Source organism: Bufo gargarizans, chromosome 2 (genome assembly GCF_014858855.1).
Source record: "Bufo gargarizans isolate SCDJY-AF-19 chromosome 2, ASM1485885v1, whole genome shotgun sequence".
Taxonomy (NCBI): Eukaryota; Metazoa; Chordata; class Amphibia; order Anura; family Bufonidae; genus Bufo; species Bufo gargarizans.
Genome location: NC_058081.1, coordinates 55,079,198 through 55,140,772, shown reverse-complemented (window position 1 = coordinate 55,140,772; position 61,575 = coordinate 55,079,198). Strand labels below are relative to the sequence as shown.

At 43.5% G+C, this 61,575-nt stretch overlaps 1 protein-coding gene across 5 annotated transcripts; it reads left to right on the top strand.

The window, feature by feature from the left end:
* The first annotated feature begins 2,097 nt into the window (after positions 1 to 2,097).
* On the top strand, positions 2,098 to 36,157 carry LOC122929373 (nuclear factor interleukin-3-regulated protein-like). Of its 5 annotated transcripts, none has more exons than XM_044282917.1 (4): positions 2,098 to 2,639; positions 21,339 to 21,471; positions 24,384 to 24,490; positions 33,031 to 36,157. In XM_044282917.1, the coding sequence occupies exon 4, from the start codon at positions 33,116 to 33,118 to the stop codon at positions 34,118 to 34,120; it is 1,005 nt and encodes a 334-aa protein (XP_044138852.1). In that variant the 5' UTR covers positions 2,098 to 2,639; positions 21,339 to 21,471; positions 24,384 to 24,490; positions 33,031 to 33,115; the 3' UTR covers positions 34,121 to 36,157. The 5 variants fall into 5 exon arrangements, with proteins under 5 accessions (XP_044138852.1, XP_044138855.1, XP_044138853.1 ...); XM_044282920.1 differs by having other exon boundaries at positions 24,381 to 24,490; XM_044282918.1 differs by lacking the exon at positions 2,098 to 2,639 and adding an exon at positions 11,350 to 11,395.
* The last annotated feature ends 25,418 nt before the right edge of the window (positions 36,158 to 61,575 follow it).

The following is a 61,575-nucleotide window of genomic DNA, read 5'->3' as shown; positions in this document are numbered from 1 at the left end:
AACAGTGGAAATATACCCTTGTAAAGCCGGGTCATCCTGCTAGTATATATATATTTATATATATATATATATAAGATGAGGACGGAGGATCACATCACCAGGGCCGAGGGGCTTGCCCACAATGCAACCTGACGGCCAACCTGGAAGGGGGATATTGACCGGTCTGTTTGACTAAATGTAAGGCCCCAAGCAGAGGCGCCATTCTGAGCTCAGGCACTGATGTATTAGACATACAAGGCAGATGGTTTAGAGTCGTTACAGGGACAGTGTGAGGGATTGGGAAGATATATTTAGTTAGGTAGATTAAATTACATAATGGAAAGTCAGGTTTTATCATTAGGGACAGGTTAGGTTCAGTTAGTTGATTGTGTCTGTGCTTGAGCTGCACACTTTTAAAGTGACAGTACTCTTATAATGTGCAGGATTCAGCCTTTTTTCCTATTGCATAGCTGCTACAGTTCATGAAGCATCATCAGCAGGCTGCAGACTTTTTTTTCCCCCAAATACCTATTGCAGTGTCTTCAATTAATAGTAATTAATGTACAATAAGTGTATTTTCCAGCAGCACCAATCAGCACATGTATCTTTATATTTGACTGTGTTTAGAACATGACATTGCTTCATCTGATACTACAGTGTGTGAATAAACCCCAGCAGAACAGGTATCTGCCTCCAATAAGCTACAAATTTGGGGATTTTTTGTTTTTACTTTAAATATAATAACAAATTGACGCGTTGTGTTATTAAACAGGGTGTTTGTTAATGCGTTTACCCATAGTTATATATGTCAGTGTCATTCTGACTTTACTATTTTTGTCTTTGCGTTAAAGAGTTTGAAAGGGGAGAGGAAGAGAGAGAAAAGGTTTAAATAAAAAATAAAAAAAAAATTAAAACAAGTAAAACCGATTGGTTGTTCCTGGACCATTCCTGGTGGCCCAGTGGTCTGATATATAATGTCCCTAGTGGCGCAGTGGTTACTAAGTGCAGTGCACAGTACCTGATGACCCAGTGTTATTTTGACCCATTTATAAAGAATCCAGTTTTTTTTTTTATGGTTCAATAAGATTTTATTATCTTTTATGTTCATAAAGAAACATCACAAATTGCAGCATAGAAACCGCACATACAATTACATTGCGTCACGCAATCGTAAACAGCAGTATAGTGTCAGATAGTGCGTAGCTACATCAAGGACATGGTATAAACACATAACTGTATTGCAAACAGCAAACTGTCATATAGTCAGAGGAATCAAAACCCAAGAGGTCTTAATAAGGCCTCAAACATATGCAATATAGGAAAACCAATTCTAGACAAACAGTGACAGAGAAGGGGGGAGACAAGACGACACACACGAGGAGGGGAGACAATCATAGGACAAAGCCAGCGAATGGTTAGGCCCTCTTATGGAGGGGACTCAGGGAGAACCCCAGAAGCCACCCAAACCGAGAACGAGGGAGCGGCTCTAAACCTGGACCATGGCTCCCAACCCCTGAGAAATGCCGGAATCTTGTTATGGTCAGAGGCACACATCTCTTCCCTGTGATCCAGTTTTTTTTTTAATCCCAGTTACTCATTGTCCTTATGACCCACTGGTTTACCGTTTATCCCTTGCTCCCATAGCTCCTCCCTCCTATATATGTCACCCTGTAGTGGGAGGAGCAGACTCCATGTCACATAACTCAGCTCCCCCCTCCTGTGTCACCCTGTAGTAGGAGGTACAGATTCCATGTCACATAGCTCCTCCCTCCTGTATGTGTCACCCTGTGGTAGGCGGAGCAGACTCTATGTCACATAACTCAGCTCCCCCCTCCTGTGTCACCCTGTGGTAGGAGGGGCAGATTCCATGTCACATAGCTCCTCCCTCCTGTCTGTGTCACCCTGTGGTAGGCGGAGCAGACTCCATGTCACATAGCTCCTTCCTCCGGTCTGTGTCACCCTGTGGTGGGAGGAGCAGACTCCATGTCACATAGCTCCTTCCTCCGGTCTGTGTCACCCTGTGGTGGGAGGAGCAGACTCCATGTCACATAGCTCCTTCCTCCGGTCTGTGTCACCCTGTGGTGGGAGGAGCAGACTCCATGTCACATAGCTCCTTCCTCCGGTCTGTGTCACCCTATGGTGGGAGGAGCAGACTCCATGTCACATAGCTCCTTCCTCCGGTCTGTGTCACCCTGTGGTGGGAGGAGCAGACTCCATGTCACATAGCTCCTTCCTCCGGTCTGTGTCACCCTGTGGTGGGAGGAGCAGACTCCATGTCACATAGCTCCTTCCTCCGGTCTGTGTCACCCTGTGGTGGGAGGAGCAGACTCCATGTCACATAGCTCCTTCCTCCGGTCTGTGTCACCCTGTGGTGGGAGGAGCAGACTCCATGTCACATAGCTCCTTCCTCCGGTCTGTGTCACCCTGTGGTGGGAGGAGCAGACTCCATGTCACATAGCTCCTTCCTCCGGTCTGTGTCACCCTGTGGTGGGAGGAGCAGACTCCATGTCACATAGCTCCTTCCTCCGGTCTGTGTCACCCTGTGGTGGGAGGAGCAGACTCCATGTCACATAGCTATTGACAATCTCAGACAACACTTGTTCAGCGGCTGTACCTTGTTACTTCTATGACATCACACATGTTCCAGACACACAGACACGGTATGTCATCAGCTCAGAACAATCCATTGAAAAATGTACAGGTACAGGTGTGATAGCTACGGATTCTTATACGCAATGTGTAGTTATTCAGACAGCCCTGTCCTTCCTTCAGTGACCCTGGGAGATCACACGGCTGCTCTACAAATGGCTGCTCTGTTTTCCTCTGTGGATTACGTAAGTTCCCCTCTGGCTTCTCGTCTGAGCGCAGCTAATGTTACAGCATGTTACAGAACCAGCTCGCCCTGACCTCAATACTGGAGGAGAAGAGAGATGAGCGCTGGGAACTGAACACCAGTATAATACACTGTACTCCACCTCCAGACAGTGCACCGTATAATGGTAGTATCTATACACTGATAATAATCACACCGTATAATGGTAGTATCTATACACTGATAATAATCACACTGTATAATGGTATCTATACACTGATAACAATCACACCGTATAATGGTAGTATCTATACACTGATAATAATCACACCGTATAATGGTAGTATCTATACACTGATAATAATCACACCGTATAATGGTAGTATCTATACACTGATAATAATCACACTGTATAATGGTATCTATACACTGATAACAATCACACCGTATAATGGTAGTATCTATACACTGATAATAATCACACCGTATAATGGTAGTATCTATACACTGATAATAATCACACTGTATAATGGTGATATCTATACACTGATAATAATCACACCGTATAATGGTAGTATCTCTACACTGATAATAATCACACTGTATAATGATAGTATCTATACACTGATAATAATCACACCGTATAATGGTAGTATCTATACACTGATAATAATCACACCGTATAATGGTAGTAGCTATACACTGATAATAATCACACCGTATAATGGTAGTATCTATACACTGATAATAATCACATCGTATAATGATAGTATCTATACACTGATAATAATCACACCGTATAATGGTGGTATCTATACACTGATAATAATCACACCGTATAATGGTGGTATCTATACACTGATAATAATCACACTGTATAATGGTAGTATCTATACACTGATAATAATCACACCGTATAATGGTAGTATCTATACACTGATAATAATCACACTGTATAATGGTATCTATACACTGATAACAATCACACTGTATAATGGTAGTATCTATACACTGATAATAATCACACCGTATAATGGTAGTATCTATACACTGATAATAATCACACCGTATAATGGTAGTATCTATACACTGATAATAATCATATTGTATAATAGTAGTATCTGTACACTGATAATAATCACACCGTATAATGGTAGTATCTATACACTGATAATGATGACACTGTATAATGGTAGTATCTATACACTGATAATAATCACACCGTATAATGGTAGTATCTATACACTGATAATAATCACACTGTATAATGGTGATATCTATACTCTGATAATAATCACACCGTATAATGGTAGTATCTCTACACTGATAATAATCACACTGTATAATGATAGTATCTATACACTGATAATAATCACACCGTATAATGGTAGTATCTATACACTGATAATAATCACACAGTATAATGCTAGTATCTCTACACTGATAATAATCACACCGTATAATGGTAGTATCTATACACTGATAATAATCACACTGTATAATGGTATCTATACACTGATAACAATCACACCGTATAATGGTAGTATCTATACACTGATAATAATCACACCGTATAATGGTAGTATCTATACACTGATAATAATCACACCGTATAATGGTAGTATCTATACACTGATAATAATCACACTGTATAATGGTATCTATACACTGATAACAATCACACCGTATAATGGTAGTATCTATACACTGATAATAATCACACCGTATAATGGTAGTATCTATACACTGATAATAATCACACTGTATAATGGTGATATCTATACACTGATAATAATCACACCGTATAATGGTAGTATCTCTACACTGATAATAATCACACTGTATAATGATAGTATCTATACACTGATAATAATCACACCGTATAATGGTAGTATCTATACACTGATAATAATCATATTGTATAATAGTAGTATCTGTACACTGATAATAATCACACCGTATAATGGTAGTATCTATACACTGATAATGATGACACTGTATAATGGTAGTATCTATACACTGATAATAATCACACCGTATAATGGTAGTATCTATACACTGATAATAATCACACTGTATAATGGTGATATCTATACTCTGATAATAATCACACCGTATAATGGTAGTATCTCTACACTGATAATAATCACACTGTATAATGATAGTATCTATACACTGATAATAATCACACCGTATAATGGTAGTATCTATACACTGATAATAATCACACAGTATAATGCTAGTATCTCTACACTGATAATAATCACACCGTATAATGGTAGTATCTATACACTGATAATAATCACACTGTATAATGGTATCTATACACTGATAACAATCACACCGTATAATGGTAGTATCTATACACTGATAATAATCACACCGTATAATGGTAGTATCTATACACTGATAATAATCACACCGTATAATGGTAGTATCTATACACTGATAATAATCACACTGTATAATGGTATCTATACACTGATAACAATCACACCGTATAATGGTAGTATCTATACACTGATAATAATCACACCGTATAATGGTAGTATCTATACACTGATAATAATCACACTGTATAATGGTGATATCTATACACTGATAATAATCACACCGTATAATGGTAGTATCTCTACACTGATAATAATCACACTGTATAATGATAGTATCTATACACTGATAATAATCACACCGTATAATGGTAGTATCTATACACTGATAATAATCACACCGTATAATGGTAGTAGCTATACACTGATAATAATCACACCGTATAATGGTAGTATCTATACACTGATAATAATCACATCGTATAATGATAGTATCTATACACTGATAATAATCACACCGTATAATGGTGGTATCTATACACTGATAATAATCACACCGTATAATGGTGGTATCTATACACTGATAATAATCACACTGTATAATGGTAGTATCTATACACTGATAATAATCACACCGTATAATGGTAGTATCTATACACTGATAATAATCACACTGTATAATGGTATCTATACACTGATAACAATCACACTGTATAATGGTAGTATCTATACACTGATAATAATCACACCGTATAATGGTAGTATCTATACACTGATAATAATCACACCGTATAATGGTAGTATCTATACACTGATAATAATCACACTGTATAATGGTGATATCTATACACTGATAATAATCACACCGTATAATGGTAGTATCTCTACACTGATAATAATCACACTGTATAATGATAGTATCTATACACTGATAATAATCACACCGTATAATGGTAGTATCTATACACTGATAATAATCATATCGTATAATAGTAGTATCTGTACACTGATAATAATCACACCGTATAATGGTAGTATCTATACACTGATAATGATGACACTGTATAATGGTAGTATCTATACACTGATAATAATCACACCGTATAATGGTAGTATCTATACACTGATAATAATCACACTGTATAATGGTGATATCTATACTCTGATAATAATCACACCGTATAATGGTAGTATCTCTACACTGATAATAATCACACTGTATAATGATAGTATCTATACACTGATAATAATCACACCGTATAATGGTAGTATCTATACACTGATAATAATCACACAGTATAATGCTAGTATCTCTACACTGATAATAATCACACCGTATAATGGTAGTATCTATACACTGATAATAATCACACTGTATAATGGTATCTATACACTGATAACAATCACACCGTATAATGGTAGTATCTATACACTGATAATAATCACACCGTATAATGGTAGTATCTATACACTGATAATAATCACACCGTATAATGGTAGTATCTATACACTGATAATAATCACACTGTATAATGGTATCTATACACTGATAACAATCACACCGTATAATGGTAGTATCTATACACTGATAATAATCACACCGTATAATGGTAGTATCTATACACTGATAATAATCACACTGTATAATGGTGATATCTATACACTGATAATAATCACACCGTATAATGGTAGTATCTCTACACTGATAATAATCACACTGTATAATGATAGTATCTATACACTGATAATAATCACACCGTATAATGGTAGTATCTATACACTGATAATAATCACACCGTATAATGGTAGTAGCTATACACTGATAATAATCACACCGTATAATGGTAGTATCTATACACTGATAATAATCACATCGTATAATGATAGTATCTATACACTGATAATAATCACACCGTATAATGGTGGTATCTATACACTGATAATAATCACACCGTATAATGGTGGTATCTATACACTGATAATAATCACACTGTATAATGGTAGTATCTATACACTGATAATAATCACACCGTATAATGGTAGTATCTATACACTGATAATAATCACACTGTATAATGGTATCTATACACTGATAACAATCACACTGTATAATGGTAGTATCTATACACTGATAATAATCACACCGTATAATGGTAGTATCTATACACTGATAATAATCACACCGTATAATGGTAGTATCTATACACTGATAATAATCATATTGTATAATAGTAGTATCTGTACACTGATAATAATCACACCGTATAATGGTAGTATCTATACACTGATAATGATGACACTGTATAATGGTAGTATCTATACACTGATAATAATCACACCGTATAATGGTAGTATCTATACACTGATAATAATCACACTGTATAATGGTGATATCTATACTCTGATAATAATCACACCGTATAATGGTAGTATCTCTACACTGATAATAATCACACTGTATAATGATAGTATCTATACACTGATAATAATCACACCGTATAATGGTAGTATCTATACACTGATAATAATCACACAGTATAATGCTAGTATCTCTACACTGATAATAATCACACCGTATAATGGTAGTATCTATACACTGATAATAATCACACTGTATAATGGTAGTATCTATACACTGATAATAATCACACCGTATAATGGTAGTAGCTATACACTGATAATAATCACACTGTATAATGATAGTATCTATACACTGATAATAATCACACCGTATAATGGTAGTATCTATACACTGATAATAATCACACCGTATAATGGTAGTAGCTATACACTGATAATAATCACACCGTATAATGGTAGTATCTATACACTGATAATAATCACACCGTATAATGATAGTATCTATACACTGATAATAATCACACCGTATAATGGTGGTATCTATACACTGATAATAATCACACCGTATAATGGTGGTATCTATACACTGATAATAATCACACTGTATAATGGTAGTATCTATACACTGATAATAATCACACCGTATAATGGTAGTATCTATACACTGATAATAATCACACTGTATAATGGTATCTATACACTGATAATAATCACACCGTATAATGGTAGTATCTATACACTGATAATAATCACACCGTATAATGGTAGTATCTATACACTGATAATAATCATATCGTATAATAGTAGTATCTGTACACTGATAATAATCACACCGTATAATGGTAGTATCTATACACTGATAATGATGACACTGTATAATGGTAGTATCTATACACTGATAATAATCACACCGTATAATGGTAGTATCTATACACTGATAATAATCACACTGTATAATGGTGATATCTATACTCTGATAATAATCACACCGTATAATGGTAGTATCTCTACACTGATAATAATCACACTGTATAATGATAGTATCTATACACTGATAATAATCACACCGTATAATGGTAGTATCTATACACTGATAATAATCACACCGTATAATGCTAGTATCTCTACACTGATAATAATCACACCGTATAATGGTAGTATCTATACACTGATAATAATCACACTGTATAATGGTAGTATCTATACACTGATAATAATCACACCATATAATGGTAGTATCTATACACTGATAATAATCACACCGTATAATGGTAGTAGCTATACACTGATAATAATCACACTGTATAATGGTAGTATCTATACACTGATAATAATCACACCGTATAATGGTAGTATCTATACATTGATACTACCATTATACGGTGTGATTATTATCGATACACTGATAGTAATCACACTGCACTGTATAATGATAAAGAGACAGTACTATTTTTCAGTGCAGGAATTAGCCTTTTCTTTTCAAAAACCTATTGCAAAGCTTCTACTGTTTATGTAAGTATTAGAATAAGCGTATTTTAGAGTATGAACAATATTTTGTCGCTCAGTGGGAAACTGTAATTGCACCTGTTTTTTCCAAAAACCTTTTGCAATTTTTCAGCAGTTTATTCAGTAAGTGTGCAATAAGCCTATTTTAGTGCATCACCAGGAAGCAGCATATATATTTTGGTCGCGGAGGTTGCTCTGTTGTGCTTTTTTCCGAAAAATCTGTTGCAAAGCTTCTAAAGTTTATAAATGTACAGATAATAAATTTTACAGCATCACCGTCAGTGTATATATTAGCTGCAGTTTTGTAAACAACTATTGAAAATTTTATTACAAAAATTTTACCGTAACCTGACATATTGGTTTGTGTCACAGTTACTGCGTGCCATGATAGTGGACTAACTATCTGTGTCAGATCTCAGGCAAGCTCGGGTGTTGGAACTGGTATTGTGGTCCCATGTAGTCAGCTGTCTCCACAGTGCTGGCTGTTAGCTGTATTGGACTTTGTCCAAATGCTATTTTTCTTTTTTCTAAAACATTAATGAAAATTATCTTCCAGAAATGCATTTACCACAGTCACGTGCCTTACCCCTAACGCACATTGTATTGAACTCTGTCTAAGTGTTAATTTTTTCCCAAAATTCGTAATGAAAATTGTCTTCCAAAAACTCCATTTACCAGAGTTTTGTACCTAACCCGTAATATACTGTGGTGGACTAAAATTCAATCAAACTGGCTAGCTGTGCGAACAAGACCATCCTTCTCCTCCCCATGTCATTATAACAGTCTGACCAAATTGTCATCACAGTCAACATCATCAGCCACTGTTTCTCCTGCACCTTCTCTGCTCCGTTGTCAGTCATCCATAAGAGAATGTGTAATCTCGGAAGCAGTAATCCACTTGTGTGCAAACTCAACCCCCACCTGGCCAAGTTGCTGGCAGTGCAGTCGCTGACGTACCTCTTAGTGGATTCCACTGAAACTGATGATGAAAATACCGTAATTATTTCCTTTAAAAAAAAAAAAGCCATCTCAGCCGTGGTCCACATGGTTCACTTCCTCCCCCCTTGTCACTATGCAGTTTTTTGTAAAATGTTCAGAAGGCTGTTATTGGGGAAAATAATTCCTGGAGCCCCACGTAACATCACAATTAGAGATAAGCGAACTTCTGTTTTAAGTTCGGCGTCTAAAGTTCGGGTTTGGATTAGCGGAGAATCCCGATCTGGAACCGGATATGGATTCCGACTTCCGTTGTGGTCCGTGGTAGCGGAATCAATAATCGGCCATTATTGATTCCGCTACCACGGACCACAACGGAAGTCGGAATCCATATCCGGTTCCAGATCGGGATTCTCCGCTAATCCAAACCCGAACTTTAGACGCCGAACTTAAAACAGAGGTTCGCTCATCTCTAATCACAATATCAGAAACAGCTGCTCTGACAGAATTGAAATTTAATAATGATATTGCTAAAAAGTCAGCTGACAAATATTTTTTTAATATAAATATGAAAAATCATATTACATGGAAAGGCAATTCGACAATTATCTGATATTGATACCTATACCCCTGTATAGGCAGATCCGGTATTAGTAGCATGAAAGTTTTTTTTGCAGAGGGCAGATAAAAGTGACCAGTGTATCGGCTTTGTCTGTGAAGGATTGCAGTTTGTTTTGAATAGCAATGCATTTCGCAGTACGGCGATGGGAACAGCTGGCTGTACCTGTACTACAATATACAAAATCACTATATTACATAATAAAATATTGGAGAAGATTTATAGATTATATGGTTGTGGTCTTGTCAGGTACAAAAGAGCAATTTGATGAATGTATTGATTATATAAATGAAAATCCTCTTAATACGTTGAATACATATTGAATACCATGTTTTCTGTGGAATAGATGTTACGTAATGTCACGTGATATTATGTGAGAGGGGATATAATGAAAACTTTAGTAGGTAAAGCATTTTTTAGGGTAGCAAATCAGGATCCACAATTATTATTATATGGTATTCGTAATGGTAGGAATAATTCCAAGTATGTTTGTTTTTTTGTATAAGGCGTACCTAATTTTTCATACAAAGTTTGCATAATGGCTGTGCTGTACAATAATAACTGTGAAGTAGCAGGTCTTTTTTGCTTTTCCCTTATCTCTCTTTCAGCCATATTATTCCCCTTTTCAGCTGCACAGCTTGTAGACCTGTCCTAGGTTGCTAATATAGCTTGTGTGTTTATACAGCTAGACCTGCCAATAACCTTAACACAGTTCCTATGTTTATAAGTTAAAGACGAAAGCAGAGTTATTTACTGTGACTTCATGTTTGGATGCCATATAACTGTTATATATATTGTGTTCACAGAAGCAGAAAAGATAATATGCCTTTAAGATTCATTATATAATGTAAGGTAAGCTCAATGACACAGCAGAAACAACTGAAAGCATAGAGTTAAACTGTTGTTGCTGGGCAGGAGTCTTGACCAATCCTAGCCAGCCTCACACAGCCCAGGAGTTTTGACCAATTACAGCCAGCCTCACACATAGCTTGTGTGGGAAATTCCCCTAGCAGGAGCTGCTCAAATTATTATTCACCAAAGAGAGGAGCTGAACAGACACACACTCCACTAATAGCAGAAAGGCCAAAATAGGTATTTAAAACAGTTATATAAGGTTCTGTTGTTAATATAGTGATTAGAACTGTATACTGAACTGGTTATATGTATGTTTACGTATAGTTCCACCATACAAACGAACTACTGAGCCATACAATCATACAATCCAAACAAATTGCATACAAATGCGAACTGCTCATACCAGATAATAAGCAATTATATAGCGCAAATTGCAAACCAAGTAGAGCAAGTGAACTATTGGTTAACCTCAGATATACCTCTCAGAGAGATCATAAAGTGCCTAAATAACTTAAAGTGAGAGTACAGATACTGAAGAGAGAAATATATCCACCATTTTATGTTGAATGACAAGATTGAACAGTTGAACCACCATCTTATGCATATCGCCATTTTATGAAACTTTATTCAACACGTGTTTTGCACATGGACTATCTGCTGCAGAGGTGGCAGTGTTGTATATGAAGAAAAGTTGAAGTTAATAAAGAAGTTATTTGAAGCATTTGGTGTGCTCTTTAAAAATACTGCTTCCATAGAACGGCGCTAGAGGAATTACAGAGTAACAGACAGTCTCGTTAGACTAAAAGTCAGAGATATCAAAATTCTTCTAATGCCACAGCGCAAAAGGCACTTCATAGTGCTGCGCCTGCCACAGTGGAACTATTGGGGCGAAGCGATAGCGCTCCTCAACTTACATAGTAAAGAGCGCATTAGAGCAGCGGAGCGCTGGCTTATGCCGCTGCACAGCAACTGTTCCTTGAGTGAGCAAGCAAAGACACCTCAGGGGAGCTACCATAGAGGTCATAGAACGTGTGCATTAGTCAAACTGCAGCCGACTCTTAAATTGGCAGAACGGCAAAGGCAAAATAGTCAGAGAAAGAGTGCCAACCCTCCTACGATCCCTAGAGAGAGAAAGAAACGCATGGTGGGAGGCCAAAGTCTAGAGCTAGAGTGCCTACACCGCTATCCACGGAGAGACCACGTACTGCAGCCAGCTAGTTTCCCACCACTAAGACCAAAGCATGCAGCAGCGTATCCAAGCCAGCGCATCGCAAGTCTGCACAGTGCATCGCAAGTCTGCACAGAGCATCGCAAGTCTGCACAGAGCATCGCAAGTCATCGCAGAGCATCGCATCACAGCAAGAAAAGACACGTCTCCTTTAAGACTGACATTTGTTCCTGCTCTTCAGAATAATGTCAGAGCTTTCCTTTTATTACCTATTATTGCACATAGGTTTTGGCATGAAGAGACATTTTCGTGTTCGGGAATAAAAGACAAAGGACAGTTTGTAATACACAGACTCTATTGCATTTAAAGTGAAAGTCATTTATTTCTGCATTTATCAATATTGCATTTAAAGTGAAAGTTCCTTTAATATTCGTATTGATTGTTATAGCATTTAAAGTAAAATCTCTGAGGCTAGTATTACCATGTCACTATTAGAGGATACAAAGATAGATAGAGTAGAGGGGTAAGAGCAAGAGAACCTGTCCAAGTTAGAAGAGTCTGATGCATCATTAGTCTTGCCTCAAACAAATCTAGTACAAACAAGTGAACTAAGACGTTCATCACGTGCCAGAAAACCGACCCCAAAGATTCTGGAAAATCTGGAGCAAGAAGCAGCATTAAAGGAGAAAAAGTTTGCCCGAATTTATGATAAGTGGAAATTATACATTAAAAGCATTCGTGGAAAGCTAAAACAAGAAAGTATAAAAAGGAACTTGAGTGATATGGTAGAGACGGTAGAAGAATCTGAATCAGAGCTTATGGCAGCATATGTCAACCTGAGGTCGTTTACAACACCTTCCTAGGGTATTGTAAGGAACATGGACACATGTACTGCATTCACTAAAGATTTAGTAAAGCTCACGATAGAACTTTCATCTGCAGCTAACTATGATGAAGTTAAAGCAAGAAGTAGAATGAATGAGCTTTTTATGAGAGACTATGCTAGGTCCTTAGGTGGAACCACAATCTCAAATGTAACTTCCTTTGCTAGCAGAAGTACTTCAGGCAAAAGAAAGGAATTAGCTGAACTTGCTGTCAAGAGAGCAGAAATTGAGATGGAAGCTGCCATTGAGGTACAGCGCTGTCAAATGGAAGCACAGCGCCATCAAATTGAAGCTGAAATGGAGGCACAGCGCCATCAAATAGAAGCTTAAATGGTAGCACAGCGCCAACAGATGAAAAGTCTGGAAAGGCAGAAAGAAGTTAAGATAATAGAAACCAGACTCAGAGTACACGAAGAGGATATGAATCAGAGTAGTCATAGGTTCAAATCTGTACTAAGTGAAGAGGCAGACTTCTACTTTCCTACATACTCCCAGGAGAATGGAAGGAAATCTCCAGCACCTAGTGAAGAAATAAGTCATTAGCCTTTCATCCCTGCTCAGAAAGACAAAGAGAGGCCTAGTCCGGTGTCAGGAAAAGGGTGTGTGAATTTACTCTCTATCTCTACCAGATAGGATAAAGAAAGGAACTCACCTAATTCAGAACAAAGTGAGAAAATAGAACCGGATGATTATATTCCTAGATGTCATGGCAATGCTCAGGAGAGCGTTTAAACCATTGTCCCAGCAAGACAACAGAGAACAGTCCTAGCTAGACTTCCTGTTCCGGAACCTACTGTATTTTCAGGAGACGTACTGAAGTTCATAGACTGGAAGGCAAGTTTTGAGATGATGTGAGCATCATTGCTTCAGTCCAGTTGACAAGTTATTGTACCTTCAGAGATATGTTGGTGGAGAAGCCAAGGAAAATCTTGAAGGTAACTTCTATAGAAAAGACGAAGAAGCCTACAAGCAAGCTTGGGGAAAATGAAATGCAAGATATGGTCATCCTTTCTTAGTAAAAAGAGCCTTTAGAGAGAAACTGAATAACTGGCCTAAAATAGGTCCTAAAGAACACTTCAAACTCCAAAAGTATGGTGACTTCCTGCAACCATGCAGCAATGCCATCCCACATGTTCAAGGACTGGAAGTACTGAACGACTATCTAGAAAACCAGAGGATGCTAGCCAAGCTACCTGAAGAAGTGGCTTCTAGATGGAATCGCAATGTGACTGAACAGTTAGATCTAGGCAAGAACTTCCCAAGTTTTAAAGAGTTCTCTGAGTTCATCAATAAGGAAACACATATAGCATGTAATCCAGTAACATCATCTTACGTCTTAAAATCCTTAGAAGAAAGGCCTTCAAGAGAGATAAAACGTGCAAGAGCAACTAGCTTTGCAACCAGCACAGCAGCTAAAGGTCCAGATACATACGAGAGCAAGTTCAAAGTTACTACTGGGATGAATAAAGTGACAGAAGTGACAAATCTTCAGACTACCTTCAAGTGCATGTTCTGTGGAGAGAACCACTCCATACACAAGTGCCAACAATTAAAGCAGAAGTCCCCAGAAGAAAAGAAGAAATTTATTCTTGATAACCAACTGTGTTTTGGATGTCCAATAAAAGGCCATGTTAGGCTACTTTCACACTCTTGTTTTAGTGCGGATCCGTCATGGATCTGCACAAACGCTTCCGTTCAGATAATACAACCGCATGCATCCGTTCAGAACGGATCCGTTTGTATTATCTGTAACATAGCCAAAACGGATCCGTCTTGAACACCATTGCAAGTCAATGGGGGACGGATTCTTTTTCTATTGTGTCAGTGAAAACTGATCCGTCCCCATTGACTTACATTGTGTGTCAGGAACCGTTTGCCTCTGCATCGTAAGGCAGACACCAAAATGCTCCAAGCAGCGTTTTGGTGTCCGCCTCCAGAGAGGAATGGAGGCGAAACTGAGGCAAACTGAGGCATTCTGAACGGATCCTTATCCATTCAGAATGCATTAGGGCAAAACTGATCAGTTTTGGACGAAAACCAAAACGCCAGTGTGAAGGTAGCCTTACTAAGGAGTGTAAGAAAAAGGCCACATGCAGCGTTTACAAAAGAAGGCCATCCTAAACCACTACATGAAGAACGTCCAAAGAAAGATAAATCCTCAATACCTAAAGATACTGAGGAAAAAATAAAGTATCAGTATTCTCTTGCAGAGTGAGGGAAGGAGAAAGCAATGGCATATCGATGGTTGTACCAGTGTGCATTTCAAATCCTAAAAGGAGGAATAAGAAGGTATATGCCTATGTGCTACTGGATGCCCAGAGTGACATCACCTTCATTGATCAAGAAATCTGCAAGAAATTACAAGTGGCTACAGAACCAGAGAAGCTCAAACTCACCATGATGATGGGAAGAGAAACATTAGTGAACAACCAAAGGGTCAAAGGACTGAGCGTTAGAGGACTTCATTCAAACTTCACATTAGATCTACATCCAGCTTATACAAAAGACGATATACCTCTAGATCGAGATCGCATACCTACCTGTGAAACAGCCAATAAATGGGAGCACCTATCTGTCATATCTCATGAAATGTCCCCGCTGAAGGAGTTTGGTGTTGGACTGTTGATAGGTTACGACTGTCCCGAAGCCTTGGTACCACAAAAGGTAATCACAGGAGGAAAGGGTAAACCCTGTTCAAACTGATCTAGGATGGGGTGTTGTTGGAGAAAAATAGATCGCAAACTCAAGACAGGTGACAGGATTGTGTCATCGAATATCTGTCCAAGGGTTACCAACCGGTAAGTCCAGCAAAAGTAATCGAGATCCTCGAATCCGACTTTGCAGACATAAGTTCTAAAAAAAAGAGTGTATCCCAAGAAAACATAAAGTTCGTACACACTCTAGAAGAAAGTATTCAGCCCTAGCAAGATTGAAATGTTTGAAGAAAAGGATGAGAAGAGATCCCAAACTCAAGAATGATTATTTGAAATTCATGGAAGGTATCCTCGAAGAAGGACATGCAGAGAAAGTTAATAACCAACCTAAAGAAGAAGTGTGGTACATCCCACATCAAGGTGTTTACCACTCAAAGAAACGATAAGATTAGAGTAGTATTTGATTGCTCAGCAAAGTATGATGGTGTTGCATTTAACGATCATCTATTAAAACACTCTGCCTGGAGTACTCTGTAGATTCAGAAAGTATCCCGTAGCGGTCATGTGTGACGTTGAAAAGATGTTCCACCAGTTTCATGTGAAGAATGAAGATAGAGACTTCCTGAGGTTTCTATGGTGGGAGGACGGAGATAAAGATACAGAGTCAGCAGAATACAGAATGAAAGTACACTTGTTTGGAGAAGCATCGTCTCCAGGTTGCGCCAATTATGGTATGAAGTACCTGGCCAATCAGAATGAAAAGGATTGCCCATCAGCAGCAAATTTTGTGAAGAAAAACTTTTATGTAGATGATGGTCTCTCCCAAGCAAGTGACATCTCACTTCTCTGTAATCCACCAGCACTAAAAGGGAGCTCCGAGAATCATCATACATGAGATGGAGATTCATGGGAGCAATATATAACTACCTCAAAAATTGTAGGTTTAGGGTAGGTTCACACGACCGTATGTGTTTTGTGGTCCGCAAAAATACCAGCCATGTGTGTTCTGCATTTCTAGGATAGAAATGCCTATTCTTATTCATGGACAAGAATAGGACATACTCTATATTTTTTGCGGGGCGGCGGAATGGAAGTACGAATGCAGACAGCACACGGTGTGCTGTCCGGGATCCGCACCCGTTCCACAAAATTGCTGAATGAATGCGGACCCATAAATATGGTCGTGAGAATGAACCCTTTTTAGATAGGGCGTTGTTGCCAAGAAGTGGGAAGGATAGACATACTAGTTTGTTACAATGACACAATGTTGATTATGAAATCTGGTGCTATGGGTCTAAATGAGAGAAACACTTTTTTCCTCTTTTTTTTAATGCTTTTTTATATTTATGTTTTGCAATTTGTATACTTGAAGAGGTTGTCTCACTTCATCAAATGGCATTTATCATGTAGAGAAAGTTAATACAAGGCACTTACTAATGTATTGTGATTGTCCATATTGCTTCCTTTGCTGGATACATTTTTCCATCACGTTATGCACTGCTCGTATCCAGGGGGATCTAACCATCGCTGCAGCCCAGATACAAGGTGGCCAGGACGGGAGCTGCTGCGATATGCAGATTCCCACGGTCCCGGCCACCAGAGAGGCCAGAACTTTTATGTGCAAACATGACCACTGCTGATGGATTGCAGGGTGGTCGTAACCATGGAAACACGCAGTGTATAATGTAATGGAAAGATTAATCGATGTCAATGTTTTGTGTGGCAGCACCCCAGCAACAAGGCCAGGTCCTATTGGCACCTCCAGATTTGTTCTTGCCTGGTTCTCACACCAGGTGCTTATCCGCCTCCTTCTCTATGGACATCCTCCCTTCCCCAATAGCAGCAGGGCAGAGCGTCACTCCCACTCCCCCTCCCTCCAGTCACACGTATAATGTGTCTCCATGCTGGCTTACAACTGATAAACCTGGGCAAGAGAAGCCACACAGCCGTTCAGTTGCTAAAGTGCATCCACCTACTGCCACCACTAGGGGGAGATCAGTGCATAGAAATTTATGCAGTCATGATTGACTTAAATGGAAGCTGTAATCATCTGTTTGCACTGAGCCCCCCTTGTGGTGGCTGCATGAAAATGCTGTGTTTTCACATTGGAAAGGCAAGGAGTGTAGCGCTGGGCCCTGTAGCAGTCGCATGGGCTGTCTCCATTGATGATACGCCACTGACGAGCATGGCAAGCTACATGCTTGGTTTCTTACGCATTGACAAGCATATCATTAGCAGCAAGCAAAAGGATAGCCCTTGCTATAAAATACACGGAGAGAAAATGCACCAAACAGATATAACACTGACTATGCTGGCAAGACATAAGTAAAGGTATTAAAAGCTGAGACTTTTGCCAATATATTCCAGTCATGGAGATATCGGAGCCCTTGCTATAAAAGCAAAATGGGGAAATGTTTTCCGAAAGGAGGCAAAATTGTATTACCTAGAAATGCTCTGTACACAGCCCACCACAGCTTTCGCTGCGCAGACCAGGAGGCCCTCTCTGCCCCCGCTGAGTCACAGACCTCCTGCTGTCTCTGCTATGACAAGTAGCAGAAGCTGCAGCAGCTAATTCAGTTTGATGAACATGATAGAACAGTTTTTTCATTCGCTGTTTCAACCTGATGCACATCAGCAAATGGGTACGCATCGCCTGAACAACTAGGTTCATTTATTCCTAGACTGGGACCTTTCTCTGGCACATACCCTGTTCACTGACCCCATGGACTCTGGAGGGGCAGATTGGAAGAGTGGCCAATAAATAGATCTGCCGTTGCTAACAATAGCTATTCATTGCCGGCCCTATCATGCCACTGCCATTGTCTGCCTGTCCATCATGTTTCATGCTATATTGCTACTGTTGCTGCCGTCGCAACTGCTGCTCCAGGTACTATTACTCCTACTCAGCCGCGCATCTCCTATCCATCATGTTCCATTCTGTGCTGCTGCCGTGGGTATTACTGCCATTACTATTACCCCTACAGAGCCACTCATCTCCTGCCTTTTCTGTCAGGTTCCGTACTGTGCTGCTACTGCTCTGTTAGTATTATGCCTATACAGCTGCATATCTCCTTCCCGTCAGGTTCCATACTGTACTACTGCTGCTGTGGCTATAACTGCAACTACTACTATCTCTACACAGCCACACATCCCCTTCCTTGCCTGTCAGGTTCTATACTGCTGCTGTTACTATTATTCCTACAAAGCTGCACATTTCCTACCCGTCAGGTTCCATACTGTGCTGAAGGTGCTGCTGATGTGGCTATTACTGCCATTACTACTACATCTACAAAGCCACACATCTCCTGCCTTATCTGCCAGGTTCCATACTGTGCTGCTACTGCTCTGTTATTATTACCCCTACACAGCTGCACATCTCATACCCGTCAGGTTCCATTTTGTACTGCTGCTGCTGCCGTGGCTATAACTGCCACTACTACTACCTACATAGCCTCACATCTCCTTCCTTGTCTGTCAGGTTGTACACTGCTGCCATTACTATTACACCTACACAGCCGCACATCTTCTACCCGTTAGGTTCCATACTGTACATCTGCTGCTGCCATTTGTATTTCTGCCATTACTACTACCCCTACACAGCCACGCATCTCCTATGCATCAGGTTCTATACTGTACTGCTGCTGCTGCCGTGGCTATTACTGCCACTACTACTACCTACATAGCCACACATCTCCTTCCTTGTCTGTCAGGTTGTACACTGCTGCCATTACTATTACACCTACACAGCCGCACATCTTCTACCCGTCAGGTTCCATACTGTACATCTGCTGCTGCCATTTGTATTACTGCCATTACTACTACCCCTACACAGCCACGCATCTCCTATGCATCAGGTTCTATACTGTACTACTGCTGCTGCCGTGGCTATTACTACCACTACTACTACCCCTACTCAGCCACACATCTCACATACTGTGCTGCTACTGCTGCCATTACTATTACCCCTGCAAAGCCTCACATCTCCAGCCTTGTCCATGAGGTACTGTACTGCTACTGCTCCCAAAAATATACGAATTTCTGGATGCTTGTGTGTATGTGTTTACCCATAGCTATATATGTCAGGATCACTGACATTATTTACTACTGCCCTCTTTGCATTAAAGAGCTTGATAGTGGAATGAGAGAGAGAGAGAAAAAAAAGAGATAAAGATAAAATAGAAAAATATGAGTCCTAGAAGACCTCAGAGTGTCATAAATCAATTTTCAGGCCAATTGGGCACTTTTCATTCGGGTCTAATTTTTTTGTAACTGAATCAAAATTTCTAACCATTTAATTTCAAGAAATTTGCTTATCTCTAAATAGAAGGTATATATACCGTATACATATTAATTATAGGAGTTGTCCAGCCATTAATATTGATGACCTATCATCAGTATAGGTCATCAATATCTGATCGGCAGGGGTCCGACTCCCGCCACTCTGGCCGATCAGCTGTGAGACGAGGAGGTAGCACTCCATGCGAGCACCGCTTCCTCGTCTTTACCCTAGGTCTCGTCTCCTGTGGAGCGGCAGTGTAGTGTAATTACAAGCACGCGCTCCGTTCACTTGAATAGAGTGAGTAGTTGTATAACACTGCACTGCTGAGTGTAATGAAGAGGGAGCAGCGCTCACATGGAGCACCGCCTCCCCGTCAAACAGCTGATCGCCGGGTGGTGCCGGTGTCAGACCCCCACAGATCTGATATTGATGACCTATCCTGACGATAAGTCATCAATATTAACAGCTGGACAACCCCTTTAAACAGATTGTCCAGTCTTAGGTTCTGCAACGTATAAGCTGTCCCGTACTTTATCATCCTATTTATTGCTATTTAAAGATCTGCGCTTGCTGTCAGTAAATGGAAATTTATGTTTACAAATAGAGGCTGTAAAAGGAGATTTGATTCATTTCACAGCAGAGGGTTTGCTTCAATTGTAACCAGTCTAGGCCATCCTCTGTGAGCTAAACTGAGATGACCTGTATGATGCAATCCAAAGCATTCTTGACACGTCTCATACCATCGCAGTACAGAACAGAGACCATCCTGTACTTGTACAGCCAGCGTGTCCATGTGTGTCATAATATGTTTGTAATTGAGACCTCCACCTATTATCTGAACAATAGGGTGCTGGTTAAAAGGGTGATCCCACCTTTTCGGGGAATATGCCTGTCACAGAAAGGGATCTCCTGTTTGCAAAACATCTAACACTTCTGGATTTTTTCTATTTTGTAGGAACTTGCAAGTTACACTGTGACCCCATTCAGTTCAATGGCTGGTCATTCGATTGGTTGTCGGGGCAAGATTGCTGTGTAACCCCAGCCTGAATCCCTCTGTGCTCTGTGATATACTATGTCCCAGCAGAAAGGTAGGTAACGTGAACTGCCATAATGTCCCTGTGATGGAGCAGGTGCTGGCTGTATGATACAATGGAAGGTTGAGATTGGCAATAGCTCCGATCTTGGCTATTTAAAGTGGGTTATTTTCAGATAATCAGCATAAAAAAACTATGTCTGTAATTTACTTACTTACAAAAATACTCCAGTTGTGAGATATTCTTTTTATTTAATTATAATTAGGGTTTAAAGTCTGTAGCAATGTACGTGTCCACCTACTGAGGGGGTCGCACATGCTCAGTTCCATCCTTCGACTGCCACTAGTTATATCTACTGTTACTAGATGTGACAGTTGCAGGTTGAGAGCTTCAGTAGAAAAGATGCACCTCCCTGAGCTGTTATAGGGAGAAAGCTGTGGCAGAAAGGACATGTCCCCCTGAGCTGTGATAGGGAGAGAGCTGCAGCGGAAAGAGCATGCTCCTGAGCTATGATAGGCAGAGAGCTGCAGCACAAATGACATAAGCCCTGAGCTGTGACAGGGTAGAGAGCTGCAGCAGAAAGGACATATCCCCTGAGTTGTGATATAGAGAGAGTTGCAGCAGAAAGGACACACCACTGCAGTTGAAAGGACTTGCCCCCTGAGCTGTCATAGGGATAGGGAGATATATGTAGCAGAAAGGACACAACCCCTGAGCTGCCAGTTTGCAATAAATCTAGCAGAGCCATTAGAACAACGATTGTGGAGATCTCTAGATCCATGTGAGGCACAGGACTGGGTCCAGCTTTCTTTTCCAACCAGTCCCTGGATCTGAATGCTTTTGTAATTACATATAATGAAAAATTTTGTAAAGCCACTGAGTTATTCAATACAATGTATATAGTGCCACCTGCTGTTTGCTATTTTTGTAACTTCTCTGTCCACCTCCTGAGGTGGACACACATGCTCAGTTCCATCCTTCAACTGCAACCAGCCATACCTTCTGCTAGAAGCTGTGACAGTTACAGGGAGAGAGATGCAGAATAAAGCAACACCCCCTTAGCTGTAACATGGAAAGAGATGCAGCAGACAGGACACAACCCTAAGCTGTGATAGGGAGAGAGCTGCAGGCGGAAAGGACACCATTTTAGCAATGAATGGGGAGATCTCTGGATCCATGTGAGGTACAGGGCTGGTTCTAGCTTTGTTAGGAAGGTATTATCATGTCCTATATGATGTCCGGTGATCTTTTTTACATTAATCATGGAATAACCCCTTTAAAAAAAAGATCCAGATATGAGTCAGATTTTCGGATCTGGTTGTCAGATGGAAGCTAAAGGGGCATTTCTTTATGGAAGTCAGCGAGCCTTCTTTAACCAGCGCTGCAGTGAAGATGGTACATGGCTGCATCATATAAATGTGGGAATATGAAATGTTCTTTATGTAAATATAAGTGAAAATCAAGCAGTATAGACTCTGGTATAGAATAGTAATGGTAAAACATTCAATATGGGATCTTTCATCAGTTGCGGAACATCCCACGTGTTTTACTGCATGAACTGTATCAGCTGCAGGGTCCAATATGTAGGCTATACCCCACAATTTCGACAAATGTGAAAACGTATTGGCAAACATCTTTGGAACGTTTTAATTCCAACAGACACAATCAGGGGCATTTATCATGGCATTTATGTCACTATTGTGGCGTAGATAAGTCGCTAATTATGGCGCATACCATATGTGCACCATTATTTGCGACTGTTTAAAGGGGTTATCCAATGTCATAAACTGCCCCCCCCATATGCCAGGCCCTGCACAGGGAATATACTTACCCCGCTCCCTGCGCCGCTCCTGGTCCGTGCACCACCACTACTGCTTCTCCCTGTACATGGATGAAAACATTCAGTGTCGGGGGGGGGGGGCAGCCAATGGCAGACAGGGACAAGCGGAGTAAGTATATTCCGTGTGAGGGGCCCGGCACATTGGGGGCTGTTTATGACATTGGATAACCCCTTTAAGCTTCTATGCATCTGCCTCTTAATAAAATCAAAATAGTGCAAATTGGTGCATCTAGGTTTTCTACACCTTTTCCCAAGATCCTCAGAGGTGGGGCTTAGCAGAAAGCAGGCGGGCTGTATTTTAAAGGGGTGGGGCCTTTTTGGTGCACCGTTTGCACTAAAATAAGCCAACCAATAGTAGAGTCAGAGAAAAGTGTCTATCTGTGCAGCACATTTATCATCCAGCCTGAGCTCATATGATAAATCTGCTGCAGGTCGTTACAAGGGAACCTCCAGGCTGCTACCTCCTGGAGTAGTCTCTTTGTGGTTGACAGCTGACCCACAGGGATCAGATACATCGGTGCAGAGGGAACAGGTGAAACCAGAGTTGGGGCTGGCAGATTATGAGCAATCCAATAAATAGTCCAAGGTTTGGGCAGGCAGTGAAGGGTCAATATGAAGGTCAGGCACAGGTCAGGTCAGGCAGCAGAGGGTCAGAAACCAGGAATTTGGCAGAAGTCAGTACATGGGCAGACACGGATACAACTCACCATAATCGGGAGGCTTTGTGGATTGTAAATCTGGATAGCAGATATCCACAGGGATTACATTCATGTACGGATCTGATGTTTCTTCTGGTTTGAGCAGTATCCCGATCACCATTATTTGTGGCTATACATATAATAACTGGGTGTTTTTTCACTTGGTAATCATCATTGCATATATTCCTTGTGTATCGTAGTTGGGCAGGAGTTAAGGTGCAAGAGGCAGTGGGTGTGATCTGATTGTTTTACTTGGGAGGAGGGTGCAGTGATGTAATGGGTCTCCTATATATTAACTGTTAACCTGTCTGAAAGGCTCAAGGATGACTGGATTTATTCGAAACGCGTAAGCTTATTTTTTGCCACTATGCACACTTTTTATTTTTTTTATATACAATTTTAATAAAGGCGTGTTTTCTATCTAGCAGTGCTGAAGGATTTTTCTATATATGAACTTTTCAAGTGGTGGAGCCGACATTATGGTTTCAAACTTCGGAGAACAGTCCAGATGGCACCTGTGAAGTGAACGCTATTGGTGAGCCATATATGTGCCCTTTATGTTTAACTATTTGCTGTAGATTACCGGTTTATTTATACTGTACAGGGGAATGCCGTAAAAAACAGAACCCAAAAGACGCAGGTCGATGGAAAAATTGAAAAGATATAGCTCTCGAAAACCCAGAAATAAAAACTAACTCCTGGTCCTTAAGGCCAAACTAGGCTGCATCCTTAAAGGGATATTCCCATCTGGGGCATTTATGGTGTATGTCTAGGATATGCCATCAATATCAGATAGGTGTGGGTCCCACCTCTGGTACCCGCTGCTATCTTCAGACAGGGGTCACATGTGCGGCGTCCTCCCCTTTCACTGCTGTGGGACTCACTCGGCTATTTTCCTAGGTCCAATAGCAGGGAATGGAGAGTAAAGCGCCCCCAATCCTTCATTAACCAAGATAGGACCTCCAAAAATAGCGGAATCTTCTATTTTCAGAAGTCCCATACAGGTGTGTGGAGAGTGGACACACATAAGCAGTTTGCTCTGCCTTCACTGTTTTGGAGATAGGAGCGGGTCCACCCATAAAGGGGTTGTCTCCTTAAGGGGTACAGGACCACTGATATGGGGCCCATGGTGACGGGGTGGACCCGCCGCTAAACTGCATCCATTGCTATGCTACACACCCACCAAAAATGATCCAATTTGGTATATAGTAATAGCCACTAGAGGGAGCCTACTGCATACAGATCTGCACAGGTCCCAATCTGTCCATTATTACCTGTAGGAATCCATTCTCTGTAACCACCCCCTAGTGGTAGCTGTAGGTATCAACAGTTTTGATGTTTTTACTCTTTTACCCTCAGTATATCCAGTTTTAGTTACCATAACACATTTTTATCTTTGCATTTTTTGCCCTCTTGTTTGGGGTTAGGGCCCATTTCGAGTTTTGTAAAAAGTGTGCACCCCCTATGGGCTTAGAGTATACGAGACCCTTATACATTTCACCACGCGTCGTGGGAAAGCAGTGACATCATCAGAGACAAGAATATAGAGCAGAGATTATTTCATGTCATTTGCATAGTCCAAATGTTTTTAAAACAATTCAATGAAAAAAGGTCTGATCCGTGTACAGAGGCTGACAGATGCTCGCACGCCCGCAGCATGACCACAATATCGTAGATCAGCAGGGGATTGTAGGTGAGCAGTATCTAGGTCTATTCATTACAGTACTATCCCTCCAGCAGTACAGCAGGCGATGTGATATTTATAGCGGGATTACTACTAACCGTACTACTACTGTACATATTGTCCTGGAGAAAGTCTCACATGTCTGATTAGTTCCGCATGGCTGTGGTCAAACAATAGAATTCCAAAAATGTTTAGTATAAATCATTTTATGCTGTTATATCATGAGTATGATATGTGATTATGATTATGTCATTGTGTAATCCCAAATCCTATCTATCTATCTATCTATCTATCTATCTATTTCTTATATCGGTCTGTCTCTCTGTCTGTCAGTCTATGCTTCCCAACCGTCCTGGATCCAGGGGGACAGTCCATAATGTTGGCCTCTGTCCCAGTGTCCCAGGACAGGTGCCAAATGTCCTGACTTCAACTGTATGTGTGTCCTCAGGACGCATATACAGTCGAACACAATGGTGAAACAGGGAGCCATCAGCAGCTTGCTCCACCATTCACTGCTGCAGGTGGGTCGGCACAGGTAGGCGGGTACAGTGACATCATCACACCTGCTGCGACAGCGCAGACTGGAGACCAGAGCCGATCTGACCGCCACAGCCTGTGGTGGGAACATGGGATAGGTGAGTATACAAACTAACCCGTCACTGTGTGTGGGGAGACTTATGTAGGCATCATGCTGTATGAGGGTACTATCTATCTATCTATCTATCTATCTATCTATCTTCTATCTATCTATCCTCTATCTATCTATCTCATATCTATCTTTCTATCTCTTATCTATCTATCTATCTATCTCATATCTATCTATCCATCTATCTATCTATCTCATATCTATCTATTATCTATCTTCTATCTAGCCATCTATCTATCCTTTTCATATCTATCTATCTATCTATCTATCTATCTATGTTATATCTATCTATCTATCTATCTATCTATCTATTTATCTACCTATTATCTATCCTCTATCTATCTATCTATCTATCTATCTCATATCTATCTATCTATCCTTTTCATATCTCTCTATCCATCAATCTATCTCATATCTATCTATCTATACTAGTCATATATGCTGGGTGTAGTAGTCCTCATCACACCCAGCTTTCATTAGGTACATGATCTCTTAATGCTCATACATGAGCTTCTGCAATAAATATAATTGTCTCTAGTTCATGCAATGCTGGGAGCTGTAGTCCCCACCATGTCCTCAGCACATATTGTTATGCAATGTCCACATTGCAGCTGGTGTCAGTAATATTATATGGCTATCTCTTTATACATAGAGGAGGAGGGGGGTATTAGCAGAGAAAAGGAAGAGGGATGTGTAGGGACAGTCTGGAGAGGGGAGAGGCTGGCACATTCTCACAGGACGCACTAGGGTTAAGTAAGGTGAACGCTCAGCCTCAGCTGAACTCTGTAGGGCAGGGAGAGAAAGACGCACACTGTGTATATACAGTGATAGTGAGCGAGAGACAGAGCATGAGACACCCAGGGAGACTGCTGCAAGCACCCAGCTCCTGCCTGCTCCAGCCTGACAGCCAGGACCCTCTGCAGCTGCCCACACAGGTACCCAGGGGGAAAGCCCAGACCAGGAGCAGCCTGGCCTGCAGAGCTGACACTCTAAAAACTGGTTGCTCTAGTGTATAACTGATGGGAGTGAGAGAGTGAGGTGCTGCAGAGCTGACACTCTAATAACAGGGTGCTATAGTATATGACTAATCAGGGTGAGAGAGTGAGGTGCTGCAGAGCTTGCACTCTAATAACAGGGTGCTATAGTATATGACTAATGGGGGTGCAAGAGTGAGGTGCTGCAGAGCTGACACTCTAACAGCAGGGTGCTATAGTATATGACTAATGGGGTGCAAGAGTGAGGTGCTGCAGAGCTGACACTCTAACAGGGTGCTCTAGTGTATAACTAATGGGGGTGAGAGAGTGAAGTGCTGCAGAGCTGACACTCTAACAGCAGGGTGCTAGAGTATATGACTAATGGGGGTGCAAGAGTGAGGTGCTGCAGAGCTGACACTCTAATAACAGGGTGCTATAGTATATGACTAATGGGGGTGCAAGAGTGAGGTGCTGCAGAGCTGACACTAACAGCAGGGTACTATAGTATATGACTAATGGGGTGCAAGAGTGAGGTGCTGCAGAGATGACACTCTAACAGCAGGGTACTATAGTATATGACTAATGGGGTGCAAGAGTGAGGTGCTGCAGAGCTGACACTCTAACAGGGTGCTCTAGTATATGACTAATGGGGGTGAGAGAGTGAAGTGCTGCAGAGCTGACACTCTTATAAAAGGGTGCTATAGCATATGTCTAATGGAGGTGAAAGAGTGAGGTGCTGCAGAGCTGACACTCTAATAACAGGGTGCTCTAGTATATGGCTAATGGGGGTGCAAGAGTGAGGTGCTGCAGAGCTGACAATCTAAACAGCTGGGAACTATAACATATGTCTAATGGGGGTGCAAGAGTGACGTGCTGCAGAGCTGACACTCTAAACAGCTGGGAACTATAGTGTATGTCTAATGGGGGTGAGAGAGTGAGGTGCTGCAAAGCTGACACTCTAATAACAGGGTGCTCTAGTATATGACTAATGGGGGTGGAAGAGTGAGGTGCTGCAGAGCTGACACTCTAATCACAGGGTGCTCTAGTATATGACTAATGGGGGTGAGAGAGTGAGGTGCTGCAGAGCTGACACTAACAGCGGGGTACTGTAGTATATGACTAATAGGGGTGAGAGAGTGAGGTGCTGCAGAGCTGACACTGTAATATATGACTTCCATATAGACAGAGTAGGAACAGCAGGGAACTGTACTGTGTGATTTATATATACACTATTCAGTACAGCAGAGCTGACACTAGTATGTGCCGCTATAGACACTGGATCTGCAGACCTGACACTCTAATATGTGACTGCTATATTGGTGTGACTGCTCTTCTTCTGATTTCGGTGGTATATGCTGCCTGTATTTGCATGTATCCGTTGGATCTGAGGCACACCCAAGTTTGATTGTCTATTTCATAAGATGATTCTCGGCTTTCCAAGAAATGGTTACACAATTATTACTGAATATTAACATACGCGCTCCCGCCTCCCCTCCGACCGACCTGCTGTGAGCGCCAAACGTGCTCTATGGGTCTTGATGAACAAGTGTGTGGCTGGTGGTTCTCACTGTTGATTCTCTGTAACTTTGGAAATTCAGAGTAGAAGATGTCAGAGATCATCTGTGAGCTCTATGCATGTCATAAGAGAACTAAAACAGACAGAAAAACCATGTTAGAAAGATGTGGAGAATCTAGGGTGATGGAATGGGTTCTGGTTTTGCTTTCGGTTTTAAGATGTAATTTGGGTAAAGGTGGTTTGGGATATGAGATCTAGGTCAGGGGTTACAACTAGAGATCTAGGTCATGGTTTTAAGGTTAGGTCAAAGATCTAGTTAAAAATCAAAGTCTAGCTCTGGGGTTAGACTTAGTGATCGAGAATTGAGATACAGATCACGATCTAGAGCTAAGGCATAGTGTGGTACAGATCATTAGGGTTCGAGGGTTGCAAATCTAGGTCAGGTGTCAAACTTTGAGTTAGAGAACTATGTTTGGAGATCTAGGTCATGGTTTTAAGATCTGTGATGTAGCTGTAGATCTAGAGTTAGGTGTTCAAGGTCTAACTCTACAGTTAAGGTTAGAAAATCACAGTTTGGGGTAGAGATTGGTAGTTTAGATGCATGTCAAGTTGTCAACGTTTGAGTTAGAGATCTAGCTTCAGGGTTAGGATTGGAGATCTAGTTCATGGTTTTAGGACTGGCATTAGAGATCTAGATCTAGACTTAAGGTTCAAGGTCTAGCTATAGAGTATAGGTTATTGATCGAGGCTTGGGGTAGAGACTGATGGTGTAGATGTTAGATGTAAGGGTTAGTGGTATGGATAATTAAGGTTCATAGGTTACAGGTCTAGGTTTAGCGATCTAGGTTGAGGTTGGAGATTTAGGTCATGGCTTTAAGATTATTGTTGGAAATATAGCTCTAGGATTAGAGTTAGAGCTTTAAGTCATGGTTTTAAGGTTAAGGTTAAAGATCTAGAGTTGAGGCGCATTTACACTGTTCTGATGAGCAGACAATTATTGGGAAGAGACCTCTCGTTCCCGATAACTGACTGCTCATCAGTGGAGGAGAAGAGCATTTACCTGCAGCAATCTCCTCCGCTGCATGAGGACAAGAGCTGGCTACTCCTATTGCTCGTCCTCATACAAATTCATTGTTTCTGGCAGGTGTGGACTAACAACTCATGGGGCCCCTGGGCAATAGGAGATTATGGGGCCCCTGTGTCCCCGCCCACCTTCAAGCCACACCCACATATCACACCGCCCACATCACCTATATCAATATGTAAATCCCAGAGAACCCTTTTACCTTATGTTATCTGTAGTGTTACATAGGAATGAAAAAATACCCAGGAGCCAAATTAAATTTTTAGTTGCCAAATTTAAAATACATAAATTAGGCTACTTTCACACTTGCGTTTTTGCTGGATCCGGCAGGGTTCAGCAAAAACACTTCCGTTACTGATAATACAACCGTCTGCATCAATTATGAACGGATCCGGTTGTATTATCTGTAACATAGCCAAGACTGATCCGTCATGAACTCCATTGAAAGTCAATGGGGGACGGAACCGTTTTCTATTGTGTCAGATCCGTCTTGCTCCACATCCCAGGACGGAAAGCAAAATACAACATGTTGCGGTTTGCTCTCCGGTCTGGGAATGCAACTAAACGGAACGGAATGAATTTTGGAGGATTCCGTTCTGTTTTGTCCCCTTTGACAATAAACTCAATACCGAAAAACTTTAACGCTAGTGTGATAGTAGCCTTATAATAAAAAACACTTGGAGGAGAAGATGAGATGCAGGTCACAGTAGTGAGCCAGCTCTACATATAGGAGAATACAGCCCCACATACCTCTTACATCCAGTGACATTTCCTGTCATATAGATCTTCTCTTTCCTCTTCTCCTCCGTTTGGCCCAGACCGCCATGACAAATTCTTTCAGCCGCATCTCGTCTCTACATAGTTTGTTACACAGACATGTTAGATTTCTCATAATTGGGGTGATTTATCAAACTGGTGTATAGTATAATTGGCTTAGTTGCCCATAGCAACCAATCAGATTCCACCTTTCATTCTCAAAAGAAGCAGTCTAAAATTTAAAGTGGAATCTGGTTGCAACTAAGCCAGTTCTACTTTACACCAGTTTGATAAATTACCCCCAAATGCCCCTGTGTCTACAGCAATTATAATGTCCCCTAGAGTACCCCCAGTAATAATAACATCCTATATTGTGCTCCAGGTAATAATACCTGCATAGTGTCCCTTAAAAAATGTCCCCTAATATGTCCTTGTAATAGAAATGCCCCTATAGTTCCTACCCAATAGCGACATCCCCCACACTGTCCCCACAGTAGTAATTGTCTTCACAATGCCGTAATTATCCCCCACACTCCCCCCACAGTAGTAATTATCCCCCACACTCCCCCCACAGTAGTAATTGTCCCCCACACTGCCCCCACAGTACCAATTGTCCCCCACACTGCCACCACAGTACCAATTGTCCCCCACAGTATCAATTTCCCCCACACTGCCTCCACAGTATTGATTTCCCCCACACTGCCCCCACAGTATTGATTTCCCCCAGACTGTCCTCAAAGTAGTAATTTTTCCCCCACACTGCCCCCACAGTACCAATTGTCTCCCACACTGCCCCCATAGTACCAAATGTCCCCCACACTGCCCCCACAGTACTAATTGTCTCCCACACTGCCCCCATAGTACCAAATGTCCCCCACACTGCCCCCACATTACCAATTGTCCCCCACACTGTCCCCACAGTATTAATTTCCCCCACACTGCCCCCACAGTAGTAATTTTTCCCTCACACTGCCCCACAGTATTAATTGTCCCCCACACTGCCCCCACAGTATTAATTTCCCCCACACTTCCCCCACAGTAGTAATTTTTTCCTCACACTGCCCCACAGTATTAATTGTCCCCCACACTGCCCCCACAGTATTTATTTCCCCCCCACTCTGCCCCCATGTAGTAGTTTGCTCCCCATGTAGTAATTTGCCCCCCATTGTCCCTTCAGCAATATGTATCCTCGCCTCCTGTGCCCCCCCAGTAATGTCCCCCAAAGTTGGCTTGGCACACAAAAAATAAAAGCCAATACTTACCTGTGCCCTAGACTCCTGGCGCTCACTCGTAGATAGGCAGGCGCGCGACACACGTCACGGTGCTGTGTCCCGTCACAGGCGCGTGATGACGCCTGCGTTGGGAATACTACAGGTAGTATCGCAATTTGCGATGCTGCGCCAGTGAATAACTTTGCAGTCCGTGCACATTATGTAATGTGCACAGCTGCGGCGGGCCCCCATCCCAGCCGGGCTCTCGGACCACGTCCAAAGTGCCTGACCGGTCAGTCCACCCCTGGTTCCTGGGTAGCAGATCCATGTTCACACAGCACAATCTTCTGGTCAGAAACAAAGATTGAGGTGTGTGCACCAAAGATTATTTCACCTGATGAACCCGTATTTTGCTCTTTTATCAGGCGATTTGCGGCACCTTTACACAGGCAGATTAATCTGGAACAAGCATTTGCATGAATGTTTGTTCCCAATAATCGGTTCAAATATAGGCCTGTGTAAACTCACTTTTAGTATTCATGGTCTCACTCTTTGGGGTTGAAACTGACAGTCTAGATAATGGTAAAGATAATTAGAGTTTGAGATGCCAGTCAAGGTTTTAAGGTCAATGTTAGAGATCTAGCTCTAGGGTTAGAGATGCAGATCTAGGTCATGGTTTTGTTAAAGGTCTACTTTGAGTAGGTTAGTGGTTGCTAAATAAAAGAGCATTATGCCAATAGATTACCTTTAAAGTGACCTGGAGTGGGCCCAAGTGATGTTCAGAACAAGCAAAATTGACTTTACAGCTGTGACACCACCAATTTACTTAGTCCCAAGGTTTTTTGACCCATCAGATTACTAAAGCATATAGGGTTGTCCACTTTATTAACATGTGAAGGTGGTGGTGTGGCTTTCTCTTTAGAAGATTTATTTTCATCAGTTGAGGAGGTATCTGAATATGTACGTGGCTTCATAATCCTTTGAAAAAAACATAGTGTAATGTTTTCCTTTTCCTTCAGGGGCACTGCAGCAAAATAGAATGAATGTAAAGTGTCATCAAACATCAGGTCCATCTAGTAATCTGTTCTGGTTAGCTTGTAAAATATTTTACATACATAACTGCCAGGAACTGACACATTATGATATAAAACTTTGTACTTTCCTTCTTCTGTGTCCTGACTTAGTCCCTCTCTTGATTTCACAGGATTTTGCTCTTTGACCTCCAACTGTACACAATCCTGGCTCAACTCAGTGACCTCTCCCCTCCAGCCCTCTCCCCTCACCCCAATATGAATGGTCAAGTGCCTTGTCCTACATCCGAGGAGCTGTCCTCTCACCAGGCTCCACCTACTCTCGAACCCTATGCTCCTCCTCCTCCAGCTACTACACAGGACACTCTCGAAGATACCTCATCTGCAGGATCCCTCCTGTCCACCTCTGGCCTCCTTCTTGCTCGTTCTCTCCTTAGTCGCCGGAGTAGTACTTCACCAAACAATTCACCATCATCCTGTAGCCTTCGCCGTCGTCGAGAATTCACTCCAGAAGAGAGAAAAGATGACACTTACTGGGACAAGCGGAAAAAAAACAACGAGGCGGCTAAACGCTCAAGAGAGAAACGTCGTGCTGGTGACCTTGCCCTAGAAGGACGCGTCATTGCTCTTTTGGAGGAGAATGCAAGGCTGCGAGCTGAGCTGCTTGCACTTCGATTCCGCTTCGGCCTGGTACGGGATCCATGTGAAGAAGCTCGTGGGTCGTATGCACAGCCATGCGGTCTTCATGATCCTACTCCACCAAATCCTCCTCCACCAATGCCTCATTCAGAAGACTCTGGATTCTCCACACCCAGTGTAGGCAGTCCGGTTTTCTTTGAAGACAGAGTTCCTGAACAGGAACCTCAAAATTTACCTCCACCATCCATAAATTATTACGGATCAGTTCCAGTAGAGACTGTAGAAATCCCTCGTGGTAGACTTGACATTCATCCTGACACATATAAAAGCCTTCCACACAAGTTGAGGTTTAAAGCCTGTGCTCCAGGTGAGGATGGACCTCATGTCGCAGCACCCGTCTCTAGAGAAATGAACAGTTTTCCTACTGAAGTGGCCCAAGGTTTCCCCCAGCAGCCAATGGCCTTTCCACGAGGACGGTGGGGAAACCAAGCTCAGGATGGATCTCCCAGTCAGGCTGCAGAAAACTCTGAACTTAGGTCTCAACTTGCCTCACTGTCCGCGGAGGTGGCCCAGCTGAAGAGAATTTTTTCAGAGCAGATGACGGGTCGAAGTGGACCTGATTAGTACTCCACTTTTGTCATGAACCACAAATCGTTGCAAATTGCTAACAAGAAATACATGAGAGACTTATTACAAAAGCCACACAACTGGTTTCCTCTATTTACCTAAAACACGTCAGCTGCTCCACATAAGAAGGCATGATTTCATAAGTCTGGTGCTAAAAAGACATTACTTCCCTTGCAAAAGGATACTGAAGCAGTCCAGTTGCTGAGATATACAATGGACTGATGTGACCTCTTTTCCTCCGCTGGAGGGAGTGCGTAATATAATACTGTCTGGAACAAGTTTAAAAAAAAAAAAAAAAAGTGTTTGTGTTTTACGTGTCACGCTGCCAAAATTTTTGAAAACACGTCCTGATGCAATTTCTTCACATTTTTATTTCTCTACACTTGCGCAGGGACATAGTGACCTCTTTATATTTTCACTCCTTCGTTATTACATCATCACCGGCACTATGGCACAGGACTGCCACAGCTTCTCCTCAATCGGCAGATGTTAGGACACAGATGTAGAAGAAAATACAGCATGTTCTCGTGAAACAGTCACAGTGTGTTTGTGATCTATGAGTTATTCCCATTATACCAGTCCTTTAAGTGTCCTTTTTCATGTCCGTATTTCAACGGTTCCTACTATATTGTGTGTTGCCACAACTTTTTTGTATTTGACTCTTTTTGTTGGGGATTCATCAACTCTAAGTCAGGTGTGGGAAAATAAACATGGACTTTTGAGGGGGCATATATGTAAATTAAGTAGAGTTATCGCCTGAGGGTCAAATACCAGTATTCTGAAAGGTTGTAAAAAGTTGATGATATGTTTTACATTACAGAGGTGCGGGACGTTCAGTAGACGTTTGGCCAGTCCAGGAATCTTCTGTTTGGTCATTCTATATACCTCATAGCTAGTTTTTACCTTCCTCCCACTTACCTCCTTGTTGATATTCCCAGATACAATTTTGGGGGGATTTTCCAGGTCCTTGTGTCTCTAGGCCTTCTCCACTTTCTGTCTTGTTGAATGCTCCATTTCTCATTTCTTATCCTATTCTCATCATTTGTCTTGCAAGGAAGGGTGGAATATGGGGTAAACAGTTTTTTCGGTGAAATAAATTGCCAATACTACACCCCTTTGCCACCCAAGTAGGTTGTTTTTGGAACATACAAGAACTAACTTTGTAGATTCCTTTCTTGTAGTAAATTTTTCATTAGTGGTGTAACCATAACATTAACTACCGCTGTCTGTAGCTTATGTCTCTCATGCACATTCACAACCTCTGTCTCTCTCTATATTGTCATGGTTGTAATCTCTCTTAACTCTTCTGGATTTCATGTCTGAACTTTTCCAAGCTCCTTCTGCCATGTTTTCCTCTTGCCACCATCTCTTCTCACCATTTTCCCTTCTTACATCTGGCTCACATTCCATAAAATGTGGACTCTACATGAGTTTCCTAAAGTAGTTAGGCAGAGGAGACTATTAAGACCTATCGTGGAAGCCAGTCTTCATTATTAAGACTTGTAGGCTGTGCAAAGGCAACATGTCTTAACAGGTGCCATCATATGTAGCCATAATCTCAGCCAGCAGTCGAAAGGGGTTCTCCCTAAACCAGTAAATAGGGTATTCTACCCTGTGAGGCCTTGATTCATAGAACACGGGTTTCCATCATATGAAGTATCTTCTGCAGGTAGCAAAATTGTGTTTTCATAACGTTCCTTATCTTCAAATAAACTTAATATTTCCATCATCTTCTTCCTCAACTACCAAATGTTTCATGGTGAAGTGTTCCTCAGCTCGCCTATGTTCTCCAGCTTCCCTTGGGCTCTCTTGGTTCTTGTCAAATAGTGAAAGTCCTATAAAATGTCCATAAATTGCACCTCCACTTCCCTCTACCCCTTCTATCTACCCCTTGTCCCAACCCTTTATTTTTCTTTCTCTGGAGATGCCATGTTTTGGTTGCCAATCCTGTGTAGGGTAATAGGGCTGCACAGTATTCCTCATATACCTCCCCCCACATCCCTTCATCTCACCTGCTTAGTATGTGAATATACACTACACATGTGTTAATTACTGATCTTTGTAAATAAATAAATGAATTGTTTTACAGTATGGACATATTGTTTCTTTGAGTCAACCTGGTTCTCAAAAATGTGGGGTTGCACAGTAGGGTTGGAACCAATGGTGGCCGATCCAGTATTAGGGATAATAAGCCTAGTTAACTAGAACTAGACCAATGGTCTACAAATAGAAGAACCAGGAAACTGTGACTTCTAGCATGCCCCGACAGCCACTGGTTGTCAGTATATCATAGGGGTTATACAGTAGTTCCCCAAACAGTTGGGGATACGGGGTGTTGACCACAGTGCTAGACCATTAGATTATGAGGGATCAGTGCCTATTGAATTTTTACATATTTTAAACAATAGGTGTTGGTGCCCAATCAGTTTCCAGGCGAGTAACACCACCATTTCATCTCTGGACTACATGTCCAACATTGATTTGCATGTCCCATTCATCTATACAGTCATCCTATCAATAGAGGGAATCTTAAAGGGGAGCTCCAGCCTACATTTTCTTCTATGTTATCAAGTTTAAAATAAAAAAAAAAGAACATAGAGGTGGGGCCTGTGAGCTGGGATACCTCCTAATGCCAGAACATAGGAGTTGTGGTGCTTGTGAAGAACCTGAACTCATATGACAACGTTTGGTGCTTCCATAATCAGTAGTGGAAACCTTGGCCTGGTGCCACCATTAGATTTACCAATTCTAAGAAAGGCAGCAATCTCTGTGTACACCGTTATATAATAATTTGGATTGATTTCCTAATCATATCACACCCTTATGTAATTCCAGAGAGAACCCAGAGTTACATCACTGCTTACATAACACGCTGTTTTAACCCGATTATCACTCTCAAAATAGAATAATGAGAAAGTGACCTTATGCAAGCTGACTGGACGGATCAGATTATTGCACATCTTAGTGCTGGGCTAGGCTCACTTCATTGAAAGGGTTGCTCATTTTGCCTTTTTTATTAGAAGTAGCCCCCAAACGATCACAGTAAGTAGGTGTTCAATTCCTCTTCAGCGCCACCACAGGGCAAATTAAGTATTACAAGATGCCCAACAAGCGTGATGGCTACAAGGGTCTTACCAGAGGCAACAAGCTTAGTAGTTACAAATCTCTTTAAAGGAAACAGGCTTGATGTTCGCTACTTGGTAACAACAGGCTCACTAGCTCTAGCTCTAGCTTTGCACCCAATTAAATGGGCATTGACAACTCTGCACTTGAGTCTCTCTGAGGAAGAAGGCTATATTACTCGTTACTGGTCGTTGCTTCTCTCCATGTGGTGACACTTAGGTGTGCTACAGGCCAAAGATCCACATACATGCTCATAGTCCTCAAGCTTGGTGCATTCTCTTGCATTTCCCTCTTCAGAAAGCTGGCGATATGGCTTATCATAAGTCTTACGAAAGTTTGCTAGTGCGAGGGCTAGAAAGCACTATGGATGGCTACCCCTGCTCAATGCTGCCCTCTGCTGCAGGTGTCACTGACCCAAATTCTACAGAGGTTCCTATAGAGGTGTATCAATTGATAAGCATCAGACACTCCCACTTGCTACCTAACTAGCACGCGGGGAGGCTGGTCCACTCTTTAGCATCAACTGTGCCATTCTCACATTGAGGCACTTTCTCATTATGAGGTACTGAGTGCAGATTGTTGGGGAACACTTGATTTTTATTTTTATTTTAGTGCAAGGTTGCAACATAACGGAACGTGAAAGAAGGGAAAGGATCTGAAGACTTTTTTAATGCACTGTACATCTTACTTCTGGTATAGATCCTCAGGTCATTTAGCCCACAGTGGTACACACCTTACTTAGTATCACGCTGGCGTCTCACATGGCACATCACATGTCGTATCAGTTCTTTACATTCACATGTCACATAGAAAGCACATAACTGCCGTTTTCCACAGTAAACAGTCATACAACAGTCAGACATGGATGGTATTAATTACAAAAGGATATATTTCTTGCTAGAGGTAAAGTAAAAAATATTTTTTTTACTTGTGATTTGTCACTTTTTTTATAAGTTTAATTCTTTTTCATTATTTATTTTTAGATTTCTTATACCCAGCCATTAAGTGAGCCTGTTAGGCCCTGCCTTAGGCAGTGTGTCCTGTGCTCCCATCCATGGTAGATGGGGGGGCTTTGTTAGGTCCCAAGCTGCCATGGCAACCCATCAACACCTCACGATTGTATCACTGGGACGCCGATGGGCTTACAGAAGAGACAGTAGTATCTAAGGGGCTAAACAGCCAAGACCAAAGATTCCTTCTATCTCAGCCAATAAAGCAGGAGCTTAGCTGTCATTAGACAGTTGAGTATGTAAATGTTACAACTCCTAGTCTCTCACAGACTTGCATTAGAACTTCAATGATACTCAATGGTAATGATGCAGCAGTTTTCCAGACAAAAACAGGTTTTTAGATGTAATAACATATAAGCACCTGGCATTCAAAAGGTCAGTCTGTCTGTTTTTGGTGGTAAACAAGTCTGGCTTTTTCCCTCCAAATTATGCTTTTCTTTAACCCCTATGGTAGCTGTGGAAAATTACCACCATCTCATTATTAGCTAGAAAGTCCCGAAAGTGTTAATTAACCCTTTCCACAGTGCTGTGCAAATGAACAGGATATATATCACAACATACATATAAAATGCAGTTACACAGTATTAAAAAGTATACATCAGTGCAAGTTAACCCTCATAAGTGAACTAAAAGAAGGAGTTGATGACTTTGCATAGGGGAAACAGGAAAATGTTCACAAATGTCCAGACTTCAAAGTACCACTGCACCAGGGCTGTACAACTGTGCAGGGTGACGGTGTTGCAGGAGGAGGTGCAGCATGAGTATAGCCACCATGGCAGAGAAAGTGAGACAAGGAGCCTAAGTGGAGTGGTACAGTGAGATCCAGAGGTGCCGCTCTGAGACTGTTAGTGGGCCAGAGGGAGAGAACAGGCGTTATAGGCCTTTAGGGCCCCCCTGTTGCATAAGATAACACCAGTATTATAGATGATAGGCGAAGGGCCTTTTACAGATTTTTCACTGGGACACAGAAGTCAGTGGTGTAGCATGGGGGAGGGGCCAGAAGAGCAATTGCCCCAAGTGCCGAACTTCCAGGATCCACCCCGGCCCAAACTGGGAATCCGCCCTACCATGTAGATTCCTGGGGAGCCTGACATGACAGAACAATAACTGAACTGATAATGCGAACCATGCATCATTAGTGCAGTTCGAAGGCTTAGAAGGCAAAGGACCTATGATGATATCATCACAGGTTCTGAACCCTCTAAGAGTTAAAGGGAGTCTGTCACCAGCATTTCACTTTTTTAACCCTTCCCACTGCTCTCTAGCATGCTTACAGTTAATCAAAACGTTACCTCTGGTATCTTTCCTGCTGTTATAAATCCATCAAAAACGATCTTTATAAGATATGCAAATGAGGGCTCGCAAGTGCCCAGGGGCGGCGTTACTCTCTTAGGTGCCCTGCTTGCCCAGCCTTTTCATTGCGTCCCCCCGCCCCTTCCTACCCTCCGCCCGCCCATCCTTTCCCTCTGACCGCCTTTCCCTCTGACCGCATAGCTTGTTATTCCGCCGATATCCTGCGCCTGCGCACTCCGTCCGTCGGCCGGCGCATGCGCACTGCGATGCCCATTCCTTGTACGGCATCACAGTAACTATTGCGCATGCGCCAGCTAACGACGCGAAAACTCAACAAAAGAGGCGGTCCATCGGCGCATGCGCATTGATTACTGTGATGCCGTACAAGGAATGGGCATCGCAGTGCGCATGCGCTGGCCAAAGAAATGAGTGCGCAGGCGCGGGATATCGGCGGAATAACAAGCCGATGGATTTATAACAGCAGGAAAGATACAAGAGGTAACGTTTTGATTAACTGTAAGCATGCTAGAGAGCAGTGGGAAGGGTTAAAAAAGTGAAATGCTGGTGACAGACTCCCTTTAAGGAACTGAACTGACAATGGTGTAAGTTTGGAGGTTAGGAGGGTGCAGGAGCAGGACCAGTGCTAACATCATCAAAGGACCTTCACCCCCAATAGCATATTTACTGCTGCCAGTGGGGGAGGGGTTTTCAGAGGACAATACTGCTGCCAGGGGAACAGGCGGTCAGGGGACAATACTGCTGCCAGTGTGGAAGAGGCTGTAGGGGAAAATACTGCAGGCAGCGGGAGAGGCATTGTCAGAGGACAATTCTGCTGCCACGGGGAAAGGTGGTCAGAGGACAATACTGCTGCCAATGTGGGAGAGGATGTAGGGGAAAATACTGCAGCCAGTGGAAGAGGCATTGTCAGAGGTGGTCAGGGGACAATACTGCTGCCAGTGATTGGGGGGTTGTCAGGCAGGGGTGTTGCTAGAATCTCAAAGGATCCAGGGCCCAAGACCCAATGAATATGGTCCAATTCTCTAAGGCTACTTTCATACTTGTTTTCTCCTGCAGGCTGTTACAGCAGAGTAACAGCCTGCCAGATACATGCTACCGCTAGTGCACTGTGCCACTAGAAGCTTGCTCCGGCCCTATTCACTATAATGGGGCGGGCCGGAGATGCCGAGAGGCGGCTGGAATAAAACTTCAGCATGCTGTATTTTTTTTCAGTCCACCTCTTGGCATGTTTGCCGTACTCCCTGAGAAGTCGACCCTCCCCCCGCACATCGCATTTTGCTGTACTTGCTATACAGAAGCACATACAGTACCTGTCACATCCAGGGCCTCCCAGGTGATGTCTTCTCTGATGTAGATCTTCTCTGTCATCATCTTCTCCACTCGGTCCAGACAACTTCTCTCAGCCGCCTCGTCTCTACAGAGTGTGACACACAGACATCTTAGCTTCCTCACTTTTCTATCATCCCCCAACCTGGAGTCCCCACAGTGTTCTCCTGCTGCTTACTGTGCTCCCCAATACCCCCAAATACTATCCTGAAGAAAAATGTGTGCTGTACAGATAAGCCCCCCCCCCCATAGTTATACTGCTCCTCGTAGTCCCACCAATAGTAATTTCCTTCTAGAATGCCCTCCTTAGTACTTAATACTGCCTCCTACAGTGCCCCCAACTGTGATAATGCTCCCCAAGAGTGCCCCCCTTAGTCGAAGATTAGAAGAGCCCTCCATTATTAATAATGCCCTCACAGACCCCTCAGTACTAATAAGGCCCCCCATAGTGCTCTTTGTAGAAATAAGGTGGATCTATAAGACCCTCCTTTAGAGCCCCCAGTAGTACTAAGAACGCCTAATGTCCCCTGGATTTAAAATGCCCCCAGTATTTTTACTGCCCCCTCCTGTTATAATGCTCTCCTCTGAAGTGCCCCCTGTAGTTATATTCCTCCTCTTAGTGTCCTCACAAATTATAATTCCTCAACCCCTCCACCATACAGTGCCATGTAAATAACACTATTTCCCTCCCTCCGCCATAGAGTCCCATGTAAATAACATCACACCATCTCTCCAGCCCCCTCCAATATACAGTCCCATGTAAATACCATCCCTCTCCGTCTACAGCCCCCTCCAAAATATGGTCCCATGTAAATAACACCATCCCCTCCCCAGTCTCCTCCAACATACAGTCCCATGTAAATAACATCACTCCCTCCCACAGCCGCCAACAACATACAGTCCCATGTAAATAACATCACTCCCTCCCCCAACCGCCATCAATATACAGTCCCATGTAAATAACATCACTCCCTCCCCCAGCCACCATCAATATACAGTCCCATGTAAATAACATCACCCCCCTCCCCCAGTCACCATCAATATACAGTCCCATGTAAATAACATCACTCTCTCCCACAGCCACCATCAATATACAGTCCCATGTAAATAACATCACCCCCTCACACAGCCGCCTTCAACATACAGTCCCATGTAAATAGCATCACTCCCTCCCACAACCACCTCCAATATACAGCCCCATGTAAATAATATCACCCCCTCCCACAGCCGCATTCAACATACAGTTCTATGTAAATAACATTACTCCCTCCCCCAATCACCATCAATATACAGTCCCATGTAAATAACATTACTCCCTCCCCCAGTCACCATCAATATACAGTCCCATGTAAATAACATCACTCCCTCCCACAGCCGCCTTCAACATACAGCCTCATGTAAATAATATCGCCCCCTCCCCAGCCTCCTCCAACATACAGTCCCATGTAAATAACATCACTCCCTCCCCCAGCCACCATCAACATACAGTCCCATGTAAATAACATCACTCCTGAACATTTAGCCCCATGATAACATCCCTCCCTTCAGCCCTAATATACAGTCCCAGTAAAATAACAACTCCCAGCACAACACCCCCTCACACAGCCGCCTTCAACATACAGTCCCATGTAAATAGCATCACTCCCTCCCACAACCACCTCCAATATACAGCCCCATGTAAATAATATCACCCCCTCCCACAGCCGCATTCAACATACAGTTCTATGTAAATAACATTACTCCCTCCCCCAATCACCATCAATATACAGTCGCATGTAAATAACATCATTCCCTCCCGAGCCACCTCGAATATACAGTCCCATGTAAATAAAATCACCCCCTCCCACAGCCACAATCAACATACAGCTCCATGTAAATAACATCATTCCTGAACATTTAGTCCCATGATAACATCCCTCCCTTCAGCCCTAACATACAGTCCCAGTAAAATAACCACAACTCCCAGCATTGTTCTGTCTCTCCCTAAACTTACCTCTCCTCATCTACAGAGATCACCACAGCTTCTTCTCCTCTTCACTGCCATCCTTTCCTGCACTGGTCACATGATGGTGACATCATCGCAGGTCCTTCTCAACCCCTGCCTTCTGCACTGATCACATGACCTGTGATGTCATCACAGGTCCTTCAGATCTTGCAGTGCATTAGATTCAATTGTATTGCCGTCCTGAGGAGGGCAATACAGTTGTATCTGTCTGGCAGGCAGGACATTCGGGGTCTGGGACAAAACATCAGGGGCCCAGGCCCTGAATGTTTTACCCTAGAAACTCCCCTGTTGTCAGGAGACAATAATGCTGAATATTTTGTACTTCATGAGGGTGTTTATTTGGAGCTGTTGGGGAGATATTTAATGCTGCACTGTGGGGTATTTGGTACTGATGGGGTACTGCCTTTTCCTTTTCTCGGTGCTTAGCTCTCAATGAGCACTGTGCAGTGAATGGACAAAGTGGTTACTCCACTTTTCCTTCAGTGGACCCAGCGATCACGTGTCACAGGAGAGTGCAACACTTAGTTTGCCCTGGGCGCTGGCAACCTTCTCTACGCCACTGCCAGAAGCTTCAAGTTATACCTGTTGCTGATGGAAATTTTATCTCACTGATGTTGTAACAGCACAGACCTGCCAGTGTATTATCCGGAGGCTAGGGGGAACAGCGGTAGATAGGGGAACCATGCAATCAACATGAGGGTTCACCTACATCTACTTTAGGAATTGATTTCAGTCAGTTCCCATTCTGGCCACTAGAGGGAACCGAATCTACACTCTAAGAATTTCAAGGACCACAGGAATTTTAGTTACGTTCCTCAGATATTTCTGAATCACGTAGTGGAAAATGAATGGTATCAGAGCAAAGAATGCAGGATGATGGTCACAGTACTGATACAGCAGGGATATTCTCCGGCATATCCTCACAACCACACGTCACCATCCACAAGTTCAGAGCGCTTCTCTTCTGAAATACTCTGTGCTGCTGCAACCACAACTACCTGACCTTACTGGTTGCAGTTTACAGCTGCGTAGAATAAATACAGAATAATTTCAACTTAAAAATAACAATTTAGGTGATAGCCGAGGGCTTCGGTCTAGACAGCCAGAAAGAAAAAAACGCAGTCCCTTGAATGTAATTTATTTCTGATGTCAGCGTCCACTTCTAGATGATCACCCCCAGCAAATGTCCAATAATCTAGACTCCTGAGGACTGAATTATAGAAAGTTCTGACATATTACACATGAGATATGAGAATGTCTGCGTTGTGGGCAGCTGCGGATGTGGAAACCTCCTTCTGAAATGGCCAATAGTCTCTGCAAAATTCTAATAAATGCTAATAGATATGAGATACATGGATAGATAGATATGGAATAGATAAAATATAGATACATGATAAATGTAGATGCGGCAGCCCCACGAGGGGTTACATGACGCGCTTCAGTCTTTAAACACAGGAAGGATTGTAGAAGTACAGGTGAGATGTGGGATAACAATGTACCAATATCCTAATCTAAATGGGATCCGCCCCATTGAGGTGAACCAAAGGCAGACGCATCCTAACTAGGGATGAGCGAATCGACTTCGGATGTACCAAATTCCCAGCCCCAAATGGTTGATAACAGAGATAAATAGATAACATTCAAATGCACAGCAAGAGATCAGAATTTCCAATCTTTCTCTAAATGCTTCCGGACTTCTCCTCTGATTCTCTGTTCTTTTATCCGGGACTTGACTTTATGGGGGTGTTCACTCTGATGGTGGCTGGCTTGCTTCTGTGTCCCTGCCTCGTCTCTGTGGACTCCCTGCCTCGTCTCTGTGTCCTGGCTGGTTACTCTGCCTCAGCTCCCGCGCCTCTGTATTTTCCCAGCGCTTACTCACCAGACACACGGGTAGATAGAGAGACGCAAGGTTGCCGACGAGCAGTGCTGACAGTGGCCCCATAGTAGTGCAGCGTGCCAGGCCACAGGGGCAATACATGAGCTACGGTGGGCCGTTGGGGGTAGTTGTTGTTCATTTACTCACGGTTAGCAGAGCCTCCGTGGGCCGGCAGTACAGTGGAGGGAAGAACAGCACTAAATCCCCAGGGAACACCAGCCAGATGGAAGTTGAGGTGCCCTTGATGGTATAGGTGTTTAAGGTGCTTTGGTGGCTGGGCCCCTGTGTTCGTGACGCCAGTACCGTAAGGTGCAAATGTTGAGAGTAGTAGAAAGGATGAGGAGTCAGTTATAGTAAAACAGTTAAACATTTAATGAATCAATTGTCTCAGTTACAGTTCATCAATACAGCAAAAGCGATAATCCAGATGTTGATTTAACTGGTGGTCCTTATAACAGGTCTGGCAATTGTCAGTTAAGGAGTGCTCTGATGCTGTTACTTTTCAGGCAAAGAATGGGTACATTTTCACTAAGTCCACTTTCTAGCACTCAGGTACTGAATATAATGATTTCCTATTTGTCTTGAGCAATCCAATACGGGTGTTTTCCCTTGTGAAAGGCAAACTCTCTGCTACATTATTTGATGCAGGATGCTCTCCTGAAATATTCGGGTCCACTATGTCCCAGAAGGCGTTCAGTGGAAAAAGAATAGTTCTGCGCACTAATTATCCAGTTGTGTCAAGGTACCTTTAAGTTCCTCCTGGTCACTGGTGCTGGTGAAGTCCCTTGGCTAGACTCAGCTCTACTCTTCACTAGACTTGCTTCATATTCATACTTAGACTTACTGTCTTGTGCTGGGCTGCAGTAAATTCTTGGTTGGTCCTCTCCGGGCTTGATCAGGGCCCAGAGGAAAGAAAGACAGCTACATTCTGGACTAAGCCTGCTTTCCTCCTCCATTCACTTCCTTCTCCTCTCTCTCTCCACTTCCTTCTACTCTTCTCTTACTCTACTCTGTCAGCAAACCCCAAGCTATATATAGTATGTGGCGCCAGCACCACCTAGGGGTGAATAAATGTAATGACAATGTCAGCCTGATGTTAGGAAATACAATACATTAGATTCAGATAATTATACAGAAATTTAAAGCTGAACCACTTGTACACACATAAGTGGGACGCTGCAGTAGGTGTATGCTCTGCGGTTTTGCTACATTTTGGACAATATTATACCCTGTGTATATATATATCATCTAGTAATTAGCTCTATACATTAAGAGTTCATCTTAATTCACGTTGTAATAAATTCTGTAGTTTCCTCAGGGAGAAAAACAACTGGATCGCACATCCAGAATGATATGCTTAGATCTTATTAAACTCGCTTCTCGGCGCAATATTAAAGTGTACAGCCCCCCATACTGCATGCTGTACAAGAGGCATTAGTGTACGTTTTGATCAAAAGGCATAAGCCCACTCACCGCGCCAAGGTTGTCTCTTTGAGTGGGACCTACTCTGATAAAAAGGTGCAGCACAATGCGGTGACAAAGAGGCACTGCCCTAGTAGGCGGCGGGACCCAGGAGTCGAGATTATATAGATCTAAGCATAGCATTGTGGATGTGCGATCCAGTTCTGTTTTTCTCCCCTTGATATACTAAAGTAGTTAATGTTTCCCACTCCACTCAGGGTGCTCAGGGACACCTTAGGAACGGTGACTGGTAAATGACTCCATGTGACCCCATTACCCTGAGCACTGGAGAGAGATGTGTGCTCCTGATACTAGGAGCTTACTAAATACCACTGCAGCAAACCCTCAGCTGTGTGATCTGCTGAGGAACTGATTAGCCTTACAGCCGGGGGCGCTGTTATATTATCTGTACCTCTACTAGATACAGCCGGGGGGGCTGTTATATTATCTGTACCTCTACTAGATACAGGCGGGGGGGCTGTTATATTATCTGTACCTCTACTAGATACAGCTGGGGGCGCTGTTATATTATCTGTACCTCTACTAGATACAGCTGGGGGTGCTGTTATATTATCTGTACCTCTACTAGATACAGCCGGGGGCGCTGTTATATTATCGGTACCTCTACTAGATACAGCCGGGGGCGCTGTTATATTATCTGTACCTCTACTAGATACAGCCGGGGGCGCTGTTATATTATCTGTACCTCTACTAGATACAGCCAGGGGCGCTGTTATATTATCTGTACCTCTACTAGATACAGCCGGGGGCGCTGTTATATTATCTGTACCTCTACTAGATACAGCCGGGGGCGCTGTTATATTATCTGTACCTCTACTAGATACAGCCGGGGGCGCTGTTATATTATCTGTACCTCTACTAGATACAGCCGGGGGCGCTGTTATATTATCTGTACTTCTACTAGATACAGCCGGGGGCGCTGTTATATTATCTGTACTTCTACTAGATACAGCCGGGGGGGGGGGCTGTTATATTATCTGTACCTCTACTAGATACAGCCGGGGGCGCTGTTATATTATCTGTACCTCTACTAGATACAGCCGGGGGGGGGCTGTTATATTATCTGTACCTCTACTAGATACAGCCGGGGGCGCTGTTATATTATCTGTACCTCTTCTAGATACAGCCGGGGGCACTGTTATATTATCTGTACCTCTTCTAGATACAGCCGGGGGCGCTGTTATATTATCTGTACCTCTACTAGATACAGCCGGGGGCACTGTTATATTATCTGTACTTCTACTAGATACAGCCGGGGGGGGGGGGGGGGGGGGCTGTTATATTATCAGTACCTCTACTAGATACAGCCGGGGGCGCTGTTATATTATCTGTACCTCTTCTAGATACAGCCGGGGGCACTGTTATATTATCTGTACCTCTACTACATACAGCCGGGGGCGCTGTTATATTATCTGTACCTCTACTAGATACAGCCGGGGGGGCTGTTATATTATCTGTACCTCTACTAGATACAGCCGGGGGCGCTGTTATATTATCTGTACTTCTACTAGATACAGCCGGGGGGGCTGTTATATTATCTGTACCTCTACTAGATACAGCCGGGGGCACTGTTATATTATCTGTACTTCTACTAGATACAGCCGGGGGCGCTGTTATATTATCTGTACCTCTACTAGATACAGCCGGGGGCGCTGTTATATTATCTGTACCTCTACTAGATACAGCCGGGGGCGCTGTTATATTATCTGTACTTCTACTAGATACAGCCGGGGGCGCTGTTATATTATCTGTACCTCTACTAGATACAGCCGGGGGCGCTGTTATATTATCTGTATCTCTACTAGATACAGCCGGGGGCACTGTTATATTATCTGTACCTCTACTAGATACAGCCGGGGGCGCTGTTATATTATCTGTACTTCTACTAGATACAGCCGGGGGCGCTGTTATATTATCTGTACCTCTACTAGATACAGCCGGGGGCGCTGTTATATTATCTGTATCTCTACTAGATACAGCCGGGGGCGCTGTTATATTATCTGTACCTCTACTAGATACAGCCGGGGGGGCTGTTATATTATCTGTACCTCTACTAGATACAGCCGGGGGCGCTGTTATATTATCTGTACCTCTACTAGATACAGCCGGGGGCGCTGTTATATTATCTGTACTTCTACTAGATACAGCCGGGGGCGCTGTTATATTATCTGTACCTCTACTAGATACAGCTGGGGGCGCTGTTATATTATCTGTACCTCTACTAGATACAGCCGGGGGCACTGTTATATTATCTGTACCTCTACTAGATACAGCCGGGGGCGCTGTTATATTATCTGTACCTCTACTAGATACAGCCGGGGGGGGGGGCTGTTATACTATCTGTACCTCTACTAGATACAGCCGGGGGCGCTGTTATATTATCTGTACTTCTACTAGATACAGCCGGGGGGGGGGCTGTTATATTATCTGTAAATCTACTAGATACAGCCGGGGGCGCTGTTATATTATCTGTACCTCTACTAGATACAGCCGGGGGCGCTGTTATATTATCTGTACTTCTACTAGATACAGCCGGGGGGGGCTGTTATATTATCTGTACCTCTACTAGATACAGCCGGGGGCGCTGTTATATTATCTGTACTTCTACTAGATACAGCCGGGGGGGCTGTTATATTATCTGTACCTCTACTAGATACAGCCGGGGGCACTGTTATATTATCTGTACTTCTACTAGATACAGCCGGGGGCGCTGTTATATTATCTGTACCTCTACTAGATACAGCCGGGGGCGCTGTTATATTATCTGTACCTCTACTAGATACAGCCGGGGGCGCTGTTATATTATCTGTACTTCTACTAGATACAGCCGGGGGCGCTGTTATATTATCTGTACCTCTACTAGATACAGCCGGGGGCGCTGTTATATTATCTGTATCTCTACTAGATACAGCCGGGGGCACTGTTATATTATCTGTACCTCTACTAGATACAGCCGGGGGCGCTGTTATATTATCTGTACTTCTACTAGATACAGCCGGGGGCGCTGTTATATTATCTGTACCTCTACTAGATACAGCCGGGGGCGCTGTTATATTATCTGTATCTCTACTAGATACAGCCGGGGGCGCTGTTATATTATCTGTACCTCTACTAGATACAGCCGGGGGGGCTGTTATATTATCTGTACCTCTACTAGATACAGCCGGGGGCGCTGTTATATTATCTGTACCTCTACTAGATACAGCCGGGGGCGCTGTTATATTATCTGTACTTCTACTAGATACAGCCGGGGGCGCTGTTATATTATCTGTACCTCTACTAGATACAGCTGGGGGCGCTGTTATATTATCTGTACCTCTACTAGATACAGCCGGGGGCACTGTTATATTATCTGTACCTCTACTAGATACAGCCGGGGGCGCTGTTATATTATCTGTACCTCTACTAGATACAGCCGGGGGGGGGGGCTGTTATACTATCTGTACCTCTACTAGATACAGCCGGGGGCGCTGTTATATTATCTGTACTTCTACTAGATACAGCCGGGGGGGGGGCTGTTATATTATCTGTAACTCTACTAGATACAGCCGGGGGCGCTGTTATATTATCTGTACCTCTACTAGATACAGCCGGGGGCGCTGTTATATTATCTGTACCTCTACTAGATACAGCTGGGGGCGCTGTTATATTATCTGTACTTCTACTAGATACAGCCGGGGGCGCTGTTATACTATCTGTACCTCTACTAGATACAGCCGGGGGTGCTGTTATATTATCTGTACCTCTACTAGATACAGCCGGGGGGGGCTGTTATATTATCTGTACCTCTACTAGATACAGGCGGGGGGGCTGTTATATTATCTGTACCTCTACTAGATACAGCTGGGGGCGCTGTTATATTATCTGTACCTCTACTAGATACAGCTGGGGGGGCTGTTATACTATCTGTACCTCTACTAGATACAGCCGGGGGCGCTGTTATATTATCTGTACCTCTACTAGATACAGCCGGGGGCGCTGTTATATTATCGGTACCTCTACTAGATACAGCCGGGGGCGCTGTTATATTATCTGTACCTCTACTAGATACAGCCGGGGGCGCTGTTATATTATCTGTACCTCTACTAGATACAGCCAGGGGCGCTGTTATATTATCTGTACCTCTACTAGATACAGCCGGGGGCGCTGTTATATTATCTGTACTTCTACTAGATACAGCCGGGGGCGCTGTTATATTATCTGTACTTCTACTAGATACAGCCGGGGGGGGGGCTGTTATATTATCTGTACCTCTACTAGATACAGCCGGGGGCGCTGTTATATTATCTGTACCTCTACTAGATACAGCTGGGGGCACTGTTATATTATCTGTACCTCTACTAGATACAGCCGGGGGCGCTGTTATATTATCTGTACCTCTACTAGATACAGCCGGGGGCGCTGTTATATTATCTGTACCTCTACTAGATACAGCCGGGGGCGCTGTTATATTATCTGTACCTCTACTAGATACAGCCGGGGGCGCTGTTATATTATCTGTACCTCTACTAGATACAGCCGGGGGCGCTGTTATATTATCTGTACTTCTACTAGATACAGGAGGGGGGGGGCTGTTATATTATCAGTACCTCTACTAGATACAGCCGGGGGCGCTGTTATATTATCTGTACCTCTACTACATACAGCCGGGGGCGCTGTTATATTATCTGTACCTCTTCTAGATACAGCCGGGGGCACTGTTATATTATCTGTACCTCTTCTAGATACAGCCGGGGGCGCTGTTATATTATCTGTACCTCTACTAGATACAGCCGGGGGCACTGTTATATTATCTGTACTTCTACTAGATACAGCCGGGGGGGGGGGGGGCTGTTATATTATCAGTACCTCTACTAGATACAGCCGGGGCGCTGTTATATTATCTGTACCTCTACTAGATACAGCCGGGGGCGCTGTTATATTATCTGTACCTCTTCTAGATACAGCCGGGGGCACTGTTATATTATCTGTACCTCTACTAGATACAGCCGGGGGCGCTGTTATATTATCTGTACCTCTACTAGATACAGCCGGGGGGGCTGTTATATTATCTGTACCTCTACTAGATACAGCCGGGGGCGCTGTTATATTATCTGTACTTCTACTAGATACAGCCGGGGGGGGCTGTTATATTATCTGTACCTCTACTAGATACAGCCGGGGGCGCTGTTATATTATCTGTACCTCTACTAGATACAGCCGGGGGGGCTGTTATATTATCTGTACCTCTACTAGATACAGCCGGGGGCACTGTTATATTATCTGTACTTCTACTAGATACAGCCGGGGGCGCTGTTATATTATCTGTACCTCTACTAGATACAGCCGGGGGCGCTGTTATATTATCTGTACCTCTACTAGATACAGCCGGGGGCACTGTTATATTATCTGTACTTCTACTAGATACAGCCGGGGGCGCTGTTATATTATCTGTACCTCTACTAGATACAGCCGGGGGCGCTGTTATATTATCTGTATCTCTACTAGATACAGCCGGGGGCACTGTTATATTATCTGTACCTCTACTAGATACAGCCGGGGGCGCTGTTATATTATCTGTACTTCTACTAGATACAGCCGGGGGCGCTGTTATATTATCTGTACCTCTACTAGATACAGCCGGGGGCGCTGTTATATTATCTGTATCTCTACTAGATACAGCCGGGGGCGCTGTTATATTATCTGTACCTCTACTAGATACAGCCGGGGGGGCTGTTATATTATCTGTACCTCTACTAGATACAGCCGGGGGCGCTGTTATATTATCTGTACCTCTACTAGATACAGCCGGGGGCGCTGTTATATTATCTGTACTTCTACTAGATACAGCCGGGGGCGCTGTTATATTATCTGTACCTCTACTAGATACAGCTGGGGGCGCTGTTATATTATCTGTACCTCTACTAGATACAGCCGGGGGCACTGTTATATTATCTGTACCTCTACTAGATACAGCCGGGGGCGCTGTTATATTATCTGTACCTCTACTAGATACAGCCGGGGGGGGGGCTGTTATACTATCTGTACCTCTACTAGATACAGCCGGGGGCGCTGTTATATTATCTGTACTTCTACTAGATACAGCCGGGGGGGGGCTGTTATATTATCTGTAACTCTACTAGATACAGCCGGGGGCGCTGTTATATTATCTGTACCTCTACTAGATACAGCCGGGGGCGCTGTTATATTATCTGTACCTCTACTAGATACAGCTGGGGGCGCTGTTATATTATCTGTACTTCTACTAGATACAGCCGGGGGCGCTGTTATACTATCTGTACCTCTACTAGATACAGCCGGGGGTGCTGTTATATTATCTGTACCTCTACTAGATACAGCCGGGGGGGCTGTTATATTATCTGTACCTCTACTAGATACAGCCGGGGGCACTGTTATATTATCTGTACTTCTACTAGATACAGCTGGGGGCGCTGTTATATTATCTGTACCTCTACTAGATACAGCCGGGGGGGCTGTTATATTATCTGTACCTCTACTAGATACAGCCGGGGGCGCTGTTATATTATCTGTACCTCTTCTAGATACAGCCGGGGGCACTGTTATATTATCTGTACCTCTACTAGATACAGCCGAGGGGGCTGTTATATTATCTGTACCTCTACTAGATACAGCCGGGGGCGCTGTTATATTATCTGTACCTCTACTAGATACAGCCGGGGGCGCTGTTATATTATCTGTACTTCTACTAGATACAGCCGGGAACGCTGTTATATTATCAGTACCTCTACTAGATACAGCTGGGGGCGCTGTTATATTATCTGTACTTCTACTAGATACAGCCGGGGGCGCTGTTATATTATCTGTACCTCTACTAGATACAGGCGGGGGCGCTGTTATATTATCTGTACTTCTACTAGATACAGCCGGGGGCGCTGTTATATTATCTGTACCTCTACTAGATACAGGCGGGGGCGCGTTATATTATCTGTACCTCTACTAGATACAGCCGGGGGCGCTGTTATATTATCTGTACCTCTACTAGATACAGCCGGGGGCACTGTTATATTATCTGTACCTTCTACTAGATACAGCTGGGGGCGCTGTTATATTATCTGTACTCTACTAGATACAGCGGGGGCGCTGTTATATTATCTGTACCTCTACTAGATACAGCCGGGGGCGCTGTTATATTATCTGTACCTCTACTAGATACAGCTGGGGGCGCTGTTATATTATCTGTACTTCTACTAGATACAGCTGGGGGCGCTGTTATATTATCTGTACCTCTACTAGATACAGCTGGGGGCGCTGTTATATTATCTGTACCTCTACTAGATACAGCTGGGGGGGCTGTTATATTATCTGTACCTCTACTAGATACAGCCGGGGGCGCTGTTATATTATCTGTACCTCTACTAGATACAGCCGGGGGCGCTGTTATATTATCTGTACCTCTACTAGATACAGCCAGGGCACTGTTATATTATCTGTACTTCTACTAGATACAGCCGGGGGGGCTGTTATACTATCTGTACCTCTACTAGATACAGCCGGGGGCGCTGTTATATTATCTGTACCTCTACTAGATACAGCCGGGGGCACTGTATATATCTGTACTTCTACTAGATAGCTGGGGGCGTACTGTACTTCCTACTAGAGACAGCCGGGGGCACGTTATTCTGTACCTCTACTAGATACAGCCGGGGGGGCTGTTATATTATCTGTACCTCTACTAGATACAGGCCGGGGGCACTGTTATATTATCTGTACCTCTACTAGATACAGCCGGGGGGCTGTTATATTATCTGTACCTCTACTAGATACAGCCGGGGCGCTGTTATATTATCTGTACCTCTACTAGATACAGCAGGGGGCGCTGTTATATTATCTGTACCTCTACTAGATACAGCCGGGGCGCTGTTATATTATCTGTACCTCTACTAGATACAGCCGGGGGTGCTGTTATATTATCTGTACCTCTACTAGATACAGCCGGGGGCGCTGTTATATTATCTGTACCTCTACTAGATACAAGCCGGGGGCGCTGTTATATTATACTGTACCTCTACTAGATACAGCCGGGGGCGCTGTTATATTATCTGTACCTCTTACTAGATACAGCCGGGGGGCACTGTTATATTATCTGTACCTCTACTAGATACAGCCGGGGGGGCTGTTATTATCTGTACCTCTACTAGATACAGCCGGGGGCGCTGTATATTATCTGTACCTCTACTAGATACAGCCGGGGCGCTGTTATATTATCTGTACCTCTACTAGATACAGCCGGGGCACTGTTATATTATCTGTACCTCTACTAGATACAGCCGAGGGGCGCTGTTATATTATCTGTACCTCTACTAGATACAGCCGGGGGGCGCTGTTATATTATCTGTACCTCTACTAGATACAGCCGGGGGCGCTGTTATATTATCTGTACTTCTACTAGATACAGCCGGGGGCGCTGTATATTATCTGTACTTACTATACAGCTGGGGTGCGCTGTTATAGTATCTGTACTCTACTAGATACAGCTGGGGGCGCTGTTATATTATCTGTACTTCTACTAGATACAGCCGGGGGCGCTGTTATATTATCTGTACCTCTACTAGATACAGGCGGGGGCGCTGTTATAGTATCTGTACTTCTACTAGATACAGCTGGGGGCGCTGTTATATTATCTGTACCTCTACTAGATACAGCGGGGGCGCTGTTATATTATCTGTACCTCTACTAGATACAGCTGGGGGCGCTGTTATATTATCTGTACCTTCTACTAGATACAGCCGGGGGCGCTGTTATTATCTGTACTTCTACTAGATACAGCCGGGGGCGCTGTTATATTATCTGTACCTCTACTAGATACAGCCGGGGGCGCTGTTTATATTATCTGTACCTCTACTAGATACAGCCGGGGGCGCTGTTATTATCTGTACCTCTACTAGATACAGCCGGGGGCGCTGTTATATTATCTGTACTTCTACTAGTACAGCTGGGGGCGCTGTTATATTATCTGTACCTCTACTAGATACAGCCGGGGGCGCTGTTATATTTATCTGTTACCTCTACTAGATACAGCTGGGGGGGGCTGTTATATATCTGTACCTCTACTAGATACGCCGGGGGCGCGTTATATTATCTGTACCCTACTAGATACAGCCGGGGGCGCTGTTATATTATCTTACTTCTACTAGATACAGCCGGGGGGGCTGTTTACTATCTGTACCTCTACTAGATACAGCCGGGGGCGCTGTTTATTTTCTGTACCTCTACTAGATACAGCCGGGGCACTGTTATATTATCTGTACTTCTACTAGATATAGCTGGGGGCGCTGTTATATTATCTGTACCTCTACTAGATGCAGCCGGGGGCGCTGTTATATTATCTGTACCTCTACTAGATACAGCCGGGGGCGCTGTTATATTATCTGTACCTCTACTAGATACAGCTGGGGGCGCTGTTATATTATCTGTACCTCTACTAGATACAGCCGGGTGGGCTGTTATATTATCTGTACCTCTACTAGATACAGCCGGGGGCGCTGTTATATTATCTGTACCTCTACTAGATACAGCCGGGGGGGGGCTGTTATACTATCTGTACCTCTACTAGATACAGCCGGGGGCGCTGTTATATTATCTGTACCTCTACTAGATACAGGCGGGGGCGCTGTTATATGATCGGTACCTCTACTAGATACAGCCGGGGGCGCTGTTATATTATCAGTACCTCTACTAGATACAGCTGGGGGGGGGCTGTTATATTATCAGTACCTCTACTAGATACAGCTGGGGGCGCTGTTATATTATCTGTACCTCTACTAGATACAGCCGGGGGCGCTGTTATATTATCAGTACCTCTACTAGATACAGCTGGGGGCGCTGTTATATTATCTGTACTTCTACTAGATACAGCTGGGGGCGCTGTTATATTATCTGTACCTCTACTAGATACAGCCGGGGGCGCTGTTATATTATCTGTACCTCTACTAGATACAGCTGGGGGCGCTGTTATATTATCTGTACCTCTACTAGATACAGCTGGGGGGCTGTTATATTATCTGTACCTCTACTAGATACAGCTGGGGGCGCTGTTATATTATCTGTACTTCTACTAGATACAGGCGGGGGCGCTGTTATATTATCTGTACCTCTACTAGATACAGCTGGGGGCGCTGCTATATTATCTGTACCTCTTCTAGATACAGCCGGGGGGGCTGTTATATTATCTGTACCTCTACTAGATACTGCTGGGGGCGCTGTTATATTATCTGTACTTCTACTAGATACAGCTGGGGGCGCTGTTATATTATCTGTACCTCTACTAGATACAGCCGGGGGCACTGTTATATTATCTGTACCTCTTCTAGATACAGCCGGGGAAGCTGTTATATTATCTGTACCTCTACTAGATACAGCCGGGGGCGCTGTTATATTATCTGTACTTCTACTAGATACAGCTGGGGGCGCTGTTATATTATCTGTACCTCTACTAGATACAGTCGGGGGCGCTGTTATATTATCTGTACCTCTACTAGATACAGCCGGGTGTGCTGTTATATTATCTGTACCTCTACTAGATACAGCCGGGGGCGCTGTTATATTATCTGTACCTCTACTAGATACAGCCGGGGGCGCTGTTATATTATCTGTACCTCTTCTAGATACAGCCGGGGGCACTGTTATATTATCTGTACTTCTACTAGATACAGCCGGGGGGGCTGTTATATTATCTGTACCTCTACTAGATACAGCCGGGGGTGCTGTTATATTATCTGTACCTCTACTAGATACAGCTGGGGGCGCTGTTATATTATCTGTACCTCTTCTAGATACAGCCGGGGGTGCTGTTATATTATCTGTACCTCTACTAGATACAGCCGGGGGGGGCTGTTATATTATCTGTACTTCTACTAGATACAGCCGGGGGCGCTGTTATATTATCTGTACCTCTACTAGATACAGCCGGGGGCGCTGTTATATTATCTGTACCTCTACTAGATACAGCCGGGGGCGCTGTTATATTATCTGTACCTCTACTAGATACAGCCGGGGGCGCTGTTATATTATCTGTACTTCTACTGGATACAGCTGGGGGCGCTGTTATATTATCTGTACCTCTACTAGATACAGCCGGGGGCGCTGTTATATTATCTGTACCTCTACTAGATACAGCTGGGGGGCTGTTATATTATCTGTACCTCTACTAGATACAGCCGGGGGCGCTGTTATATTATCTGTACCTCTACTAGATACAGCCGGGGGCGCTGTTATATTATCTGTACTTCTACTAGATACAGCCGGGGGGGCTGTTATACTATCTGTACCTCTACTAGATACAGCCGGGGGCGCTGTTATATTTTCTGTACCTCTACTAGATACAGCCGGGGGCACTGTTATATTATCTGTACTTCTACTAGATATAGCTGGGGGCGCTGTTATATTATCTGTACCTCTACTAGATGCAGCCGGGGGCGCTGTTATATTATCTGTACCTCTACTAGATACAGCCGGGGGCGCTGTTATATTATCTGTACCTCTACTAGATACAGCTGGGGGCGCTGTTATATTATCTGTACCTCTACTAGATACAGCCGGGGGGGCTGTTATATTATCTGTACCTCTACTAGATACAGCCGGGGGCGCTGTTATATTATCTGTACCTCTACTAGATACAGCCGGGGGGGGCTGTTATACTATCTGTACCTCTACTAGATACAGCCGGGGGCGCTGTTATATTATCTGTACCTCTACTAGATACAGGCGGGGGCGCTGTTATATGATCGGTACCTCTACTAGATACAGCCGGGGGCGCTGTTATATTATCAGTACCTCTACTAGATACAGCTGGGGGGGGGCTGTTATATTATCAGTACCTCTACTAGATACAGCTGGGGGCGCTGTTATATGATCGGTACCTCTACTAGATACAGCCGGGGGCGCTGTTATATTATCAGTACCTCTACTAGATACAGCTGGGGGCGCTGTTATATTATCTGTACTTCTACTAGATACAGCTGGGGGCGCTGTTATATTATCTGTACCTCTACTAGATACAGCCGGGGGCGCTGTTATATTATCTGTACCTCTACTAGATACAGCTGGGGGCGCTGTTATATTATCTGTACCTCTACTAGATACAGCTGGGGGGCTGTTATATTATCTGTACCTCTACTAGATACAGCTGGGGGCGCTGTTATATTATCTGTACTTCTACTAGATACAGGCGGGGGCGCTGTTATATTATCTGTACCTCTACTAGATACAGCTGGGGGCGCTGCTATATTATCTGTACTTCTACTAGATACAGCTGGGGGCGCTGTTATATTATCTGTACCTCTTCTAGATACAGCCGGGGGGGCTGTTATATTATCTGTACCTCTACTAGATACAGCCGGGGGCGCTGTTATATTATCTGTACTTCTACTAGATACAGCTGGGGGCGCTGTTATATTATCTGTACCTCTACTAGATACAGTCGGGGGCGCTGTTATATTATCTGTACCTCTACTAGATACAGCCGGGTGTGCTGTTATATTATCTGTACCTCTACTAGATACAGCCGGGGGCGCTGTTTTCCCTTTTCGTACTCCGGCAGCACATCACGGGTTAATCCCATTCCCTTCAGGTTGTAGGACCGCCCACCTAGATAAATCAGAATAATTAATCAATTAATTAGCTCCCTAATATAGGGCGGCAACCAGAATACATCCTTGTGTTTTTTTATTGTCCTTCAGTAAGCCCACCTAGCGGCTGGTTACCTGGATCAGGTAGCCTGTTTTTGACTTTTTTTTTTTTCCTTTCTCTTTTTTGGCCATGTATATTTCCTGGCCCCTTGCGTTTGCGCCTGTGTTTTTTCAGGACGCACTTTCTGCATTAGAGGCCGGCGACCTGGGTTGGTGATAGTGGAGAGAAGCGGTCGGTGAAACGCAGGCGCTGGGCGTCTGACGTTCTCTCACGTGCCTCCTCCTTCATCAGACCTTCCGGTTCGTGGAACGCAAGAAGCGCTGGGTGAAACGCAGGCGCTGGGCGTCCTGACGTCACCCCGGGTGCCTCCTCCTGCGGCAGCAGTATTCCGGTTCCGGACTTCCGGTTTCGTGGAACGCAGGCGCTGGGCGTCTGACGTCACCCTGCATGCCGCCGCCTACCTGTAGCAGCTGTGAGTATTTAAACTGGCTGTCTGTAGTGCTCCCTGCCGCATGTGCCTGGCAGCAGAGCTCTGGTATTGTAAAGGTAATTTCTGCCTGTCCTGTGTCAGGCAAATCCTTATATAGCTCCTCTCTTATTTACTGGTTCCTGTATTATGTGTTACAGATGTCCAGCTCCTCAAGCAGACCTGGGAAGAGGGCCAGAAAGAGCAGGCACAGGTTGTGCCATTTATGTGATCAGCCTCTGCCTGATGAATGTCTAGAGGATTGCTGTGAGCAGTGCAGTGGGAACCCTCCTAGGGTGTCTCAGTCTAGATCTGCTAAGAAACGCAAAGCTAAGCAAGCCTTGTGCATCTCTTGTATTCAGCCGTTGCCTCCTGATTGCTCCTCCAATATATGTAAGAATTGTGCTCATTCAGATGAGGCCTCTGATGCAGAGACCAGGAAGATGATGTCTCTATTTAAGAAATTTTATCTTCTGGGTCGTCCTCTGAGCAGTCCTCACGCTCTGAAGGTGAAGTCTCTTCAGACTCTGAGTCCGAGTCCAAGATTGTGGAGGACAACTTTCTGTTTAACAAAAGTAATGTTAACCAGCTCATTAAGGAAGTAAAAAGGAGCATGGAGTCTAAGAAAGAAAAGACATCCGAAAGGGAGGAAGAAAATCTTTTTTATTTCCCTAAAAAGAAAGCCTCTGTGTTTCCTAGTCACCCTGTCTTGAGTTCCATTATGTGTAAAGAATGGGAACAGCCGGTGGGAAAGATAAATCTGGGATCCAGATTTAGAGCAGCGTACAAAACGGATCCTGCTGAATCCACCAGCTGGGAAGTCCCAGCAAGAGTAGACCCGGCGGTTACCCGTTTAGCTAAGAAATCTCTGTTTCCTAGTGACGACTCCTCCTTGCTCAAAGAGCCTATGGAGAAGAAAGCAGATGGGCTCCTAAAGAGACTGCACACCTACCTGGCCTCCCTAAGCAAGGCTGCTATGGCGACTGTCCCTGTAGCTCGGGCTCTCAGGGTGTGGCTAAGCCAACTTGGCAGGGATATAGAGGATGGAGTGGCAAGAGAGGAGTTGCTGCAACAACTTCCATCGTTGAAAATGGCGGCGGAGTTCCTTTGTGACTTCCCTCTTGATACATTAAGGTTGACGGCAAAGAATATGGCCCTATCAAACTCAGTTAGAAGAGCCTTCTGGTTGAAGCTATGGTCCGGGGATCCTTCGTCTAAGAGTAATCTCTGCTCCTTGCCGTTTGAGCCTGGAAGACTTTTTGGCTCCCACCTGGATAAGCTTCTGGAAGCTAATATGGAGGAGAAGACATTGAATTTCCCTCAAACCAGACGTGGAGACAAACGGAAGTTTTTTCGTCCCTATAGAGGACAGGATTATAGGAAGCCAAGTTTTAGAGGGCGCTCAACCAGAGGAAGATCTGACCGCAGATTCAGACCAGCTCCGGAAAAGCCAGGAAAAAAGCCTGACGAATCCAAACAACCAAACATGCAGTTCTGACGCCACAGGTCAGAAAGTGGGAGGCCGTCTGTCAAGCTACTATCCAGAGTGGCTGCGGATCACCTCAGACAGTTGGGGTCTCCAGATCATCAGAGAAGGGTACGAACTGGAGTTCGACCACTTCCCAAGAGACAGATTTTTGACAAACAGAGGAGGAGATCCTCTACTAGGTCGTTTACTAGAAGAATTTCTAGGAAAAGGCGCACTGGAACCCGTTCCTTACCACCAGAGGGGAGAGGGGGTATACTCCAGAGTATTCCACGTACCCAAAGCAGACGGAAGAAGCCGTCTCATCATAGATCTGCGTTACTTAAATCAGTACCTGAAGAAAGTTCATTTCAAAATGGAGACTATAAGGTCAATAACAGCAGTACTCACAAAAGATCTGTACATGGTATCCTTAGACTTAAAGGACGCGTATCTACACATCCCCATAAGAGGGTCATCCAGAAGATTTCTAAGGCTGGCTATTCAGAGGAAGGAAGGCATTTCTCACTTCCAGTTCAAGGCTCTTCCTTTTGGCCTCTCCTCGTCGCCAAGAATCTTTACCAAGATTGCGATCATAGTGACGGTGGCTCTTCGTCTCCAGAATATACAAGTCTTCCCCTACTTGGACGACTGGCTTCTGGCAGCCCAATCCAAACACCTTCTGCAGATCCATCTCCAGCAAGCGGTGAGGCTGCTTCAATCCCTGGGGTTTCTAGTAA

Coding starts and splice junctions, on each gene's coding strand:
- LOC122929373 (XM_044282917.1), top strand. CDS start 33,116: ATGAATGGTCAAGTGCCTTGTCCTACATCCGAGGAGCTGTCCTCTCAC.